Source organism: Pteropus medius, unplaced genomic scaffold (genome assembly GCF_902729225.1).
Source record: "Pteropus medius unplaced genomic scaffold, Ma_sr-lr_union100, whole genome shotgun sequence".
Lineage (NCBI taxonomy): Eukaryota > Metazoa > Chordata > Mammalia > Chiroptera > Pteropodidae > Pteropus > Pteropus medius.
Genome location: NW_024355008.1, coordinates 1664522 through 1725469, shown reverse-complemented (window position 1 = coordinate 1725469; position 60948 = coordinate 1664522). Strand labels below are relative to the sequence as shown.

The following is a 60948-nucleotide window of genomic DNA, read 5'->3' as shown; positions in this document are numbered from 1 at the left end:
TTCATTTGTTCTGCAAATAAAGGATGACCACCGCTACATGTCAGGCATTGATGTACGCACTGGAGATACAGTGATACTTCACACTCGTAAAAATTAGATTAGTCTAAATTTCTTTACTCTGCCTCTTCACAAATTAGTTGAAAGGATCAAATAAGGAATGTGAAAATTCTAAGAAATGTCAGATTTTGAAAACCTATTAATGAGCTTTTAAAATATTTTCATTTCCTATCTTTTTGATGTAGTTCTATGTTTTAATACATTATACATTTGTGTAACCCCCACTACAAGCAGGATACACAACAGTTCTAGCACCCTACAACTTCCTTTGCTCCTTCATAATCAAACTCTCCCCTCACCCCTGGCAACCACTCATCAGTTCTGTCCCTTTAATCTTGCCTTTTCCAGAATGTAATACAAATGAATTATAACAGTATTTTGAGTGACTGCTTTCATGTGGCATTATGCCTTTGAGAATCACACATGTTACATATATCAAGTTATTCTTTTTTATTGCTAAGCACTATTACACTGGATGGATATACTAATCTGTTTATCTGTTAACATACTGAAGGATATTTGGCTTGTTCCCAGCTTTGGGCAATTACTGAGCTGCTATACACATTGTTGTCCAGGTTTTTGTGCAAACATAAATTTTAATTTCTCTAGAGTAAATACCTAGGAGTGGAATTGCTGGATCATATGATAAATGTATTTTTAACTTTCTAGAAAACTGCCAAACTTTAGTCGCGTGGCTGTACTATTTTGTATTCCCACAAGCAATGTTATAAATATTCTAGTTGCTCCACATACTCACAGCACTTGTTATCATCAGCTTTTGTTTTCAATTTCAGCCACTCTAATTAGGTGTGCAGTAGTATTATTGTGGTTTTGACTTGCATTTCCCATGGCTATTTTTTTATGTGCTTATATGCCATCCATATATCTATTTTGAAATACTTGTTTAAATCTTTTGCCCATTTTGTTTTCCTGTTGTTGAGTTTTCAAAGTCTTTATATGTTCTCAACACAAATCCTTCGTTAGGTTAAGTTTTGCAAGTTTTTTCCCCCAGTATACTGCTTATCTTTCCATTCTATTGACAGTGTCTTTTGCAGAGCAAAATGTTTTAACCCTTTTTATTAAAAAAAAAAAAAGTGCAGCTCACTGCCAGCATTAACATCACATGCAGGAATGCTGTTTTCTAGGATTTGATATTTTCAGCGATCAAGAATTGCTATATTTTGTAAATGGAAATACCACTACTAGAAACAGAATGCTATAAATAGAATGATGTCATTTGTTTCCAAGGACTATTGACATACTAGAGCAAACGAGATATGTCGTGGCAAACTTTGGGGGTAAAATTAGGACTGTAATCTGCAAGCTACTTCGGGGTAAATGCTGCAGCCACAAACATTGCTGGCAAGTATTTTCAGGGCAAATGGGAAGTTGATTGAGTTTAGTCAAATTTTTAAAATTTAATGGATTATACTTTTCATATCGAAATCTTGGTATAACCCAATGTCATGAAAATTTTCACATTTTCATCTATTAGTTTAATAGGTTTGGATTTTACATTTAACTATATGTTCCACTTTGAGTTAATTTTTGTATAAGGTACGAGGTACAGGTTGAGATTTATTCCTTTATGGATATCCAGTTTTTTCAACCTCATATGTTGAAATGACTATCCTTCCTCAATTGATTTGCCTTTGAAGCTTTGCCAAAAAACAACTAACCATTATTTACGTGGGCCCATTTCTGAACTATGTGTTCTGTGCACTGATACATCTCTCTCCTTTCACCAACACCTGTCTTGATTACTGAAGCTTTATGGTAAATCATAAAATTGGGTAGTGTGAGTCCTCCAACTTTGTTCTAACTTTTCAAAATTGTTTTGGACATTTTAGTTCCTTTGCCTTTCCATGTGAATTTTAGATTCAGCTTGTCTATATTAACAAAAAATCTAGGATTTTGACTGCAATTAAATTACATCTATAGTTCAATTGGGAAGAAATGACATCTTATGCTATCTTCCAATCCATGAACACAGCATGTTCTCCATTTATTTAGGTCTTTGATTTCTTCCATAAGCATTCTGTAGTTTTCAGTATACAGGTCGATCCTACATGTTTTGTTAGTCTTACACATAGATATCTCTGAACTACATAGATATGCTTTGAACTATTGTAAATGGTATTTTTATGATGAAATGTTCTGGAATTAAATAGTGGTGATGGGAGCACAACTCTGTGTATACCATAAAAATCACTGAATTGTAGACTTAAAAAATTGAGTTTTATGGTATATGAATATTTCAATAAAGATGTTATTTTTAAAAATTTCATGGTAAATGAAATGTTAATGGTAAAGCTGAGATTTTACTTTCATCACACATTCAAGCTATGGAGTTGGGTTCCCCCCAAATCAAACTGTCAATTAAAAAGAAAAAACCAACAACCTGCCAATCTATGGCTGGTTAATTCAGTATGTTAGAAAATCATGCTAAGGAATTAAAGGTCCTGTGTGAAACATACTAGTGGCAAAAATGGTTGAGTAAATCAGTACAAATTTATCACTCCTACCAGAAAACATGTTTTATTAATGGTGGGCAGGTGGCATCAGATCTATATACAGAATTCATTTTACACTTAATAAGCAGTAATAATTCCCAGGGAATGGGAAGAGAAAAAGGGACACTTTCTCTTTTTAGTCACTCAATGTCTTTGAGCCTTGGTTTTCTCAATTGGAAAATACAGAAAATAATACCAACCTCAGAATATTGCAACCTCTGCAATCCTGAGTCCATGACAGGTGGATATCCCAGAGTGAATTCTAGTTCTGTGGTTAGTGAGCCAATGAAGGGAGGATGAGCTACATAAGTGCCTAATACAATCAAGGAAATGTATTTTCATTTAATATTCATGACTAATACCTGTGGTGTTATTACAGATAATAAATTGTATTCAAGAGAAGTTCAATGTACCACATGTGGAATTTAACATCATTAGTGTTAAACTACCTCTTTCCCCATCCTCATCTAGATGAACAGAAATAGGAATCTAACACTTTCAAACCTGAAATCTGAACATTTAAATTCTACTGAAAGGAGAGCCCTTGATTTTTTGGTATCTATAGACTTACAAATGGGGAAGAGGGGAGAGAGAGTGACTGTCATGAAGAACAAAGTTTTGAGCAAACAGTACTGGTTTATTTACAATTGTAATTTATAAACGATAACACAAACATCTTTACATTAATATTATGAAAAAAGTCCCATTGCTGAAATGGGTAAAAAATGAGACTTCAGGACATTTCTAAAGGGGGCACCAAGAAAAGGAAAAAAATACAGTTGGAGGAAGAGTTATAAATACCAATTATTGCACTAGGTGCAATTTCATGCAAATGTCTTCAACCATTCAAGTAAACTGTTTTTTATTAGATATCAGAATAAAATATCTTGAACTATGTTGCTTTTTATTCACTTGATTTCCATTAAGTAAATTAAAATAACTGGCTGCAAACAGGGTACATCTAAATATTTCTTTTATCAACCCCTTAGAGATAAACCATTACATTTTAAGACATGGCAAATTATAAGGATTTGCTACTTCCCAAATAGATTTTACCAGAAGTCATTCCATGGTCTCAAATATGTTTCTGGGTTTCTCTTACCTAATGTGTCTAATACGAACCTTGATAAATTAAATTGAGGAAGCTGTAAAATAAAGCAGATCACTTTACAGTTTTGTCATATTAAGAGAATGAAAATAGTTTCAAAGTACTGGAATTTTAGTAAGACAAGACAAAAACTAAAGAAATTTCAGAAAGTGATGATAAAAACAATTGTGGTTTATACGGCTCTCTGATTATTTAGCTTTTATTTAAGTGGGTATTAGTGTGGTCACAGACCATTATCTCACCAAGGATAATCAGTGTGGGTTCAACACCTGTTTTGAAATATCCCAAATCAAATATTCCATTTGTAATAAATACCAATGACATTTTTACAGATACAATCTGTCCCCAAAATGTTAACTATCATCTTAACAGGCCTACCTACTTATTATAAAGCTTTTAACTGTTCCTTAGAAACCATTAGGATGAAGTTTAGTATCTGAAGCACTTCATGTTCAAATTATTAGCTAATGATGCAAAGATGATTTGGAAACTGATGTTTCAACATTTCACTAGCTGTACTGAATTTCTGAGTTGGCTAGAATCTTCATTCATTTCATTAAAAAAGATTTCACTCTTTAACAACAAACAGCAGGCTATTAATCTATGTAATTAATACTTTTTAGTTTCTGATGTTGCTCAGTGGGTAAAACTAAATGTAGTAATTAAAGGGGTCTCTTCAACTAACTTTTATCTCTAATTTAAGTGAAGACACTGCAAACACATATGTGAATGGTTGTTTCTAAATCTGAAAATGATGCATGTTCCCTTAAAACAGCTCTTCAAAACAGAACTGTATTCTGCACCCTTTGTTCATAAGGGCACAGGGTCAATTACTTCAAAGTCATTTAATAACTGACCTTAATAATTAATTATTTTACAAAACCAAAAATGCAAAAGAAAATTTAAAAATTTTTTTAACTGTCCAGAGATTGATAATAATAATTTATACTTTTCAGACCGCTATTCAAACATCCCATGAGCAAATCAAAAGTCTCCAGTTAGTATTCAGTCAGGAAAATATGTCCATGTTTCTCTCAGTTGCCTTAATTTCTTTTGGAATAATTTTTCTTTATATTAACTTTCCAAAGCATCCAAAACTTTCATGATCTGTTGTTTTATGGCTTTGGTAGCATCTCCTGCATTTGGAATCAAATACCTGTGAAGAAAAAAATTATATATAAATATAGTGCTTTCTCTTTAGGACTCAGCTTAGATGTCACTTCCAGTAGGAAGCTTTCCTCAACCTACAAAGCCAGCAGAAATGCACTCCTGTGTACTCCCCTTAACTTTTATTAACATATACTCAAAAGCATATTCCAAAAGAAAAATCTAGATGTAAAAACAAGGTGACATTTCATATAGTTTAGAGCAAGGTGAAATAGACTGTTGATTAGGAATCAGCAGGGCTATATTTGGTTCTATCTCTAGCTGGGTGTAAAGATTTGGAAGTCATTCAACCCCTCTTAGTTTCACATTTTTATCTACAAGATTAAAGATGGTTTAGTTTCAAGATTAGTGTGGTATATGGCCCTTGTACCAGTCCATGAACTATTTGTCATGGTCCACAATGAGATAAGGAGCTTATGCCAAACTGTGAATTAACTATACCACTCAACACACTGCTTAGTTCATTGACAGTTTTTCAAAACAAAAATTATTTGATGAAAGAAAAAAATATTGCCTTACATTCTGAGACAAACTTCTTATTTGATTGCAAACTAGCATTTAGTGTAGTGCTGGTGTAGATTATTCCTAAAGACCCTGCTGTTAAAAACTTTAATTAGCTATGGCACTTACTGAAATCATGTGCTAATGGCTAAACCACACATAACTAAAGACATGGAAGAAAAAGCAAAGAATATTAATAAATGTGGTTCAAGTATCGTATTCCAATATCTATTTCCCAAAATAGAGAAATAAACCACATTTAATAATGAACTAATTCAATAAGTCAGGTATTATCCTAAGAAAAATCTTACCTTTCAATTGCCAGGATTTCTATTCCCGAAGCACTGCTGTTTCCATACTTGAAGGTAATTAGCTCAGGATGTTTCTTTTTGGACGTAATTTTAACTACAGAATTCAGCGCTTGTCGAGACTGTATGTAAGCCAATCCTTTCCGGGAAAGAATCTCCCTTAAACAGTACATATGTGTTGCAGTAACCAACAGATGACTTGAGATGAAAAAAAGCATAAAAAAAAAAAAGCAATGTTTTAAAAATGTCATTCAAAACAGTTGTTACTTAAACAGCCCAAATTATAAATATTCAACTCCAGATGAAATTACTTTTGAGTGAAAACATACATCTAATAGATAATAAGCTATCTAATAAAAGCTTTCAATTTTCCCTTAGCTGTATACAAAATTGTTTTATTACCAGATAAATCTTATAACTGTTTAAAAGCCAAGTTTTAATATTTTATAATAAAAAATAAAATACAATTAGATATCATTAAACTAATAAACAGATTTTTTAGAATCTATTCTATATGTTATATGGAATATGCTACTTTTCAGATTTTTAACAGTATGTCTATATTCATAAAATACTGTCTTTTCAACACACCATAGCATATGCCTAATATTGAAGACCTCCTAAGCAATAATTGGGCTGCCTTACATATTTCATAATATTCAATAGCTGGATCCTGAAGGCAAAATGGGCAGAGAATTATTTAAAACAAACAAACAAACAAACAAACAAACAAAAACCCTAGTGTTTCAGCTCACTTTTAATATAGTGGTAATATTCATGTACTTTTGGATAATACAGTAAGACAAATATCAGACAAGTCCAGAACGTGGGACATTCTGCAGAACAACTGGCTTAGACTCAAAGGATTCATTCATCATGAAGAAAAGGGGTAAGTGGTAGTTGACGGTAGTACTTTGTACACTGGGTGAGACCACATAGATACAACAGGCAAATGCAATGTGTAAACCATGACAGGATCTTAGATCAGGGAGAAAAAAAAAAAAAAGACTACAAAAGATTCTTTGGGGAGCATTCCGAAAAACTTGAGTATGGTCTATGTGCTGAATGTTAGTTTTTAAAGTTTTTAAAGATGTGATAATGATACTGGAGTTGTGTAAAAGAATGCTTATATTCTTAGATTTATACTATATTTAAGGGCAGAGTCATATCTGTAAGATTCTTGTATATAGTTGGACAAAAGGGAAGTATATGTGTACGTGTGTAAGTATATACACACATAAAAAAAGATGGGGTAATGTCAAAAGAAGTTAAAAGCTGATGAACCTAAGAGAGGCTCAGAAAGGTATTCAATTGTTTCTTCATCTTGTTTAAAATTTCAAAAAAATTACATAAAAGTATTTTTAAAAATCAGGACATATAATACATGTTGACAACCACACAGAAGGGAATTATTTTTTATGGTACTTGGATAAATAAAATTTCTCCTATCATTTAGTTTTATATTATTAACTTCCTTAAATTCAATTTTACTTCCAAAGAAGACATTTTTAAAAGTACCTAGGAAACATGTGTCCATTTTCTTTTACTTCTTTACAAGGAAAATGATGCTTGATATCTGGCTTGTTTATCCAAGTCTGAATGTTTACAACCTCTTTTCTATCATCATCTGACATTGAAGAACTGTCAATTTCATCTATAAAGAATTTAAAGAGTTAAAAGTGGGTATTACCAACTTTAAAAATGATACATTTCTCAACAGCTTGAAAAAATTTTCAGTAGTATTTTAAACACATAGATTGGAAAAAAAACAATCAATTCTAGTCTTACTACTGTATTTCCTTATGCTACTGGTACTAATACAGAAATGTTGTTATGAAAAATCACTCTATATGGTAAGAGAGTTAGGTACAAATGTTGAGAATACACTTTTAAAAGATTAAACTATCTGAGAATTTTAATTTTTGATTTAGATAACATAAGTATGATGTATGACTAGTTTGTAGAAAGATGGTTGAATTACCCAATAATAAGCACCTATCTTGAGATACTTTTTTTCATGAAATAGAAAACATTCTAATTATTTTGTTTTTCTCATTTAAGAGTGGGCAATGAGTCCCTAGGGTTAATAATTATAAATGTCCTTCTCTTTGCTTTTTAAGAAATACCTTAAAATATAGAGAGATAAAATTTAAAAAGGAAATCTCATATTCCAGCTTAAAAAAAAAATGAAGCTTTAATATATCTCCTCCTGATTATATTCCCCCTTTTTCCCCCCACTAACAAATAGTGATGATCTAAATTTGGTGTTATCGGTTCCATACTTGTCTTTAACCATATGTGAATATCCCTAAATAATATAGTGTTTTTATTTTAAGTAAAATTTATATAAATAGTAGACTTTTCAATTGCATTCTTCTCTAACTGCTACCCTACTCCCAACACTAAAATTTACCCATGCTCTAGTTCTCATTTTCATTACTGTGCAATTTTCCAAAGCGTAAACATGTATGTATAAATATATGATACATGTGAATATACCATAATTTATTCATCCATTTGCCTTTCTCCTTTGTTAATTAACGAAGTCGAGATATTCAGAGAAACAGATAACAGGAAGATGGCAACAGAGAGGGTGGGGGGAAAGGGTAAGAAACAATTAGAAATAGCATGTAGAAAATTGTATTTACCTCAATGAAAGTTTTCTGGAAAGTGATTTTGTAATATGTATTAAAATGTCGAATGCGATTATCTATAATCTAGCAACCTTACTAAGAATTTACCCTCTAGATGTACTTGCAAAAATTCATCTACATATATGTATAAAAATATCTGCTGCCATTTGAAACAGAAAAAAAACTCCACCAGTGTCAACTGAGGGAAGGCTGATTAGATTATGGTATGATCATATGGTAGAAACAGAACTGAATTACACAGGCTGGGATGGAAAATATGCGACATGTAGCACTAAGTAGAAAAAATAAGGTGAGATTTAGGAGTATTTTTTTCTCCTAAAAAATTTTCTACATTTATATACTATCATTTTTTTCAATACATGTATTAATATTATGATTACTTAACCAGAGTAATCTGGGCAGTGGGATTATGGACCAAAGTAATGTTATTTAAAAAAATATAAAGTGTGGAGAGCGGATTGTAAACTGACAAGGTTCTTGCAGTCTTCCAGGGCAACCAAAGGGTTCCTCTCCTCTACAAACTCTTTCTGAGAACAAGATAGTACAAATGTAGCCACAGGCAGATAAATAAGATGAAATCCATGAGAAAATGAGGCCTCAGAGAAGTAGAAGAAACAATGTTACTATGCTTTAGAGAAACTGCTTATGCCAGCAGCAATTGTATGTTCTTGTATAAAAGCAGCTTGCAAAAATAAAACTGCACCATTGCTCCACCATCAGTGGAGAGTGGACCTTTTGACCCCAGCTTTCTGTCTTCTTTTTCTCAATCTCCCACCGTTCCCACTCAGGTTTACTTTCCAGGGCTGCGCTGGACGTGACAGGATTTACCACTTGCCGGACGCAGCAATAAAGACAACCAACCACACAGAGGATGACAAATTTCCTTGACACAATATCCCCATCTTGTGGCCCTTTAGGATACTGCCTCCAGTTTCAAAAGGCTCTTCTCAGATGTCTGTTTTGGAATTCTCTGAACTTCAGTACCACAACTCAGTCTCCTAGGTAGGTAATCAGGGGATTTAAATCCATGGATTTAAATACTATCTCTACACTGATGATTCCCAGATTATTAACAGCTTAGACTTTTCAACTAAAGTCTTCTATAATCAACTGCCTACTCAACATTTCTGCTTGGATTTCTAATAGGCATAACTTAAGAAGTCAAAAATCGAACTCATAGTAGAAAAACCACACTCTTCAATCTCCTCTACAGAATCTCACTGTCCTTTTTTTTTCTTAAAGTAGTTTGCTAGTCCCAGAATAAGCTCTATAATCACTCCTGGTGCTTGAGGAAAACAGCCTATAGATAAGTGTATTACTACACCTGTGTCGTATTCTTCTTCATCCCCAATGCTGAACACAGGCTTTACACCACGGTAAGGCTTGCCCACTCTGTCACTGCTGCTCACATGCCTATATTTAAAAAATTTTAGGGGGGGAAATCATCACTTAAGTCATCAAAAATTTTTCACCAAGTATAATTTGAATATTCAAACAAAATGTAAATGTTCTTTGTCTGCCCATGTACCACCCATGTTTAGGATAGCTATGTTAAGGAAATTGAAATGAGACAAGAAGATATGTTAGCAAAAGTGGCATAAGGACTTGGTAGGCTGAATGCTTTCAAATCTCTAAAAATTAAATTGGAAACAATTTTAATATTCATTTTAAAACCAATGCCTAGATCTGTGTGGCCTCAGAGAAACTGCTTAACCTCTCTCTCTGTGCTTCTGTTTCCTCATCTGTAAAATGGTGATAACAATATCTACCTTTCGTCATTATTTTAAGAATTAGATCAGTTAATATTCTATAAGCCTCTTAAAACAGTGCCTGGCATATAGCAAGTGCTACATACATGTTTGTTAGACAATACACATTATGAAGTCAAATGTTCAAATTCTAGGAGGAGTGCTTAAGGCTTCCCATATGGGTGAAAGTGTCTTAAGGTTTTTCCTCCCATTTTTTACTGCTGTTACTTCTTTCACATAAATGTCAATAACCCATGAAAATGAATCTTCAAGTGGAAGAAGCACTAACATGATTAGTTCTCCAGGAAGTACGAACCTCTCTTTAATATAAAAATTTAATCCCATTACTTTTCAGGTAATCTCAAATAAACAAGAAGTAAAATTAAAATATTTTGGCAAACTACTATGTTCCTGGGGGAGAAGCACTGTTATTATTAGTAGTATAAAGTTCAGTTAAAACTAGTATGAAGAAAACTCGTGGCTTTTTTGGGTCATGTATCAAAAGATAGTACAAAGTAGGGAAAAAAAATCAAGTTAAGTGTCTTAGTCTTAGAATTCAATTTTTCCAGAAGATGGATATCAAATATTTAAAAATTTTTCTTAATATCTTTTATCAATAAAAATCTTATCACAACTTAATTTTGTTGAAATAGGCTTAAATCTCTATCTATCCCAAAACATTATTCCTCAATAGAAAACCAGTAAGAGGAGTGTATAATCAAATACTCTGGGAATTATAAGTTAGGTTAATCAATACATAGCTTAAAGTTTGATTATGTTAAAATTGTAATCATTTGAGTTTATGTTAAAATATATGTAATGTAAAGTCCTGTGAATTATCAAACTATGCTCATCAGATAAAAGAAAGTTAAAATATTTATAAAACTCAGATTCAGCTTTCTTACAAAAGGCAAAGACAAATATAGCATTATCTAAAAATACTTTAGTGCCATCTAGGTTATAAAATTATATGAGATTAATTTACTGGTTCTCTCCTGATATAAAAGCATAATTTAACTGCCTGTTATAACATAAAAAGATAATGTTTATAACATAAAAAGACAATGTTTATAGTAAATGTCTGAACCAGAAACTGAGTATGAAAAAGGAGACAAATCAAAAAGAAACAAGCTATTCATTCTTAATCTAGATTTATACTACAATGTAGTTTTATAAACAAGATTGATAAAGATTATTGAGATAGTTCTTAAAAGACTGGTTAACATGTAATGAAATTCAATGGCTGGACTTTTTTTAAAAAAGCAGTACATCTATACTTTTTTAGACAAAGTAATAACAGAAACATCTACAAAATAGTTTGACCACATTTTAATTTACTAAGCTCAGAAAGAAACCCAATTCCTCCTAATATTCCACTAAATTCTATTCTCAAAATAGACAGATATATCTGTCTGCGGACCAGAGAAGATAATTTAAATTTTTAAAAAATTAAAAATTGGGGAGAAAAATTGGAAATTAAATTAGACTAATTCAATGGTCCTATTACAAGAGAAAGCAGAAAGATGATTCACAGAATATCATTTTAAAAGATGTAATTTCCTTTAAAATAGTCTTAGAAAAAATTATACTAGAATCCTATAATTGGCATTGTGCAGGAAGAGTCACAGCAAATAAAAACTCTGATCAGTAAGTTGAGAGTAAACAGCTGTTTTTTAAAATGCTGAAAATATTCAAATGACCTGAGAAAAAGACAAGTCCATTATTCCAAAGCTTAACTTACATTTAGAGTGTAACTAGATTTTCTTTTAAAATGGCCATAGGTATTGTGCTATAATTGATATTCTAATTTAAATTGCAGAAACTTTCAATGTAAAAACTGTAAAGCCATACAGAAGTATTAAGTAGGTAAAGTCCTTTTGTTCATCTTAATTGAAGATCCTTTCAAACTTATGGAATCTAATGATTAGGACCCACCCCATCACACTGGGGCAGAAAAGAGAGGGATTATACATTAATATGTCCACTATGACCTAATTTCTTTCAATGAAAGCCAAAAGTAGAACTTTAGAACTGCTGTTCTTTGGAACCAATTTATATATTAACTCACCAACTTAAATACACATATCTTATTAAGAAAAAATCTGAAGACATTATAAAATTACATACTGTACATGAATTAAAATTCTGATCCAAGAACTGTGCCTTTTTTCAGTTGCTATAATTTTCTCTACTGTTCTAGCAGGAGACAGAAGCAAATGATCGCCAAAGCTAATACCCTGCTAACTCTGAGACTATATATTTACTTTGTTTCACCTTCCTCTGTCGCAAAATAAAAGCTGCAGGTTTTATGAAATTCTTGGGTTTGAATGTACTTGATTTTCAACTGAGGAATAGGAGATATAAAGAAACATGCAAGAAAAAAATTTAATGATCAAAGCAAAACAAAAAACAAAAAAAAAACCACACAACAACAGAAAAAGATCAGCATCACATACTCCTAAAGCAGAATGAGAAAAGTTTAGCCTTTGTAACAGCTACATGAAATTTTAGCCAAGACAGCGTGAGGCTTACAGACACTATGAAGCATGCTAAAGGAAAAAGATGGTCCATCAAAGCTGCTCTACTCATTGGCTTACCGCTCTGTACATGTTCTGTCTGGCCAAGGAAGATTGAAAGACATTCTATAGCAAATTGAGGCAGAGGACAGAACAAAATGATTATAAAAAAACATAACAGCTCTAAAACAAAAACATAGTATAATCAGCTTTTTAAAATCCAGAGTGTGTATTACAAAGAAAATGTTTTGATCGCCCCAAGTACAAAGAAAAAATTTGTAAAAGCTAGTTTCAAGTAACTCTAACAGACAATAGTCTTTTCAATTTAGTTATCACTCGTTCATTTTAAAATAAAATTAATGTACTTAAAAATAAAAATTTAAATGTTCATGCTACAAGATGTAGCAATAATAGTACCCTAATTCAGAATGTACTAAAAGTAAAAAGGCTAGACTTTTGAGAGCAGACATATTTTAATGAGCAAAAATAAATCAGCCTTCATAAAATACTTTAATATTATTTATTAAATAATTGACCATTTTAAACAAGATACAATTTTTTAGATTAGTGAAAATAATCTATTCTCTTTACTATTCACTAAACAGGAAAAAAAATGTACTGTACTATATGTATATGTACTAAAAAAAAAGAAATAGTAAATTCCTGACATTCAGTTCTTAAAGTCAAACATTTCAACTTTTCTAGGAAACTGTAAGACATGAGAGTGAAATTAAATACTATAACACATTTCCAAGAGCAGGCTTGCTTAGACACAAATTCTGCACTGAATTATTAAGTTAGCTTTGAATTCTAGGAACAAGAAAGATCAATTAGACTGATGTATGAAAAAAATATATTGTGCACTGACAGTTCCAGTAAAAAACAATACAACAGATATTCTTAAACTTGCTTTTTATTTGTTAGCTGTGTCCTTCATTTGTAATTCATGGGAAAACAGCAGTCTGTGAACAAAATTCTATGAAGATCTGAAACCTTAAACTTAAGAAAATGGGTTTCTACTTTATTTCGTATGACCAAATTTTCTAAGTTTTAAATTCCTGTAGCAGAAGGAGTTCCTGCAATGAGATTACTGCATTTAGATGATTCTCACCCATCTGACATGTGGGAAATAGCTACCATATGAAGTGTAATACAAATAATGGCATTTAAATATTTTTATAATGAATGGCATGAAGTGACAGAATCATTATTTATATGTTATTCTGAGCAATAGCCAGAAAGAAAACAATGTATAGGCAATTTCACAGCAATAAAAGACATCTCTGCAATTATAATGAAAACTGGAACCATCTAATAAAAAATATACTCTATGATCCTTTTCTAGGACACATTCAATTCAACTGATACTTACTCTAAGATATTTTTCTTTAGTTTTAACTACTCATCATAAATTCATACCAAACAATTTAACATAAGCAACTCACCGGTCCACAGGAGTTGATGTATTCTCAATAAAACTGATAACTTTTTCCCTAACATTAACAGATTTTGTCTTCAGAGCAATAGTCATTTTATTTACTAGTGATTTCATTCCTCTATCATTTGAGCCATTAGAAGATTCACCCTGAAAAAAAAAAAAAAGAAACTTAATAAAGAAATGCTCTCCAAATGATCAGCAGACATACTACTGCTTAAAGGTTATCTAGATGTTATGGACTGAATTGTGTGCCTCCCTCTCCCCTAAATTTATATGTTCAAGTCCTAATTCCCAGTCCACCTCAGAAAGTGACTGTATGTCCTTTAAAGAGACAATTAAGTTTAAATGAGATCATATGGGTGGGCCCTAATCCAATCTGACTACTGTCCTTATAAGAGGGGGAGACATCACAGATGGCACCTGCACAGAAAAAAGGCCAGGTGCAGACGCGGCAAGAAGGCAGCACCTGCAAGCCAAAAGAGAGGCCTCAGGAGAAATCAAACTTGCCAACACTTTGATCCTGGACCTCTAGTCTCCTGAACTATAAAAAAATAAATTTCTGTTGTTTAAGCCACACAGTCAATCATATTTTGTTATGACATCCCTAGCAGACTGATATACTAGGTGAAACTATTTCAGGAATGGAAAGCAAAAATAAAAAATGAGGTTATATATGTTACACATATAAATGTGTGGAGTCTGAAATTATCTTCCTTACTCAATAAGCAATAAAGTTATTGTCCTTTTCTTAACTCAGATTAGTGTCTAAAAATAAGCAAAAATATACAACAAGCATACCTTGGAAGTATTTTAGGTTCAGTTCCAGACCACTGCAATAAAATGAATATTGCAGTAAAGCGAGTAACACACATTTGTTTGTTTCCCAGTACATATAAAAGTTATATTTATACTGTGCTGTAGTCTACTAAGTATGCAATAGCCATTATGTCTAAAAAAATGTACATACCTCAATTAAAAAACATTGCTAAAACATGCTAACTAACATATGACTCTTCATTGAGTCATAATCTTTTTGACTAGTGGAAAGTCTTGCCTATCTGATGTTGATGGCTGCTGACTGATCAGGATGGTAGTTGATGAAGGTCGGGGTGACTGGCAATTTCTTAAAACAATGAAGTTTGCCACATCGATTGAGTTTTCTTTTCACAAACAATTTCTCCATAGCATGCAATGCAATTTGAAAGCATTTTACCCACTGAATTTAATTCAAAATTGGAGTCAGTCTTCTCACACCCTATCCATCAGCTAAGTTTATTGTACTATTCTAAATCCTTTGTTGTCATTTCAACAATCTTCAGAGCATCTTCACCAGGAGTAGATTCCATCACTTTCTTTGCTCATTCATAAGAAGCAACTCCTCATTCATTAGTTTTATGAGATTGCAGCAATTCAATTCTATCTTCAAGCTTCATTTTTAATTCTAGTTCTCTTGCTATTACCACCACATCTGAAGTTACTTCCTCTATTGAAGTCTTGACTCTCTAGAAGTCATCCACGAAGGCTGGAATCAACTTCTTCCAAACTCCTGTTACTGTTGATATTTTGACCTTTTCCCATGAATCACAAAGTTCTTGATAGCACTAGAATAGTGACTCCTTTCCAGAAGGTTTTCAAATTACTTTCTCCAGATCCATTAGAGGAATCACTATCTATGGCAGCCACAGCCTTATGAAATGTATTTCTTAAATAAAAAGACTTGAAAGTCAAAATTAGTCCTTAATCCATGGGCTACAGGATGGATGTTGTGTTAGCTGACATGAAAACATGAAATCTCATTGTACATCCCACTAAAGCTCTTGTGTGACCAGGTGTATTGTCAAAGAGCAGTAATATTTTGAAAGGAATCTTTTCCTGAGCAGGTCTCAACAATGAACTTAAAATATTTAGTAAAGCCTGTTGTACACAGATGTGCTGTCATTCAGGCTTTGTTCTTCCATTTAGAGAGCACTGGCAGAATAGATTTAGCTAATTCTTTAATGCCCTAGGATTTTCGGAATAATAAACAAGCCCTGCCTTCAACTTAAAGTCAATAGCTGCATTAGCCCGCAACAAAAGAGTTAGCCTGTCCTTTGAAGCTTTGAAGCCACGCACTGACTTCTCTCCTCTCTAGCTATGACAGTAATGGATGGCCTCTTTTTCTAATATAAGACTATTTCATCTACATTGACAATCTGTTGTTTAGGGTAGCCACCTTCATTAATTATTTTAGCTTTATGTACTGGGTAACTTGCTGCAGCTTCTACATAAGCACTTGCTGCTTCACCTTGCACTTGTTATTGGAACAGCTTTTTTCCTTAAATCTCATGAACCAGCCTCTGCTAGCTTCAAACTTTTCTTCTGCGGTTTTCTCATCTCTATCAGACTTCAGAGAATTGAAGAGAGTTACGGCCTTGCTCTGGATTAGGCTTTGACTTAAAGGAATGTTATGGCTGATATGATTTTCTATTCAGATCCCTAAAACTTTGTCCATAAGGCTGTTTCACTTTCTTATCATTTGTGTGTTCACTGGAACAGTACTTTTTTCTTCAAGAACTTTTCCTTTGTATTCACAACTCGGCTAACTGGCCCAAGAGTTTCAGTCTATCTTGGCTTTTGACATATCTTCCTCGATAAGCTTAATCATTCCTAGCTTTTGATTCAAAGTGAGAGACTCTTCCTTTCACTTGAATACTTAAGGTTATTAATTGGCCTAACTTCAATATTGTTGTGTCTCAGGGAACAGAGAAGCCCAGGAGAGAGAGAGATAAGGGAACGAAAGTGCCCTAGGATTTAGAAAGTGCCCTAGGATTTAGGTACTATTTGATGGAAAATTATACAGATGTAAAAAAAAAAAAAGAAAATTTAAAAAAGCATTTTAAAATGCTAAAAAATGCTCATAATTTCAGTAAAAAGGCAGAAAATAAAATTATGTATACATTCTGATCACTACATTTAAAATAAAATACTAAAATACACATGCATTAAAAAAGATTTGAAGGCAATATTTCAAAATATAAATAGCTGTTATCTCTCCTAGGATTACAGGTAATTTTGTTTTTATACTTTTCATATTTACATATGATGCTACAACAAACACGTTGTTTTTATTTCTAAGAGAAATAAGGCATTAACTAAACACCACCAAAAAAAAAAAAAATGCTTCTATTTCCATATCCAAGTTCAAAACCAAATTATACTAACTAGAAATTCTTTGGCACTTTTGAATATAACCCATCTTTAAGACAATTTCTTTTCCAGCGTCAATCAATGTTTTTCAAATTTGAAGATAAAAACTTTTAACAGAATATCCAATGTTGTGGGTGGGAATATAAATCAGAATTATGTTTTTTTGGAGGGTAATTTGATAATGCAGAATTCTAAGGATATTGATAAGTAATCTTTTGATCAGTTATTCTACCTCTAGAACTAAATCATGACATATGCAAATACATTACTATAAAAGTTAATTGTAGTAGTGTTTATAACAGAAAGATTTGAAACAATGTAAAGATTGAACGATAGAGGACTAACAATAAATTATAACCATGTAATGGTATACTATTTAGTTATTAAAAATGAAAATGGCAAATGTTTATTAAATAAATGGTGATCACACGAGAAGAACTCTTATATACCTAGAGGATCAAGTTGAAAACTTAACTCTCAGAGAAGTCTTATCTCCTGATAATTTGACAATAATTTGCTCTGACTTACATGGCTGAAGATAAACCTTAATTAATATATCTAATGAATTCTAATTTTATTACTACTATTAAATACGTAAGTGATAGGTTTTACACTTCACATTCATTTGCACATTTAATTTTCATGTCATCCTTGTGAGGAACGTTCTGTTACTACCATCTGTATTGCATGGATGAAGAAACCAGGGCTGAAAGGATCTTACTGAAGATCATAAAGAAAATAAGTCATAAAGATAAAACCTGAACACCCCGGTATGTCAGACCCATAAGCTCAAGCTAGAAACCATGACTCTGTACTGTATTTCCCTTCTATTTCTGTTTTAAAAAATAATCATTAGGTAGATCAGAACTGTTACTTGTTAAGAAAATGATTTAATGACATCTAACTCAACTGACATGAAATACTGAAAAAGTACAAAAGACTTATTGCCCAAATATTTCCAAAGTAGAACAAAAAAATGGAATTATCTACGATAGCAAAATCCTGCAGTAATGCACATCTCGATAAGTAAAAATTAAATATAATGGGATTGGCAATCAGTTCCTGTCTTCTCCTGCCTGGCCCATTCTCATATATGGGTGGACTAAAGTTTTAATCATGTAAGTTTGTGGTGGGGAGGAATACTGTAGGCAAGAGATGGGACCATACACCTCAGTATTATCCTGGCCTAAACTAACTGGGAAATTCCTAGAACCAGCTTACTTCAATGAGCCAGCTAATCATACAACTCAGAATGATCTCCACTGATATTTAAGCTGGAGCAAAAAATCTGTCACTAGGTGATACCAAACTGCAGCTGGACAAGGAAACATCTGAATTCAGCAGGTGAACCTCCAGAACTCCTGACTAGTTTGGCTGTGTAGGCCTGCTTCACCATTTCATTAAATATGACTCCTCACTGTATTATGTTGGAAATATTTTGACTCTGTTTGATATGGTGGGGATTTAGTAATTAATCACCTTTTCTGGGCACCTATCTGAATCTGGTGATATATTTGACACAGACACTTACATCAACAGAAGAATTGATACTGCTCCTTGAGCCTGAGGTACTAGCAATCCAATGGCCATATCCATTTTCTGGTCCATCCACATTAATGTCTGCCAAGTGCTGCTGCAGCGCTTAAGAAAAATAAGAAAAAAAAAACCCCAAAATATGACATATCAACCCCTTTGGAAAGATTACCAGAGAAGTATAATAAATATGTCATAGCTGAATGAAAAAGGATCCATAGACATAATCAGAGGTATTTCTTTCTGCACCTTTGAAAAGGAGTAAAGGACTCCAAGCTACAGAAGGCCTTCTTCTCCCTCTACTCCTTCCTCCTAAAGTCCTGTGTACACATATGACTTTTCTTAATTGACCCTAAGGGTGACAACTAGTGTATATATAGGCTTGACATTTTCCTCTTTGGAAGGTAATCTTTCGAGTATTAATACATGGTCTCAGCAACATTTTTATGACATAAAAGATTAAAAGAAAACCTATGGTGGCTTTTGTTTAATCATAAGGAGACATCAACTAATCTTTGCCATAATAAAGAAGCAATCTTAGGCACTGACTGCTATGGAAAGAGAGGTTATTCTTGAAAAATAAAGAATAATTTACAGTTTAGAAAAAACATTTCTAAAACCTAGACTATATTATAAAAGAATGTTTTTCAGACACTTTAGAGAACAAGCTTAACAACCAAGTTTAGTTAATAACAGTGAGCCTATACTAGCTTAACACTACTTATTAAAATAATCCCTTTGGTAGATCACTGTGTGTGTGAGCCTCAAAGGTAGTTAATTACCAGGCCATGATATACAGGAGATAATCATAATCCTTGCTGATATCAACAAAGACCAAGAGGAAATAGGTCTTTATCTACCAAAACTTCTAAATTATAACTTAAGAAGATTAGGTCAGAACTAAATTCTTATAAGACTCCCACGATTCCAGATCGAGATTCTACTACTTTAAACAAATATTAATTTGGTTTTATTATTAATTTTCCCAATATTTCCAGGTCAGTATTTTTATATCCCTTTTCCTGAGACAAGACTTTTATATTTTAATTGAAATATATTTGACATATAACATTGTATAAATTTAAAGTATACATGTTGATTTGATACATTTATATATTGTAATACAAATTACCACTGTTAAGATAGTACTTATATCATCTCACATCACATAATTACCATTTCTTTTTCGTGGTGGGAATAATTAAGATCTGGTCTCTTTTGCAACTTTGATGATTATAATATAATATCACTGTCTATATTAACTATACTGTACATTAGTACTCCAGGACTTATCTACTTGTTGCAAATTTGTCTCCTTAAATAACATCTTTTGTAAGAAATAAAAACTGTTTTGTAAATCTTATTACCCTGACCTAATTGTTTATAAGTTCTCAAATATTTGCCTGCAGATATTTTGTCAATTACTTTACTATCCTGGTTTAGCAGATATTAGTCTGCAGATTTGAAAACATCAGCTTTATTTGTTTTATCCCACTGAGCCAACATATTTTTAGCAACTAATACCTTCGAGTAGTTAAAAAATAAAACAGAACAAAAACAGCAAAAGTAGGAAGGGTATACAGTGAAAAGTAGTCCTCTCATTTGTTTCCCAGTCCTATCTATTCCTCTTCTATAGAGACAAATCATATGGGCAGTTTTTCATGCATCTTTACAAAAATATTTTTTGCAAATACAATCTAATTAAATATCTATTTATGCAGTCTTCCATTAAGCAAATATGATCTAATTAAATATCTATTTAGGCAGTCTTCACTCATTTCAATTGCTTATTATGTTTGTCTATATGTCCTGCTGGCCTTGGCATTTCTGAAAATACTGAATGACTGAAGAGATAGTATACCCATTAACTAATTTGGTCACTACAAATCAGCTCTGATAATGTAATTTCCTCTGAAAAGTAGAGAGAAAGGGATTAATAAATTAAAATCTTACCCATAAAGCCTCCACTAGCAATGCTCACATATTCTTTATTTTTCTGTAATGGAAAATAAAACTTAAATTATTCTAAAGTGCAATTTAATTAAAACTTCTGATAATTCTATGAACACTGACAATGTAATAAAAGGTTACATGTTAAATTTCTGGACTTTTTCCTTTCTTTGACATTTTGGATTTTGGCACAGAGAGGTATATATCTTTACTTGCATATTGTAATGTCTGGTGCTTGGGTGGGAGAAGGGAACAACTTTGTGGCTGTTAACAAGACTAATTTTATTTACATTATAGTTCCAATAGTGCAATAAAGAGTCAAATCGAAATCAGTTAAATTGTATTTGGGGATGTAATTAGAGTGGTTCTTAAAAGTTTTCAAAATATTTTATATCCTTAATAAAAAGGAAATATAACAGAGAATATTATAGCTAACTATGAAGAAATGACAGAATGTTACCATTTTACAAACTAGTAAAAATTAATGGATCTAAGCAATGATAAACAAGAAAAAAAACAGACACAAAAATGAGATATCTGAGCCATATTTTCCTCCTGATGGACATACACACCACCCAAGACCTCCTATTTCTCCCAAAAATAATCTGATCAAGTCTCAACATCTAATTTAATTATCAGTTTATAGGAAACACCAGGGACAGACCCTGATAAATGAAACCATAAGAATGCAATCAGCAAAATCCAGAATGTGGGTAACTCCATAAGACAAAGTATTTTCCAACAAACACATGCAAGGAAAAAAAGTGAGGAAAGAGAACCTATAAATCTATAAATTAAAAAAGACTAAAAATATACCAACCAAGTACAATGTCTTGTTTGGATCCGAGGAAAACCTTTGAACACTAGATTTTTTTATAATAGAGTTTAATAATGATAAAGTGATTGTCTTTATAAAGTTTATAGGATTCAAGTCTCCCTATTTTTAAATTTGTTTGAAATTTTCCATGATAAAAATTGGGAAAATTTTTCTAAAAATCAAGAACTTGAATTACAAAAAGTTCATAGTAGTCTACATTCTTGCCATCTGAAAACCCTCACAATATAGTTTATACCAGAACATTTTTAGAATAGCTCAAGTAAATTTATAAGTAAAATAAATTTGAGTCCCTTTCTATTCTGTATGTTTTTAAAATCTTTAATAAGATATAAAATTATTTTACAATCCCTCGCTCATATATTTCATTCCTTCTCTCATTTTGTCTTTCAAGAATTCTGTCTTTTATACTAATTTTCTCAACCCAGTGTCCCAGTAAAATAAAACATGAATATAAATGGACCCAACTTGAATAATTTGTGCAACACCATGGCTACTGTCTTCCTGATTCCATAGTTCAGGGTCATATAAAATGAGAACTTTAATGTATAAACTACCAAAGAATACCTAATAAACAACTATTTTTATAAATTAAAAGCCATCAGTGAGTGAGGCTTTGTAGAGAAGGGAGAGGAACAGATTGCATAAAATTATGAATACAGATGAGTTGTACTGAAGACAACATGCACAAAAAAGGTGGGTATGTGTCATATATTTATTCAATTTCAAAGTGAAGATATTAAAATGAATTATACAGCTCTTGAAAAAGGTACTAGGGCATAAATAAGCATGAAATCAATGCAACAGAATAATCCAGAAATAGATGCTGGTGCATAGAGGAATTCAGTATATTAAAAAGGTGGTGTTTCAAATTGATAGCACAATTGGTCAGCTATCTGGAAAAAGTTTTTTGATTCCTGCCTCATGTCTTACAAAAACATTCCAAATGGTTCAAGACTTAATCATAAAAAACAAACAACAACAAAGAAAACAAGTAAGCATGCAATAAAAATCTGGGGGAGAAGACCTTTCTTGATAAGACACAAAATCAACAAAGAAAAAAATAAAGATAAATTTGACAATGTAGATTAAGAACACAAAAGTATCTATGAGAATTTCTTAAAAGTGACAGCAGTAACAAAGCAAAATTAAAATAATCTGTCAGCATACCTGTAAAAAGTGTGCCAGGACCATGTTCATATACATGTCTTCTTCTTCTCTGCCACTGCCCATGAAACAGAGGTGCTCCCCACCAGCAATGGAGCCAGACTCAATGGACTGCTTCTGTGCTTCCAGCAAGGATTTTACTGACTGTGCAAATTCGGATGGATTCTGAAGCATCTAGACAATTTTTTAAAAATTAAAAAAGTGCCAAGCCTGCGTTTCACGAACATTTGCAAAATCTGAAATATTTTTTCAGAAAAAAATTTTAATAGCCACTATGAAAACAAAAAAAGCTCTTATAAAAAAAACTGATAAGAAAAAAGATGTATAAATATACCTATAATACATTAAAACAAGAGTTGACACTGTAATTTAAAGCCAGAAAAAAAATCTGTGGTTATTATTTATTTCTTAAACAATAAGTGTGGTATCTTCAGGTATCAAGACAAGAAAAGTTTAACACTGAGTAAAAAGGTCCATAACTAAAAACAATGCAGCAAAAAACAAGCTTTATTTCTTATTTCAACATATATGGCAAACCATATATTCCTTAGACAGTAAGAAATAGCAGAAGCCTTTAATTTATCAGCACTACTCTAGATAAAAGGATGAGAAAATTTCTTACCCTCAAGGAAACAAGTAAGCCAGTAACTACAAAAATTTGTTAAAACTGCTATACTGGGGCTACCTAAAAAAAGCACAGTGAAAACCCAACAGGAAAATGGACAAACCACTGAAGCAAGTTGTAAAACAAACAAACAAACAAACAAACAAACAAACAAACAAACAAACAGCACACTTACAAAACGATGCTCAACATCACTAGTAATTATCCCCCATTCTTATAAAATAAAAAATTGGTGATTCCTAATAATGCTGATGGTATGAAACAACCATTCGCATTACAGCTGTAAAGTGTAAACTGGTTCAGCCTTTTTAAAGGGCAATATGACAGTCTCTAGTAACATTTTATATACCCACACCCCTCAAACCAACAATTCTATTTTTAGGAGGCTATTTTACAGAAATATTTGCATGGGTTCACAATGTATGTGTAAGGATGTTAACTATAGCATTGTTTATTATAAGAAAACTAAACAATCCAAATGTACATCAATCAACTTATAAATTATGGTATATCTATACCATAAACCACTGTACAGCCATTAAAGAGAATGTACTTAAGTGAAAAAACAAGTGAACTGGCAAGTGAAAAAAGTGAAGAAATATGTAAATATATATTAAAGGTCTGAAAGATTAAACAAGCTGTTAATAGCAGTTAACTCTGGAGAGTCTCTGATTTTTTAATTCAAGTATTCATGAATCACTTAAGTAAATTTTTAAAATAAGCATAAAAGGAGGACCATCTAAGTCTTCCTGGATGAATTTAGAAAAAGGCACAGAATTCACTTTCAGGATGCAAACAAGCTAGGGCTGCCTTCTCCAACTACAGTGACCCAAACTCTCTGGGTTGTTTTACCTCCATATTCCATGAGTCTCCTCTCAACACTACCTAGGCCCTTCTACGTGCCCTTTCACCCTCAGCGTCAACTTCTTCAGACAAGATGGGAAGAGGGCATGGTCAGCAAAAGAAGTTACTCTTCTTTCTGTCGCCCGAGGATAGCAATCTTAACAACTCAGCACCACAGGCCAGATACTACCCTTACTAAATATTAGTTTATTATATACATAAGTACTCATGATGAAAAAAAGGCTTAACGTAAAAAACTTCTGGATTACCCAATTATATAAGCGCTAATATTTATAGAGTACTTACTAGGTGCAAGGCACTATGCTAAATGCTACATCAGCTAGCTTGTACTAAGAAGTTTAGAATTTACTGACATAACAAAGGTAAGCAATAGTAAGCCATAATTGTTTTTCATCTACCCTTTATGATGCCAAAAGGGTGTCCTGGGTGAAACGATAACTTGAGAGCAACACTTTTGTCATAAGGGCAGAAACTGCCTCCTTAAGCAGAAAGACAGACATCCTTAATCAGGTACATGTATATTTATGGGCTAAAGAAAAAAAATGATTTCTTCTCTTATGTTTAAAAAAAATTTTAATCAGCACTTATACTAACCAGATCTGAATCTAAGTGAAAAGCAGTTGATAAATGCCCAGCATTATACTGTTCTGCAGGACGGCAATCCACCACAAAGAACCGGACTCCTTCCTAAGAGAGAAACATGTGACATACTGAAATTTGCCACAAGGGTCACATTTTACACAATAAAATATTAACAATTAACCAAAGGAGGGGGAACAAGTTTATTAAAAAATAGATCTCACAAAGAACCAAGAGGATCCAATCAGTATAGATGCAAGAACATAATCTCAAGATCTTAAATAATTTTATTGATTTTAAAAGTGAAAACATTTTATATATACTGTTCTTGACCAAAAAATCTTAAAATATGTAGGAGAATGTCAGTTTGAACTATAAAACTAATTACAGTATATCAGAATTTAATTTTTTAATGTGTATTATGTTAAATACATTTTAAAAACCCATATAGTTAAAAACATAGACATAGATACAATTCTTATTTCTGCACATCTACAACAATTCACGTAAGAATTAAATGTTTTGGGTCAGGTGAGTTTCTGCAATGCCAGTTGGAACTGAGGAAGTTCACGAGTCTTATTAAACTGGATTATACATTTTCGTGTTTTTAAATAGTTCTAATAAGAAAAATACATGAAATGCTTGTTTTAAAAAGATGTACTGTAAAAGGTATCTTTCCAGGCCCATTCCTTTTCCCTACTTCTTGGAAATACATCCCACCTTCCAAATACACACACATACACACAGTTAAATGACGCGATACTAGTAATAAAGAATATATATTTAAAAAACTGGCTCATTAATTTTCATGAAGACAGCAATGGACAGAATATTATGTTACATATCTTCAATTCTTTTTTGTTATATGCTTTATGGCATTAAACCATATAATTCAATTAGTTGTATAATTACCCAGAATGTAACTGTTAAATGCTAAATTCACCCTTTTAAGTACTTAATACAACATTTTGTTGCTTTGTTAAAACATGAAAACAGATTTAACAATTCACAAAAACGGGCATCAAAAATAATTGCTGGGAACCAAAATGACGTAGATGATAGAGGCTCTGTTCATTCCTCTAGCAACCAAATCAAAGTTGTGACGGAAACCAGGAGCAGCAGCAAGGAAAAATCGCCTGAGATCTTGATGAACAAGCCATACAACTAGGGAGAAATCCAAGAAAGCACTCTGCAACGGCAGAAGGTAGGACAGGGTGAGGACGTGGAGCTGCCTGGTCTTGAGCAGCTGAGTGAGATGGAGGCTGCAACAACGGCACACGCCTCTTAAAGGGGCCACGTCTGTGAGTGGATTTTCACGGTGACAGACCTGCTCGCTCTGAGCACCAGTGCCCGATGGGCTATGCACAGGGGCACCAGGGACTTACAGGGAGACATTGTCGGAGTGAGGGCCAAGGGGAGACTTGCTCCGTACAGAAGTGCCGGCGGTATCCATTGTTCCCTGTTGAGCCCTCCTCCCTCCCAGTGCGCAGACACAGCACTGCCGTTGCCGTGAGGTCATCAGATTGGATAATACAGGTTGCTCCACCCAGAGGATTCCCTGAAACCCCACCTCCCCCAACTCGTGGCCCCACCTAAGCTACATCCAGATATATCCTCAGTGAGTCAGGTGCTCCTTGCTGAGCAGCACCTAGAGGCAGCTGGCCTCGGTTTCTGGTGTGGCCTTTTGAGGCAACTATAACAACAACTGTGGATTGCTTGCTGAATCTTAACAGGTGGCTTGAGCTAAATTTGGCCTGCAGCTGACCCCTCTCAGGACTGTGCCTCTGGACACCTACTACACAAATCCACACTAGTAAGTCCGGGAGACTTAGGAGCTTTGCTTAGTACATATAAACAGACATGGAAAGGCAGCCAAAATGGGAAGACAAAGGAACAGAAACCATATGAGAGACTAGAACAGAAATCCAGATATAATGGAGTCAAGTAATCTAACATGCAGAGTTCAAAACACTGGTTATAAAGATGCTCAATGAACTTTTGGTTAAATTCAGTGAGAACTTCAACAAAGAGATTTAAAAAAAATATAAAAATGGAAATGGAAATTATAAAAGGGAACCAGTCTGAAATGAAGAATACATTATCTGGGATGAGAAGTATATTAAATGAAATAAACAAAGGAATAAACAGAGTGAATAAAGAAAAGGATCAAATGCCCTATCTAGAGGATGGGAAAGCCAAGAACATTCAATCAGAATGGCAAGAGATAAGATGCCAAGACTATAAAAATAATTTAAGGAGCATATGGGACACTATTAAGGGTCCAAATATCCATGTGATCGGCGTACGTGAAGAAAATCAAGATGCTAAACAGCTATTTGAAGAAATAATGATGGAAAACTTTCCTAACCAGATGAAGGAAATGGACATAAAACCTCAGGAAGCTCAGAGAATTCCCAAAATCAGGGATCCAAAGAGGCCACACCAAGACACATGATAATTAAAATGCCAAAGGTTAACTACAAAGAAAAAAAATTTAAAAGCAGCAAGAGAAAAAGTTACTTATAAGGGAAAACCCATAAGATTGGCAGCTGATTTCTCAAAAGAAACTATGCAGGACAGAAGGGCTTGGCAAAAACTATTTGACAGGATGAAGACTCAGGATCTACAACCAAGAATAATCTATCCAGCAAAGCTATCATTTAGAGTTGAAGGACAGATAAAGAGCTTTCCAGTCAAAAATAAATTAAAGGAATTTATCACCACCAAGCCCATATCATAGGAAATGTTGGAGGGACTTCTTTAAGAAGAAAAACCATGTATCAAAAACAGGAATAAAGAATGGTAACAACTACATTCCTATCAATAAGTACCTCAAATGGAAAAGAATTTAAGTGCTCCAACTAAAAGAGTGGATGAATGGAAAGGAATCCAAGGAATAAAAAGAACAAACTAATCAAAAACAGACTCACAAATATAATGGACAATTTGGTGACAGACAGAGGGGAGGGGAGTTTGGGAGGCTGGGAGAGTGGGGTGAAGGGTTAAAGAAGTACAAATTAGTAGTTGATGGATGGACACAGGGATGGGGAGTACGGTTTAGGGAATATAATTAGACTGAATACATTGGCTAGGTGGAGGATCAGGGGAGGGAGGGAGCAATTGGAGGGGGAGACCATTTTATGAACTATAGAGATATCTAACCAATGTACTATATACTTGAAACTAATTAAAAAATTAATTGTTGCCAACTAAAATAACACCCAAGTTGGCAGTTTAAAAATGACCATCTGGACAGAAGATTTAACACATTAATCATCAAAAAAAGTAAAACAGACACATTATTGTAGTAAATTAATTTTGTGGAAATCAACAAATGGAGAAAATGTTTGCTCCTTAAAGGAGACAGTCCTCTGACAAAACCATGGGTTTTCTTTACTTACCTCCTGCAGCTGATTTGCCTGAAGGATCTCTGACACAGAGATGGCCAGACAAAGAGCCTGACTCAGATCTGCATCGTCATCTTTAATTCCCAGTAAAGTACTACCAAATAGATGGTGATTATCCTGTTAGAAGATAAAAATTTAAAACACTATAAATAAAAAAAAAATCAAATTTTCCTCCTAAAGATATTCTTAATAAACCATGATAAAAGGTAAAATAATTATATAACATCCTTGAGTCATGTGATTTCCAAAACTTAATATGCTATCAGCTCAAACTCACAAAAAAAGGCTATAAAGTCCCTGTCAGAGTTCACACAAAATGAAATGAAGTAACACATTCTGCATGGCTATTTTCTATACTATCACCTACAGCAAATATTATTTTACATGGCTACTCACTTTTTATATTTTAATAAAAACAAAAATATGGCATAAATGAATTGTATAAATTATGTAAAACACTGATGAATAGCCTGCTCTAATTAGCCAATGCCAGTGCAGATTATTTACTATGTTTGAAGAATAAATATTGGTCCTCTCAGATGACTGAAAAGAATAAAACTTATTTATCATCCAGGATCCTAAACCACTATCCCACCATCTGACTTACTCAGCATTGTTGGGAACTAAGTTGTTCTACAGAATGCAATTATTAAGATGGCTAAATGAGTCCCTAGAAACAAATCTCCTTTTTAATTAATTAGTTTCAAGGGAAATGTTATGAAAAGGTTTCCTTCCAAAACACACTATACTGAGTATAATTTAACCTTGTTCAGTGACATGATGACTACCAAACTAGCAATTATTATGGTAGAATGACCTAAAAAAAAAAAAAGACAATAATGCTCTCTTGGGCACTTGAGGTCACAAAGCAGTATGCATTACTAGTTAAGATATTTCTGTGCCTCCTCCACTATGTTTTTGCTTCCTGGAGTCTTACTTTCTATGTTTCTAATATGGTGCCCTTTTTCTTAAATGCACTGGTCTGGTTTGAGAAAGGCTGTAGGGAGGGGCTAAGTGACTCATTTTTCCATACAAGATAGCCCTGCATCATTAAAAAGTTGTACAAAGCTGAACTCCATATAAAGGAGGCATAATTATTCATGCTCCGTAAAATTTTTGTAATATAATTTTTAAAGTTAAGAAAGCACTAATTTAGGAAATATCTCATAATCAATTTTCTAATGATCAGAAATAATCAGAATAGAGGTGAAATGATTCCTAGCATATTTGTATACTATCTTTTTTAATCTGTTTGTTCCTTCACCAGGGAGTAGTAAAGGTGAAAAATCACACAAAATTGAAAAACATAAAGACAGAAAAGAATGCCAACCTAGAGTATTTTAACTGAAGTAAATACAACATAAAAAAATAGAACTATGTACAAAATGTGAAATACTGAATAGCTGGTCATTTCTTGTCTTATACCTTTCTAAATGAAGCTGGTGTTTTACTGCAATAATACTGAGCCAGAGAGAAAAGGTCTTCTATATCTTCTAGATTCAAACTGGATGGAGTTTTTTCCAAGAATTCTGAAACAGGATTATAAATATGACAACACTTAAAAAATTGCTTGTGAGGACTACAATGAACATTATTTATGTATCAAAGCTGGAATGTCCTTAACATAATAAAAGCTATATAAATGGAATCTCAACAGTAATGCCTTTAAAACTGCTTGGGGAGAAGTGGATTTCCCCAAAGGAGCAAAAATTGTTAATGCAATTCTGCTGCTTGTGAATGGTGGCGTCAGGCAATCAAATCAAATTAGCCTTGACCAGAATACTGTGATTTATTTATTGAACAAACACCTATTAGGTGCCAGGGCCTCTGGAAATAAAAATAACCAAGAAATAATTCCTGAGTTAAGGAACTATGTCTTGTGTGAATATTAAAAGGTAAATTAAGGAAAAAAGAAGAGATGGGGAGACAGGGAGAGATTTTATTTAAACAATGAAAACCAAAGAAACAGATATGGAAAGGAATGAAAGAGTGGGGGAAAAAAAAAAAGGAATGAGGGTAGCAAAACTGGGGAAAACGGTCTAAGGTTTGTATCTAAAGAATGTGTAAGAGTTGAATATAACCTCAGAGATCTAATCTACTAAATTTATAGATGAGGAAACTGAGTTTAAGAAAATTAAGTGACATGAAATAGTTTCTCTACATTAAATGATACTTACGGATAACAACTTCTTTGCTGTCGGATTCTTGTGCTAAAATAACTTCTCTGTAAAAAAGAGTCAAATGAATTAAAGTGAAATATTAACAGAGCACCTTGAGAATAAAGAGAAAAAAAATCTAACTTGATACTTACTTTGCATTAACAAGGATTATTAACATTAAGAAATAAATAAAAAATGGATCTGCTTGTTGTAAATATCCATCCCATATTGCCTGAGTGACTTCAATGGAACAGTAACATGCAAAAAGACTTCCAAGCTGTAATCAGAAAATCAAATGACAAACGTAAACCATTAGAAATGACTTGTTCTTTTAAAAGTATTAAAGCAAATACATAAGTAACATTATATCAAATTATCTGAAATTTAATGTGTACTTTAATTTTAGTGTACCTAATCCAAAGGCAGAACATGTGGATTCAAAGCACAATGGAGGCACTTACCAGCTGTGTGACATAAGGCACAAAACTTAACCTCTAAAGCTTCCATTTCTATTTCTGTAAAAAGAAAAAAATCCTAGTAATAGTACTACCCATCTAACACTGTTGTGAGAGATAATTATCCTAGAATATCTAAAGTAACACCACATATCTGCCATAGCATAACTAACATAATTACCTACAGAGCTCCCTAAGGGTAACTAGTATAATTATTACAGTACTTAACTTACAAGGTAATTGTAAGGATCAAACATGCTAAATTAAGTTAACAGCACCTAAAAAAAATTTAATGACAATATAAATGTGAACCGCTCCCAAAGCTTAGTTATATGTTATTAGAAATAGATGAGAGAACATTCATATCCCTCAATAGGTTTCAGGTGCTCTATGGTTTTCTATTTAAAATTAAAAACTTGTTAATGTATAAGTTTCTCTAGAGCCCAATTATTTTTTAAATTGCATGAATTCAGTGATATTTTCAATTTTCATTAAATACAGAAACAATTCCATGTAGAGGTTTAAACTTAAAATGTTTTTAATAGCTAAAGGGAGCTAATGTGAACACATACATTAAGTGCGAGAAACCATATATTTTGTGCCAGGTGCTAAGTTACTGTCACAGTATTAAATATCTTTATTTACTTTTTATTTATTTACTTTTGTAGGCGAGGCAACCTCACAGATTGCAAGGACCTTGTCAGCTTACAATCCTTTATGTTTTTAATTTAAAAAAATTTCTTTACACCTATAGCACCTGGTCTTCCTAGGTGGTCTTCCATTCAAGTACTAACCAGACCCGACCCTGCTTAGCTTCCGAGATCAGACGGGATCGGGCTTGTTCAGGGTAGCATGGCCGTAGACGGTATTAAATATTTTTAAATTAGATATTCTTAAATATTCTCACAACAGATTGAACAAAGAAATAGATATGAGAATCTATCTGTCTATGATCTAAGCTATATATTGAGATTTGCAAAAATACAGAACAATGCCACTACTCTCACTAATTTTCTTCTGGAAAATATAGTTATTTCTCATTTAAAAAACAAATTATGTTAACATGTTATGGATTTATCATTACTGCTAAATAAATTAAAATTTAAAATTTCTTAGTTTTAATTTCTAATCAACATAATACATATAAAGAATGGATCGTCAATAAATGTTGTGTATAGAGGTCCTGAGACCAGGGGTCCCTAAACCCCGAGCCGTGGACAGGTACCAGTCCGTGGCCTGTTAGGAACCAGGCTACACAGCAGGAGATGAACAGCGGGCAAGCAAGAGAAACTTCATCTGTGTTTGCAGCCACTCTCCAAGTGCTAGCATCACCACCTCAGCTCCACCTCAGATCATTATGCATTTGATTCTCACCGGAGCACTGGGCCCTGTGCCAAAAGGCTGGGCACCGCTACCTGAGACCAAAAGACTTGAGAACCACTGACTTAGAATAATAAAACCTCACCCTGAAAATATAAATATAGCATGACAGAGCACTGAGATGTACTTTATATTCTTTTATATTAATCATTTGATAATCCTGTCATTTTTTTCATGACTTATCAATTCTTATATAGACCATCAACAATTTAATCTCAAACTTTTAAAGTGAACTGATATTTATGTTTACGTATACATGTAAATATGCCACATACATTTTATTGTAAAAAAACAAAAGGCTAAGTTTCATATTAAATAATCTGAACTAACATAAATGAAGAGCAAAAAAAGCTATTTTTGAAGTGCCAATAATTTTACTTCTTTGGTTCAAGTGGTAATGGTCTATAGCTTAGTACTTTTCTTCCTCTTTGGGGGAAAAAAAACCTAACTATAGTTTCATAGAAATCTATTTTTCAGTAAGTGTTCCTACTTTCACTTTATTACCCAGTTGAGTGCATAGGAGTCTGGAGTAATTTTCTTTGTATCAAGAAAAGAACAAAGCTCAGGCTCATGGTATTGGATGAGTAATCGGAAAAGATGAAATGGTCTCCCCTTCAGGGAACAATCCCTAAAAGACAAGAGAAGCAAGGATTCTTGCATTAGTAGGTCAGAAATGATCATGCCAGTAATCAATCCTCCTGCAATACCCATCTCCTCTCCCTACTCCCAGAACAGCTAAACACCAGCCTACCTCATACAAGGCAGAGCTCTCGTGCTAACACCTAACATACCTGACAGAAAGTTTGTAGAAACAGCAGGTCTACAGCCAACTCTAGGGAGATTCTCTCCAGGTGAACCCAAGCAGCACTCAAAGGAAAGGACTATAGTACAGAGAACACTGAAAACAGCAGGACCGCTTAGGGTAATTTTGGTAAGTACCGAATCCCAAAAGACCTGGAGAGTCCTGAAGAAATCTAGCCTCCTTCTTCCTTGCCAAATAAGAGGAAACTCCTAGAAGGCTTCTGGTTAGCTCCGCAGCTAATGTACTCAATTAGGAATGTCCTTCAGCAAAGGTGCAAGTCTGAAATGGCCACAGATAAACATTTCAGAACAGTGGACCCACTCAGAAGAGCCTCAGAAGCTGTTGAAGTGGCCTGGGTCCAGGTGCTCAGAGTGAATTCCAGGAGGTGACAAACACTCACCTTTCTAAATAACTATCCTACTTCTTGCCTTGTTCCCTGTGTCTAATGAATCAGTAAAAATATATAGCTAAAACTACAGGCCATCGTAATAAAAGTCCATTTTTACTGAGAAATACCATATGCCAGACACTGTAACAGGCACTTTACAAAGTTATCTCACTGTATCTTTACAAGCAAACCTATAAAATAGATACTATTATTTCCCCCATTGTACATATGAGGAAACTGAGGCTTAGTTGTGATCAAGTAGTTCACTCCCAAGTCACATGGCAAAGAAGTGATGGAACTAAGAATTGGTTTAAACTATTATGCCTTCCATATATATAATTCGATATTTTAACAAGTGGTATTTTGGTAGGGGTACGGTCTCTAAAAAATCAATCTGTAAAAAAAAATAAGGCAAACAGCTTCTTGTAAAAAAGTCAATGTCACCGTTTTAAAATAAAAGCATTAAGAATGTTTTATAATGCTATACAAGTGGGAATGAAAAATAATTTCTACAAATCCAAGATCTTAGGTCAATTCCAGGATTTGGTATGACCCCATCTGCCAATTTTTGATACTGCAGATGACAGAGAAATTTTATAGAAAAGGCCCTCAGATGGTAACTCAGATGCCCAGAGACAAAACCAGATTTATGTTGGGAAGGTAACCTCCTCCTTAGTCTGAATACTTTCTTCTCTTTATAAATGCATGGCTTACAGACTGAGGCATAAGTTGTAGAAACAAGCGCCTAGTTTGTGGTCTCATCTTCAGAAAAAGTGGAACATCTCAGGGAGTCAGCCGTTGCAACCTATTCATTTAATAGAGGTGTGCTGCTAAGTTCCTTTACAATGCAAGGCACTGTGCTTGACAGAATTCTACCTATGTTATAGCTGAATCTGTAATAAAAAGATATATTACAATGGAGTTCTTCTAGCAGCACTTTGTGAGGCTGTGTTCTATCCAAGGGCATTAACACTGACTCTGGCTGGATACTAAGTTACATGTAGAACTCATGGAAACAGTAACACACTGACAAGACAGTGTGTTAAACAGCTGAACATAAAACTCCTCCATTACCAGCTATCACTACCAACATACTCTCAAGAGAGCCAGAACACCATGATCCTTGCTATTACTTGCTGTTACACTAAGAGATGGTAAAATATAAACTAAAATATAATCATCTGAGAGACCTAGTACAATAGAATGATTCTCAAATTCCAGTTTTGGCTCTAGCTTGACCTCAGCCCTGTCTCTTGGCATCTCTGGGTCTGTTTTCCTTACGTGAAGCACTATGGCTTCAAGGTAGCACAGAGGTTCTCCACCCTGGTGTACATTAGAATCACCTGAGTTTTTAAAATATATCTATGTCCAGGCTCTACTTAGTCTACTTATATAGTATATTTTAAAAGTTCTTCAGCTGAATAGACATTTCTCAAAAGAAGATATACAAATCACTGAGCACTGAAAAGATGTTCAACATTATTACCTGTCAGGAAAATGCAAATCAAAACCATAACGAGATACCACTTCAAAGTTATTAGTATGGCTATAATAAAAAAAATGTTATTAGTATGGCTATAATAAAAAAAAAATGTTGATGGGGATGTGGACAAACTAGGATCTTCATTCACTGCTGATGGGAATGTAAAATGATGGTTATGGTACAGTCTGACAATTCCTTAAGAGGTTAAACCGAAATATATGATCCAGCAATTTCACTCCTAAGTACAGACCCAAGAGAAATGAAATAACATGTCCACACTAAAACTTGTACACAAGTGTTCATAGCAGCACTATTCATAATAGACAAAAAGTGAAGATCCAAATGTCCATCAACTGTTGAATAAGTAAATAAAATGTGTTATACACATACAATGAAATATTACACAGCAATAAAAAGAAATGAAATTACAATACTTTACAATATGGATGAATTTTTAGAACATGCTAAAGGAAAGAAGGCAGTCACAAAAAACCATATACTATATGACTCTATTTATATGAATGTCCAGAATAGGCAAATCCATAGAGACAGAAAGTAGATTAGTGATTACCTAGGGCTGAGAGTGTTGGGGGGAAATGGAGAGTTGACTACTAATGAGTTACAGGGTTTACTTTTGGGGTGATGGAAATGTTCTGAAAATGACTGTGATTATGGTTGCACAACTCTGTGACTATACTAAAAACCACTGAATTGCACATACTGAAAGAATGAATTTAATGATATAAATGATATGTTAATAAAGCTGTTATCAAAAAAAAAAAGGAAGAAATAAAAAGTTCTTTAGTTGATTCTAACAAGCAACCAGAGTGGAGAACCATTTTAGCGAAGCACAAATATCTATCCAAATAGGTTCAAATCCTGACTCAGTCATACACCAGAAGTGTAATCCTGGATGATTTATTTAATCTCTTTCTTTGCCTCAGTTTCTGTAGTTGTAAATCAGAGTTAACCTCACTTATAGTGGTCCCTGTTTAAATGAGAAAATACACAAAGCATCTATACCCAGTATAGTGTGTTATCAGATAGAAAGCAGTAAAAAACAGTAGTCATTTAACTATCAAGCTCCAGAATAGCAGTTCTCTCCTTTGGCTGCAAACTGTAATCAACTGGGAAGCTCTAAACAAACACTGATGCATGTATGCTCTACTCAGAAATCTGATTTAATCAGGTATGCAAAAAGGCATCAGGATTTTTAAGAGCTCCCCCAATGATTCCAATGTGTATCCAAGGTTCACTGTGCAGCCAAACCACTGGTCTAGATTATGTGAAAGTTCCTTTTGGCTCTAAAATCCTGACTACCCGATCCATAGCATCGGCTACTATAAGAACTCTTCCTGATCTTATGAGTACGGCGCCCAACACTCCTCACCCCTCTCCCCTAACCACCCACACAACTGTCTGGTTTGAACTTAAGTGTCACTTACCCAGGGAAGCCATCCCTGATCCAAGTTAGGCTGCCTCCATTATGCATTCCCATAGCACTCTATATTTCACCTTTCTCACACTTGGTACACTTCCGATTACTTGTTCAATGCCTGTATTTCTAGCACTATGTTTCAAGCTGTAACCTCAACACTTCACTTAAGGCAGCACTCCAAAAATCTTACTTTTCACTTAGACACTATGTTATTTTTATTTTATAGGTAAAGAAATTAAAATAGAGATAACACTAAAAAAGCATGGTTATGCTGCATATACATATAATCACAAAATATAAACAATTATGATTCAAAAAATCTTCAAAATCATTCGACCTTTTTACTTTACCACCAAAATAAATCAAACAACTTTAGTTCCAAGCAAACTAGAACTATTCATTTTTAAAATTATAATAACTAAATCTTATTTTACCTGGGGATGTACTTATTCATGATAGCATAAAAGCAGTTGTATAAGTCACTGCATGGCAGTTGAAGATGCACCAGTGGTTTAAGTAGATGTATCCAGCTAAGGGATGTGCTATATTTAATGTTACGTGATTTACAATAAAAGGTAATTACAGACTCAATATCCAAAAGTAATTCTGCTGCCTTCTCTTCTGGCACTGATAGCTGGTCTAGAAAAAAAGTGTCAAAATAAAGTTAGCCTATTAGAGGTTCAGTTACTGAACATAACACTTGTTTACAAACATAAACTATGTTAGTGCACTTCGAGCATGACATAAAAGCATATTTTTTCCCTTATACTCATTCTGTATTTATTAGTTATTCAATCTTTACTACCTTAATACTTGACCTTTATATATATTATATATGTAATGTATTTTATACACACACACACACACACACACACACACACACACACAATACACACACACAAAACACAAAATGGATGATCTAAACTAGAGAAGCAGGGAAGGTAGTCATAACCCATATTCCTGGAAAGCAAAAAACTGTTTTCTAAACAACAGATTATCATCTACCTCATGATGGGCAGCTGCCACTATAGCTTTGTCAAGAAGCGGAAAAGTGATTCATTCTTCACCCCCAAATTACCTTTCTTTTGCCTACACCACCAGTAATTTTTCTGTTGTGGTTAGTATACAAAAGCCTATTTAATCAATAATTTAACTAAAATATAACGCAAAGAGAAACAAAAAGACACCAATGGACTATAGATGAATTTTAAAAAGTAATATCAACTAAATTAATTTAATCTTGAACAAGACCTCATTGGGTGATCAGAAACCTACCTATTCAACCATAATTTATAATAGTTTTCCTATAGCAGATCATAACCTATGATTTATAGATAATTTGAGGACTGTATATAATCATACAGATATTAATTATACAAGAAACAATTTTAAAACTGCAAAATTATAAAGGTACTTGAAGAATTGAACATGTAATGCAGAAGAAACAAAAATTCGTCTCTCTTAAAATGTTAGACGTGATTCATAAAAATTTCAAAAGAAAAGTTCTAAAACCACTTATAAGCCTTTTACAAATTCAACATATCCCAAATTTTAAGTTAATTCTACTAAAGAGTGACTCCGCCACCCAAAATTTATTTCCAAAATTTTTACTGTTTGAAAACAATTATTAAACTTACCAATAAACTCTAGACAATCTTTGTGAATAGTGTTCTGTTCTGGCAGGTCTAAAATACCATCCCATGATGCCAAACTATCACCTTTTCCTGCAACATTTAGAGCAATCTGAAAGAGAGATAAAAAAAAAAAAAAAGCAGCTTGCTTCATGTTATTTCTCATCCTTGGAAATATGCTGTAATAACAAAAAGGGCTTCATGTAGGAATAATAATGCATACTTCAAAGATTGCAAAGTAATGCATCTACACTCCACCAAATGCTGAGCCTGAAGTCGTATCACAATGAACCAACACAATTATTTTAAATCCTCCTACATTAAATTGTATTACTTCATTTCAATCCAGTAAATAAAAGGAATTATACGATATTTACATAATTAAATATGTAAGTTTATTTCAAGCAAACATCAGTGCCATAAACTGAATGTGTGTGTTTCCGTCCCCCTCCCTTGCCCCCAAACATATGCTGAAACCTAATCCCCAATGTGATGGTATCTGGAAATGGGGGGGTCTTTGGGAGGTGATTAAGTCATGATGGTTGAGCCTTCACAAATGGAATTAGTGCCCTTATAAAAGAAACCCCAGAGAACTCCTTTGTCCCTTCAGCCACATGAGTATACATTAAGGAATTACTATTCTTTCAAGTATAGCAATATTATATTTTAGATTTAACTTTTTTAGACTTTCATACTAAAGTGTTTTAGTGTACTACCAAGGATTTACTTTAAAATAATCCAGTGGATGGTGTGGGGAAGAAAGGAAGGAGTACTAATCAAACAAGATAGGCCAAATGTTAACAGTTAAAGCTGAGTGATGGGTAAATGGAGGTTCACTATACAAGTCTCTCTACGTTTATATGTATTTTAAATTTCTCTAATAAAACATTCAGAATGCTAAGTACAGTTATAATTCTATTTGTTACATATATATATGCAAAGGGGAAAAAAGTAAAAAAATATACACCAAGTCATTATTATGTGTTAAATAACAGGTGATCTTTATCTTATCCTTTGCTTATATATGTTTCAACAAAGATAAGTAGTTCCATTGCAGTCATATCAAAACCTTAATTTAAAATTAAAAAATGATAATACACATGCACTGGAGAAGAGTCAAAGAGAAAAATAAAGCAAAAGAAAATCTCCTGTTATTCCAATACCCAGAGACCTATTATTTCCTTCGCCTCATTTTTCAATATAGCTGAGATCATTCCATATCTGCAATTATACACTCAATGGCTGCATTTTCTCATTTCATTAAATAATCTTCATAAACATCATTTCTAATGGCTACAAAAGAAAACATTGCCTTTCAAAACCTAAGTTATTAAATACACCAAAGAGCACAGAAATGGACCTTTTAGTAAGCTGCTCTGTTCGATAAATTTTCTAGATGTGGCATGCTCATAGAACAACAAAGTCTTCTGCAATAAGACAACTGAAAATAAAAATTCTCAAGTATTATTCTTAAGTGGTTACATTTAATTTTAGTTTCTAGTTACCTTCCAAACTTTGGCCCTCAGATCAGCTGGCAGTGGTCTCCCTTGAATTATATTTCTCAAAGTTTCAAGATCACAACCTCCTGCTTCCAGAGCTTCTTCAAGATCTTTTTCCCTAAAAAACAAGTTCTATTTAGTGAGATAAATTCTACTCATTTTTTCTAATTCAAGATTTACTTATAAGCATGGCCTGTTAAAGGTTGTATCAAAGATAAAAAGGTTCTCAGCAGTCATAATGTAATGCCAAAACAGCATTTTGTTTTCTTGGAAGGAAATCTCAGGTTTCATACACTCAATTTACCCTTAATTTGCATTTAGTTCTAACAAGCTTAGTTACCTGTGTTCTATGATAAATGAAGTTTAAAAAGAGAAGACAGAGTAAGCAGGCTGACAGCACTGAGAAGTCATAGTAATAGAAGTATTCATGGTAGTAGTAATAACCAATAATATAGCACTAACTTTGTGCCAGGCACTTTCCAAACATTTCACTTGTTTTTTTTATAATTCTCACAACAACCCTATGAAATAAAGTTACATCATGAGCCCCAGTTTACAGATGCAAAAATTGAGGCAAAGAGGGGTTATGTAGCTTGTGGTCACATACCTAGTAAATAGTAGAGCTAGAATTCAAATTTAACAGTCTGGTTCCAGAATTTACACTCTTAACATTATGCTAAACAGTGGCAAGAAGGAGAAACCATAAAATTCAGCCACAAATTCAAATCACTGCAGCATGAGAATATTCAGTACCTAATTATACAGAGATATGCCTAGAGCAGTGGGTGGCTTACAGTAAGTCAGTTAATATTAGAGGAATAAAAAAGGTTCTAATGGCATCACTGTATAATATATTAAAGCAATACAATTCCACATCAAGTAAATTACCAAGTAAACAGACAAGCAGTTGTCTTCAGTCTACTATGTTTAAGGAGATAAAGTACGAAATAAATTTATTTTTGCATATGGTTAAAATAATTTTTAAAACTTTAGCAAAAGTATGAATTCTTTTAGTCAGGAAACTAATAACTAATCCCTTCAAAATTCTCTAAAGCTGAAGTTTCAATCACTGCTTACAATTTTAGTATACAAAAGAAATCTGTTTAAATAAAAATTCCTAACTTGGGCAGACAATTTCTAAAATTCCTTGAAGCAGCTTGAAAGGCAGAGCACCCCACTAGAATCAGGAAACTAGGATTTTGTCATTTTTGTGGTTTTGAAAAAAATAAAATTACTCCCATTCCATTCTCTCAATAAGGTAACGCAAACCTCTCCTAGTGATATGATTCTAAGAATAATAATTTAAATGTATAAATTTCCTAAAGTGTTGCCCTCCTAAAGAAATTAAATGAAATGTAATCATTTAGGAATCATACACAACAATACACAACAAAAAAGTACTGATTAAATTTGAAAGCTTTCTTAACAAAGTAACTATAAATTCATATGAACAAAAAGATAAATAGTAATCATTTAAGAATAGTTTTTGTTCTCTTGCTATACCAGTCTCCAAAGTGTTGGACAGGAAAGTGAGGGAGATTTTGAGTCTACTGCTGAGACTTGAGGTCTATAGTTGATAAAGACTGGGGTTTATCTGTTCTATTCTGGCCAAAAATTACATGACAGCCTTTAGAATTTGAAGGATTGTTTATAACAAGAAAAAAAAATTTTAATGGAATTTCTGATTAATAAATACATTTTTAATAATTAAATGTGTAAATAATGTGAAAACAATTTAACGAGATGAAATTCTTTTACCAAATAAACGAAGAACTAGAATTTTTCCATTTTTCAGTGCAAAATCCTTGGTTAGTTAGTATTCTGGGACAAAATGCCTAACCTCAATATATTTTTTAAATCATAATAATGTACAAGCGCACCTCTGTTGATACAGCCGCTGCTGGATTCTTTGCTGCTGCCCCAAGGGAAACACAAAGGTAGTCAGTCTCCAGAAGTACAACCATGAGCAAGAAACCAGAAAATGTTCCACCTTAAGTAGTAAAAGGCACTTCTCGCAAACTAAGTAATGTTATCTTCTGAACAAGGTATTCAAAGGTTGTTACCAGAACTTCAACATTGCAAATGTGCTTGTAAAAGTAGTAAAAAGAGTTGAAAATAAGTGAAGTTATATAATTCATAAAAAGATCAAGTTCTTATTAAGAGAGAGGAACTCTATGGCATTGAGTTCTCTAATAGAATTCCCCCGCCCCAAGCCAAGTTTCCACCTACTTCTAAACAAGCAAAACCTAACATTCAAAAGCAAAACAAACATCTGGTGAGGTATGATTGGATGGGTTGTGGTTAAGTCATCTTTGATTATGTCAGCTTCTTACTGACCTTACAAGGTTGGTAGAAATGTATGGCACATTCACAGACAGGTCTTAAAATACAAAAGTATGGGCCTTGTTCATTTACTCAATAAATATGAAAAGTAAGTAATTGTCTCTTTTGCTCAGAAGGTTCAGGACAGAACATAACCAAAGTTTTGGGGGTGGAAAGAAGCACAGTAAATTACTTTTCAGTTCTTCACATATGTGTATGAGTGTAAATGTGTATGTATGTGTGTGTACAGAGACATATATATAAAACAAAACTGGATTATAATGAATAATTTTATATTCTTCAGGATTCACTTATTTATACTTTCAAAAAAATTATGAACATTTCTCTGAGTCATTCAAAACTTAAAAAATCAGATTTTTAATGGCTAAGTAATTGATTTGGCTATTCCTCTACTGTTTGGTATTTTGGTACTTTCTAAATTTTCCTTGCATTAATCTTTTCCCACTTCTTAGCACAAATTTCCTCAAGAATTATTCAGTAATCAATAAATACATATTACTGTTAAAAGTTAAGTATTACAGGCATAAAATTGAGATAGGAAGGAGACATTCACTTCTCACATAGAATCAGTCATACAACTTGAGTAAATTTATAATATGTACCATATCTGTATGCACTGCTTGAATATTTAAATAATATTTATGGATTCTTTTTTAACATTTACATTTTTTGACCTAACAATAACTGAGATGAGTAAAAGGATTCAGCTACAAGCATGTCCAAAGCAGTGCTTATTATAACTATGATGACAAATATTTATAAAAAAGATATAACAAGTGTTGGCATTAATGTGAAGAAACTGAAACCCTTATACATGCTAGTAGGAAAGTAAAATGATGCAGCCATTTTGGAAATTAGTTTGACAGATCCTTGAAATGTGAAATATAAACTTAGAGTATGACCCAGCAATTCTACTCCTAGGTATATATCCAACAGAACTCAAAACACACACCCATACAAAACCTTGTACATGAACTACAAGATATTACACTTTATACCCATTACAATGACTAGCATCAGAAAAAACATGGCAAGGATGTGGAGAAACAGAATCCTTCTGCATTGCTGGTGGGAATGTAAAATGGTGCAGCCACTGTGGAAAAGCTTGTCAGTTCTTTTAAAAGTTAAACACAGAATTACCATATAATCTAGCAATTCCACTTCTGGATATACATCCAAAAGAACTGAAAGCAGGTACTCAAACAGATATTTATGTTCATAGCACCATTACTCATAATAACCCCAAAAGTTTAAAGAATGCACATATCCATTGATAGAAGAATGGATAAACAAAATGTGGTATATACATACAATGAAATATTAATCAGCTTTAAAGAGGAAGGAAATTCTGACACATGCTACAACATGGGTGAACTCTGAAGAAAAATGCTAAGGGAAATAAAGCGGTCACAAAAGAGCAAATATGGTATGATTCCACTTATATTAGATACCTGAAATAGGCAAACTCAGAGACAGAAAGTAGGATAGAGGTTACTTGTGGCTAGGAATACAGAAGAATGGGGAGTTATTATTAGGTACAGAGTTTCTGTTTGAGATGATGAAAATTTCTGGAAATGGATAGTGAAGATAGTTGTACAACACTGTGAATGTACTTACTGTCGCTGAATTGTACACACTAAAATGGTAAATTTCATGTTATATATACTTTACCACATTAAAAATGCAACAACAAAAAGCCCATACATGAATTTTTATAACAGTATAATTCATCATAGCCAAAAAGTAGAAACAATTCAAATGTCCAACACATGATGAATGGATAGATAAAATGTGATCTCTTCATACAATGGAATATCATTCAGCAATAAAAAAGGAGTAAAGTGTTGATGCATGCAACACATGAATGAACCTTCAAAACATTATGCTAAATGAAAGAAACCAGACACAAAGGCCACATATTGTAAGATTCCATTCACGTGAAATGCCTCAAACAGACAAATGCACAGAGACAGAAAGTAAACCAGTGGTTGCCAAGGATCTGAGGTGACAGGGGAATGAGAGTGACTGCTAATGGGTATGGGGCTTCTTTCTGAAGTAGTGAAAATATTCTAAACTAAGATAATAGTGCTGACTGCCTAACTCTGAATACTGAAAATATTAAAACCTCTAAACTGTACACTTTAAATGGGTCAATTTTATGATACACAAATTATATCTCACTAAAAATGTTACCAAAAAAAGTAACTCTTCATCAGAAAAAGTTTAAGGACTCTTTAAACATTGAGTATGTACTCTGTCTTTAAAGATTTATTCTTGATCAAAACTGTTCCAAGAAGTCATTAGTCATCTGTCTCAATCCTCATCCTATGTACATACTCTGTAAAGTTAGCCTCTCTCCTTCAAACGCTCCTCCAGTTTCCAGTAATTCTGATTACCTCTCTCTAACCCATGCTCTGAATTCTTTCCTTCCCTGACAGAAGTATTTATTGAAACCTTTGATAATTATGTATTGAGCACCTACTACATACTAGCCAATGAACAAAAAGTCCATGCCCTCATGTAGTTTACATTCTAGCTGGCTATTCTCAGGTTTTAGTCCATATCTAAATTTATCTAAAACCCACTGAATAGAGATGGGAGCAGCTCTTTCTCAAGTGTAGTACATTCATATTTGTTTGGAATGTCAACCCCTTAAAGCACAGATTAACCATTAAATGCCAGGTTGATCATGAAAATGCTATACTCAGGCACAAATCTCTGATCGATTATTTAAAACTCAAAAATGACCAGCTAACTAGTCGTAAGCACCAGCAGATTGTGTGAGCAACAGTGCTGAGTTGTGGTTTCATGAATTATTTTGTGCTACCATATTTCTGGTTATTTCTTAATGCCCCAGGGATGAGACATCAGCACCAAAGCAGTGTCCCAATTTATTCTGCTATTATTGTTAGTACATTGGTTACAAATTACTACCACCTGAAAACTCAAACCCTCTAACTGGTTCCTGAATATTCTGTGTGACATTTGGTATAAATGGAATAGGACAACTTTGTTATGCATTAACTTGTATAGTAGATATGGATGGAGTTCAATGACCATAACATGTACTGTGCAACATATTTAAATGCCCACCTCACATTGTCAAAACTTTCTAACAAATAGTATGATGGCACATACAGAAATGACCATGTGAGAGCACAATTTGATCATTGTGGAATCCTGAAAGTATCTGAATTTTTGTCAGAGTCAGACACACTTGTTACAGCATTTTAACAAGTTGTATATTTGAATGTCAAAGGGAAAAATACCCCATTCGCCAGCTTAAAAAAATTAGTGAACCTTTGTACCAGGATCAGATCAAAAGCAGTTTGGGGGGAGTCCCTTTTCAAATAATGCAATCCTCTCCAGAATTTGTGTTTAACCAGGATCTTGTGCCAAGTAGAGAAGGTGCTAAATCTAGTCCTCTTGGCTTGACAAGCAAAACAATATGATAACAGTATTTCGGCACTGTGAAATTGGCAAAAGAGACAGATATCACAGAATGTTGTTCTGTAAACTACTAAATTTAATTACAAATAGAACAGATGCTTTAAATCTTCAGACTTATTTTGATCCATAATCCGTAGATCAAATTATACCAATTATGCTCCTTCCTCTGCTAAGAAAAAACTCAGGAATTTTTGCCTAAGCTAAAAATAATAATAATAATAATAATGATAATGAAAAATTCTTATAACTTTACTATATGTGTACAGGTATAATGTTGCAATATATTTGCATAAGACTTTGCTTACAAAATAGAATATCTTCTCTACTGAGAACTTTAAAGAGGGCTCTAACTCCTTTCCTCTTTCACACTTCCTCAAAATGAAACCCCTAACACATTTTTCTTTTTTATACATATGAGGTGACTTTGCAGCACTTTAAATGCACAAAGAAAAAGCAAGGTTTTCCCCTACTCCACCTCACAAAAACAGTAGTTTACTTGGAAACTGAAAATAGATTGTATCCTTTGCCTAAGTGAAAGAATTAGATGAAAACAATGTAAGTCAACATAAAACAGCACACTAATTCTATTATAGATTTCCACTTTATCCAAAATGTAATGAGAAAAGCAGTACCACCATTTGTTTTCTTGAAACTATCATTTTGGAAAATATAGGAACAACAGCAAATAAGGTGACAACAACTTTGCAACATTTGAACATTTCTTTCCCAGGGTACTCTACCGATGGAGATCACGATTTGGCAAAGAAATACATGATAGATTGGTTTTTTACCTGGATTCCAACCAACAATTATGATTTATTATGTAAAAGTATCTCAATGATTTTCATATCAGTGGTTAAATTTAAATGGAATCCAAAAAATAAAGCTCAGGAATTTCTAGTACTCAATAATTTACCTATACGAAATAAATACATCCTTCTATGTGTCATTGTTATACTTTAAAACAAAGGCTAGAAACTCTTTAAAGGGGATATAACCACAAAGGAGTTATTGTAAAAGCAAGCTTCTTATTTCTCCAACATCACTGAATAAAAACAACGGAAAACTTACTGAGCCGACAGTTATTAACAATGTGTAACTGCTTATATGTTCTAATTAAATATTACTCTTGTGTTCTCAGTCTGGAAATTTATTGGGGTGACATTGGTTAATAAAATTATATAGATTTCAAGTGTACAATTCAATAATGTCATATGTACACTGTACTTACTCTGTGTTCACTACTAAAGTTAAATTTCCTTCCATCACCACATATTTGACCCTCTTTACCTTTATCTACTTCCCCACTCCCCCACTGGGCTCTCTCTAGGTGTCTGTTAAAGTATATGCGAAATATATACATGTCATTAATTTTAGAAAGAGCACAGGGCTTAAAGAGACATGAGTTTAAGTTTCAGATTTTCACTAACTGGGTTTGTTACCTAACCACCCTAAGCCTATCTTCTTATCGCTAAAAAGGCAACAACAATAATTCATAACTGCTCATTCTCACAGAATTTTTTAAGAGCCACAGGAAATGGTATACATAAGCATTATATAAAGGACAAAGTTCTATGCAGATATATAGTATTTTCTTATACCTTCTTGCTGAAATTATTAAATACCACCATAGCAATTAGTTTTATATAACAACTACTTGTAACAAAAGCATACACTAAAGCATTTAATCATCAAGGAAAAGAAGACTTAAAACAAATGATTTATTAGTCATCATTTTCTCAGCTCAGTTCAAAAGGTTAGAGCCTTACAAACAAACATACATTAAGTTTCAGGAAATATCTTTTCATTGGCTCTTAATTTACTGCTCTTCTATTTCCACAAGAAACAACTGGCTCATATGAGCCTAACACCAGGTACTGATTTGTTTTGCACCCATAATTTTTGATCTCTAAATAAATCACTTCAAGCACTGCTTCTTTTCAAGCAGTATAATCCTATTCTACTCGGCTAGAGTATGTAATTTCAAAAAACCAGTAAATATCGTCAGAAGGTATCTTCACACATTCTACTTAGAGCTACAACGATGGATAAATTGAGATGCCCAAGCAAAACAGAACAATGCACAATTCTGGTTTTAAGTCTGTTTCAAATTTTTTCTAAAACACTACTTAGCAGTTTGACTATAACTAGTATTTAGTTAATGTTTGCTGAATGAATTATGAATGCTTTACTAAACTTTATTTTGCTTTTTGATACATGTGCAGGTACACTGTCTTTGGTTTATACAAGTAGAATGAATGTCCATTTCAACATAAGCAGCAGCAAAGATTGGCCAGCATATTTTATCAATTCTGTTCAGAAGACACCTACTCGTAAATTAGCTGTGTACTGCACTATACTCAACTCAGTGCTCCAGAACTACCCAAACTGCCTCACTATACTTTGATAGGGAAAGCAAATGAACTCTCTGCAGTGAGCACAAATAAATGTTAATTCATTAATCAAATCCTGGAATTTAATTATTACTTAGGAATTACTTCTATAAACAGTAAAATCTGAATTACAATAAAAACATTGATGTAAACAGTATAAACAAAATAAGCCTTAATTTCTAATCTTTACCCTATGCTTATAGTTTATAAACAGTTGTCATTTAAAAATCCCTCATTTGGGACAATAAATTTTCATTTTCTCTTCATTTTTTTATAAGGTAATATCTAGTCTTCCCAGGACAAGCTGTCAATATTCTTCTTAAACAACAGGTTCCATTCTCTTTCATATTAAATGTATTTCTTTCTTGATTATATCATGTCTGAAATTGCAATCACTTACTCCTTAAGTGACTGACATTTTAAATTTCTCCTCACATTTCAATACTTATGAAATGGGAAGCAATGAGAGTATTATTCACAAAGTGCACAAAAGTTTGAAAAGGACCCTGTTATTCTCAAAATGATGCATAGTCATATCTTAAGTTTAAAATAGGAGCTTCTTTAAGGAACTAGTATTTTATCATTTTAAGAAAAGTTTAGAATTAATATGAGTTTAGTAATAAATTAAAACAATGACTTTAAAGTGAATATTGTACAAAAGTTTTAAACTAAGCAAAGTGAATACCAACGGTTGTACAATTAATGCCTATACCAAATTTTTTTTTTTAAATCATGACTTTAGATCTTCAGGAATTATTTCAGGAGGAGAGCCTCAGAAAATGAGAACTTATGTTCAAATCCAAGGCTGGTTTCTTCAATACCAAGAGGAATAATTACTAATCTTTGAACTGTAATAATTTAACATTTGTTTGATTTTAAAAATCTATAGTTTATATTAATTTTTAAAATTAAATTTAAATCATTTCAAACTATCTATGAATAGTTTTACAAGAATTTTCCACACCCTCTGAGCTTACATGGCTGCAGTTTCAGAAAGTTTGAGAGCTGAGGCAGTTTCTGATAACCTTGGCTTTCCATAAAAAGTGGGCATTATACTAGCAATTACATAGCTCACCAAAACACTAGAGTCTGAAAATTTATATGAAATGACAGTTTCATACAAAAGTCTGCATTTATTCATGCATACATTCAAACAATAAACATTTACTGAGCCACCTGCTATCAGCCACTGCCCTTGAGAAGTTTGCTATCTAAAGAGCAATAATAAATTATGCAATCAGCTAAACTGTAGTCGGTGATACAACATAATATGTAGTATACAGTATAGAGATAAATTCCTCTGACCAACTCATTCTGAACTATACATCATCTAGGGCCTTGCTAATTAGAATGTGGTCCATGAACCAGTGAAATTGCCATCACACATTTGCTAGTCAGTCAGAAATATACAGAGTCTCAGGTCCCAAGCAAATCTACTATGTCAGAATCTGCATTTTAATAAGACTCCCAGGTACACCCAATGCACATTTAAAATTTGAGAAGCACGGATCTAGAATATAACTGAAAACCAGAACATAAGTAATAGTGACATCTAATGGCTTTAAAGATTTTCAGGCCCCAATCCAAGCCTTTTTACAAACGTATACACAATTTTAACAAATTCAGCTTCCTAGTTTCACAGATTAGGAACAAACTGGGAGCTACCAAAAACAACAAAGAAAGAAAATGGGAAAAACTAATAAAAAGCAATCTCAAAAAGGGATGACTGTATGGTGCCATTTAACATAGCAACTATCTACCCTATCTGCCTAGATAGGCCCTAAAAGTCTCTCTCTCTCTCTCTTTATATCAGTTACTCTATATAACAGTAACTGATGTTCTTAAATGTGCTTCCACTAACTAGACCACAAATTTCTTGAGGGCCTAGTTTTATTCTTACACACTTGCCAGTTGTAAACTGGATGACCCTAAAGTCACTAAGATGAGTTTAGGTTAGACAGTGAGATGAATACCACATTTCAGAAAATTTTCCATCTGAAAAGTTACAATAAAATGTGACAACATTTCTTTTTTAAAAAAGTAAAGCCTCCCCATTCCATAACAACTTATTCGCCAAGCACTCTAAAAGCAAAGGCTATATTGAACTAAATCCGAATGTTCCTTCTGACTCTATTCAGACTCATTTCTAGAGGCCAGTGAGTGGAGTGAGTAGAGAAAAAGGAGAAAGATTAGGAGAAAGGAGGGAGAGGAGAAATCACAGAACACAACAGGGTTCTTCCATTCATGAAAATAAAAAGAGCAAAAAGAGAAAGCCACACCAAAAATACAGCAACCCTAAAGAGAGCAAATGCTACCTCTAGCAACCATTCGCTCCATGTTCCTTGACCTTGTGAACCAGACACATGCTCACAATTCTCCTAACCAAGGAAATCCTCATAGACACTTTTAACTCTAGAAACGTTTCCCCTTCTGCCTTTCAATAGCTGATTACATTTTATGATGCAATTCATTCTTCCAAAACAGCAAACTTCATGAAATTCTAGTCATTATCTCCAAACATATCAGTTTTCTTGCCTATGTTCTTACTCATGATATTACTCAATTCAGAGTCTATTCCCATCTGTTAATCTGACTGCATGTTAGTCAATAGCCACATGTGACTATTGAACCTTTGAAATATGGCTAGATCAAATTGAGATGTAGATATAAAATGCGCATTGGATTTTAAAAACTTGGTACAAAACAAGATGTAAAATTAATTGGGTTTTTTTTGACAATAATTACATGTTGGAATAATAGTTGGATGTTTGATTAAATAAAATAATTAAATTAATTTCACTTGCTTATTTTCAGTTTTTAACATGGCTATTAGAACATTTTAAATTACATATATGGCTCGCATTATACTTCCATTGGCAACACTGATCTAAATCATACTCATTCTTTAAGGCCTAATTCAAACACCTCTATTTCCATAAATTTCTCAATTACTTTATTATCTATCCCTTGCAGCGATTCCCATTTCTTCCTCAGGGATTAAAGTCCATGTTTACAAATTCCTTTTATTATTTACATGCAAACAGACTACCAGTGAACTGTAAGCATCTGTTGAGCAAGGGAATGTAAAACTTCTAACACGTGGTCAATATATTTAGACCAACTGTAAAAATTCAACAAGCCTCTACAGGTTCTATTTTTTATGATGTCTCTAAAAATGTATTGTGAAGATCAACTACTTCAAAAGTAGGAGCCTTTCCCCAAAATTAACGACAGTAGGTGACCAAAGCCTATCAAAATAACTATTAAAGATCCACCCCACAACTCCGAGCACAAATCAGGTAAGCACGCAAATGCTTGGGAGAGGCAAGAGCAATGTCCTATAGCATTCAACGTTGTAAAGATCGAGCTGTGAGTAAAGTGGTAAGAAGAAAAATGACAACTTGTGTGAAAGAGACGAACGGTGGAAACTGTTGGAACTCAAAACGATAAATGAAAACTGAGCTTAAAAAAATAATCACGTCCGAGGGATCCTTCCTGGGTGTGTCTCTCAACCTCTGAAGCCGCAAGCAAAGGTTGCTGTCGCAATTTCAAGTAGTCTTTTCTTCAAATGGTATTCTAGTACCTCAGTTCTGCATCCGCGAAACTTCCCGACCAGTCTACTCTAACTCCCCCGGCCAAACCCAACCCTGAAGCTACTCTCTCCAGCACATCTTGAAAACTGGTGGACAAAGCGAGAGGACCGAACTGAGGCCCAGCCCCTGGACGACACCCCTCTCCCTTCGAGTCCAGCCTTAGCACCTTGAGCAGCCGGCTGGCTGACGGGGCACGGCAAGCGGAGGGGGCGGGGCAGGGCGCTGGACTTGGTCGAGCCGGTCTTCCCGTTCCATGCCAGCGCCTGCTGGTGCCTCAGAGATGGGCAGGGGGCTAAAAAGGAAGAATGGAGGGGCAGTGAAAAATCAGCTCCGGTCTTTCACTCACCAGCGGTCACCGCTTGACGTCGGCAGTGGCAAGACCTCTTCTCCTTCCGCCATTGCTGTTGACGTCCACGTCACTTTGCCGAAAAGTGGACCGAGACCGACTCTGAGACCCAATGTCGTAAAAGGTCCTCCGAAGCCTGGGACTGAGCTTCTGGAGATGGAAAGAGGAAGGAGAAAAGGGACGGGAGGAACGCGACGTCACGACGTCTCAAGAGCCAAAGGCAGCAAAGCGGGAGGAGACTTGGTGAAGCTAAAAACTACATGTCCCAGGATGCCGCGGGGCCTCGGGCCAAGAGGAGTGGGCGGAGCGTGGTGAGGGAGCAAGTCTAGGGGGACGCCCTGTGAGCGTCGCTTCTTGGCGTCCAGTTGGCGTCTTCATTCCATCTTGGCGTCGTCCTTAACAAAGCCTCACTTGAGAGCCCTAACTAGTTGAGGGAGGAGGGGAGGCGGGAATTTCAGAGGAAGGTGGAGGTAGGAAGGTAGCCACCTTTCAGTCATTTCCCACTGTAACAAATGGGTTTAAGGAAAGAGTGGAATGTAAAGAAATGACAAGCCCACCCCTCCTTGTGGGGTACGGTCAAAAGTACCAATGGAGGGTACATGCTTTATGTGTGAATACGGAAAAGTTTAAAAAAAAAAAAACTAAACGGTAAAGGAAATATGTTCTAGCCTCCACTTTCATCAATATATCTATCTTCCTGACAACCTGAAAGGTCAAGTCCAAATTTAGGTTGCTAGAACTCTTAGAGGTCCAAGAGGGAGAGCTGTCACGTTCCTTCTCACCCTACTTCCCCTTCATTCCACATGGATGGCCACCTAGGCTTCCTCCACACTACCACCACCAAAATACCGGCCTTTTGTCTCCCCTTGACCTTTCCAGGCTCAGGAGGATGGACCTAGGGAAATACTTTTGCAAGCCCTGAAACCAACATTGATGAAGTAGAACTCCATGAAACGATATGAATAAATCTGAAAAATATGTTAAATGAACAAAATATTGTGGAAAGATAAGTAATATGTTGTTTATATTTGGCGTTAAAAATAGACAAGACAATTTATTGTTTATGATAGATGCATTTGTGCTTTTTAAAAATGGAAGGGAGTGATATATAGAAAAATCAGAATGACAGTTCTCAAAAATAAATACAGCCAGCCACTAGTTAGAGCAGTCTTAAAGACAGATTTTATTCAGAAACTACTAGGGGAAAGATCTGAGAGCATTCCCATTTGTGCAGAGTGGATTAGGGATTTTAAAGGGAGAATGAGGGAGGGGGGAGGGTGCGGTATCATTAGAGTCAGAGAAGTGAAAAATTACAAAGGGTTGGTCAGTGTAATTGTGATTAGGCCAGCTGTGTCTGCTAGCTAGCAATTTCCAAAGTTAGGATTTTATCCTCCCACAGAGACTGGGAGACAGAGGCCCTATCCTTCTTGATGATTACATTCAAAGGAATGGCTCTCAGGTCCTTGAGAAGGATAGTCCTCAGAGATACATATTCACAATTGTAAGCCCTTTCTAGCAAATACTCCAAGAAGAAAAGGTCAGGAGCCTATCATTAGGTGTTGGTTCGAGCAAACAATAAATTCTCCTGGCAGCATTGAGCTTTCTCCATCAGGCATTTTTATCGGGAGCTGTGGTTCAATGAGGGGCTGGGGTCATCCTAGGGACACAGCCTTATGTTGCTATAAACCATGCTAGAGTTTGGCTACATCTTTTAGTGCAGGGGTTTGGACAGAGTTGTTATATGCAGAAAGTTCTGTAGTTCTCACAGTTACATTTGGGGGAGGGGAGGAAATGGCTTCAATTATATTCAATATTTTGTTTCTTAAGAGCTAAGAAGTGGCTATATAGGTGTTCAGTGTTCTTTAGAAAGTCTATACTTTGGTCTCTAAGATATTTCATAATTTTAAAAACTATTTGATTAAAATAAGCATAAAGCATAGTACAGATTTTTCTTTACAATCAAAAACATGTTCACTCTCTTTGCAGAAGGGGAATGATGCAGAGCCACATGTTATTGCACCTACTTCCAAGCCCAGGATCTCTGCATGATGTTCAATTCAATGGGGAAAATTTCTTTTAACATGGAATGAAAGTTTAGATGACAGCTTATCAGAAAGAATAAAAGGCGTGAATACAAGTCAAATTACCATCCTAATATTCAAGACCTCCACTGGGTCCCTTCGGGTGTTAGTGGGCTTTTAGAAATTTTCCTAAAATGGTTTTAAAACATTGTCAGTGATATAACAAGCAGTTGTTCATTGGTTAGGGTGATTCTCATCTTCAGTTGCAATTCATTTCGAGTGTAATCACAAATCAGTGAATGCTTTATACACCATGTGGTAAAAATATTATTCCATTAAGAATACATCACTTGACATTTTCAAGCAGTTCTTCATTCTGTAGAATGAAGCCAGAGTCAGCTTCATGGGTATGCGGCCTGTGCAATAGCGCAATAGCCTATGCTTAGTATTTTGCTATTGCTCTTTTGAAATGATTAATTTTGGAAAAAGGGGCCCTTCATTTTCATTTTGCGCTAGGCTCCCCACAAATTATGTAGCCCATCCTAGATAGGATCAATATGAAATTGATATATAACCCATTAAGGGACAAGATTTCAATCGAAAGTGTTTAGTGATGATATGTTCTGAAATATTTATATCATCTGTTCTTTACTCATGAAACTGTTCTATGTTCTATTGAGTATTCACGCTGAGGTCATGATATTTACCAAGATGATATCCTCTTATTCCAGTGGTACTGCTAGGCATCTGGTTGTTAGGTCAAGTCCTTGAATGAGGTATGTCTTTGGTTTCTCTTTCTTTAACAGGTTCCACTGGTTCACTGTCTACCATGTTTGCTTGGCTTTGGCTTGGTGATATCCAGGCTGCTGAGTGACTGCAGAACCCCCCTGGTTGAAGAGTTTTCTGATCACAAGCCTTTCCTCTTTCCCTTGATCAGGTTTGTCCACATTTTCCCCAACATGTCTCACTTCTTGAGATAACAAGGACCACGCTATCCCAAAAAACATTTCTAGCTGGCTGCAAATTTTATAGATATAAGTTTCTGAATATTTTTATGCTTAAAAAACAAATCTCAAAGTCCTGCCATTTACCTGGATTGTTATATGCATTAAAAATATACAAGCATGGAATTGCAAGTAGAATTTGTTAAATTCTTGTAGTAGATTTCTGCTTAAAATAAACCCTTTCAAAAGCTAGAAAAGATTTTGTTATGAAATCATCTGCCTGTATTTTCTTACATTACTCTTTTCTCCTGATTGTAAGAAGATTTCGTCAATAATATGAGGAGCTCTCTCTGCTTTTATACCTGTTTATCTCCCTCTAGAGGGAGTTTGAATCTCTTTTAATAGATCTTGTGCTATGGTAAGGTGATGCTAATAATGGTGACCACCTGGATCTGTGCGCAATGCAGCTATTCTAAGATATGTCTCCAGGAAAAGCACATCCAATCATCCATATAGGATGTGTTACCTGCCTGCATCTGTGCAGCTAATTGTATTCCCATACATAAATAGCAAGGTGTGGTATAATTTCATATTATCTTTGGATAAAATCAAATTGCATGTTTTATAAAGGGAAAATTGAAGAGGTTTTTTTTTTTTGGTTTTCAATTAAACTGTAAAAAACAAATATTTTTAATATATTATTTGGTGCTCTGTGCCATATCATTTTGTAATTTATATTGTATTATATGTACTTAATTTGTATTATGACACACAGTCTAATCTCAATAAATATTTGTTAAAGGAACTAAGAGTTGTTGTTTTTTTTCAAGTATTTTGGAATGGATGAAGTCATTTACCTATAGAGAAATGGCTGGTTGGGTCAGGGGCAGGTAGGGATTTTGAACTCATCTGTGTGATCAATTGTTATGTTAGTATAGTAGAGCTTATTTCATTTTTTATCATATTATTATCGTAGCATTTCTTTTAAAAAGAGAGAGAGCAATGATCACGGTTCTTTGTTTTTTATCTATATTCAATCTTTTCTTGACTCTTATGAATTCTTGGTAAGAAGGAAGACCAAATAAGATATATTAACCTATTGCTACATTAAAAATTACCCCAAAACTCAGTGTCTTAACACAATAAACATTTATTATATCACAATTTCTGTGAGCAAGATGTTCCAGCTTAGGGTTTCTTGAGGTTACAGTCAAGATACTGGCCAGGGTTGCAAAAGTGCAGTCATCTGAAGGCTTCACTGGGGCTGGAGGATCCACTTACTTGGTGGCTCACTCACATGCTTGACAAGTTGGTGTTGGCTGTTGGCAGGAGGTCCTCTCCAAATGAACCTTTCGATGGGCTGCTTGAATGTCCTCTTAACATGGAGGTGGCTTCTCCTAGAGTGAGAGTTCGAGAAAGGTCAAGATTGAAGCTACAATATTTTTTAAGACCTAGCCTCAAAATGTCACACTCCATCCTTTCTGCAATAGCCTATTGGTTACACAGGTCAGCTCTATTTAACATGGGAAGGAACTACAAAAAAGTTTGAATTCCCAAAGGCAAGAATCACTGAGGGGCCATCTAGAGGCCAGCTGCCGCTTGAGGTAATATTAAATCTTGCACATCTTTTGTTGTCCAGTCAAACTTGCCCCTGAGATCCCTGCCCATGTCATCTCAGCTCTCCTCAAGCTCTACCTCCTCTGACTTTGTGAAAGACAATTAGCAGGCCCTCACATCTGAGCCCAAAGTCGTACAGTGTCTTGCCTTCTTTAACTCTGAGAATGGCAACCATTTTTATATTCTTTTGTAGCCTCCACTATGCCAAATGCAGGGCTGAAAGTATAATTGATGCCCAAGAGTTATTGTTAAATAACAAAACATTGACTTTTGTTTCTTCAAATATCATGTGAGAGTTTCAGAATTCTTAACTTTCTCAGAAATTTTCCTTGTTATCTTACAAGGAAAAATGTTTCCACAATTATCAAAATTACTTCAGTAGTTTGTAACATTAAAATCCCATCTGCATTCCAAGACTCTTTAAACTACTGAAGCTTAACATTTAATTTAATGATGAACAAAACCAAATTAATTCCTATTCATTGATGACAAGTGAACAGTTGGCAGCAATTTCAACATCTGCTTTAATTCATTTAAAAGTATTGAGCAGTGATAAAAAGGAGGCTAAAAACTATAATGCTTCCTCGTTATCCTTCTAGTAGTTGCCTTTGCTAACTGAAGTTGACTCTTAATAGACTATGTATATGGACACAAAGTAAACATTTGGATAGGGATTGACCCATTCTTGGGTTTGGGATGGTTGTGCTTTAATGTGGGAGCCTGTTTCACCCTCTTCTTATTCCAAATTTGTTCCCTAATGTTCTAGACAAAAGAGTCTTATTAGAGTTGAGTCATTGCTGGTTGGAAACAAGGATAGTAAACAATATAGTAGGTAGAACTAGCCTTAGTTTTAAAAGCTTCTTGCTTTTTGTGAGCGCACACACACACACACACACACGTACACTCTATAAACAGTATCCTTAGACAGAGGCAATGCTATTCTTAATGTATAATCTGTCTCCATTAGCTTAATCCACTTGTACTTACCCTTCCTCTTAGGTGTCAATAAAATAGTTAGCAAGGACCATCTAAGGTAATTGGTTGAAATTACATGATATATACTTTTAACAATATGTTAAAATATTGGCATGTGTTATAATTTCTAAGAATATGTTATTTACAGGCTGGTATCTCTCATACCCATGCTCAATTGTACAGATTATCACTGTGATTTATACATTTTAAATTCACTTAAGAATACAAAATTAAAAAGAATTCTTAGAATATAATGAATATGAAAATTACCACAGATATAAAAGCTTTAAAAAAATTTAGATAAAGAATTTCTTCTCTATAATTTTTCTCACTTTTTTTTTCTGGATAATATCTACTACTTCTCTGTTGTTAGTTCCCACCTATAGTCTGATAACTCCTGTATCTGTATTTCCAACCCTGGTCTTTCTTTTGTACTTTGCCATCTGTAAATCTAACCATCTACTGGGAGCTTGCACTTGGATGACCTACAAACAGTCCAATCTAAACATTCTAAAACTAAACTTATTATGTCTACCTGCTCCCCAGTCTCTACCATTTTTAGAGAGGTGAATGGTTTTATCATATAACTGGTCATCGAGCCAGAAATGGGAATTATTCTAGCTTCTTTCTTTCTTCCTTCCCATAGGACATTAGGATCTATGGATTTTTACCTCCCTAAATATTTTTCAAGTCTAGTCCTTCTTCTCCACCCCTGCAGCTTTTCTTTTGCTTTTGCTTCTCATGAAGGGATTCCTAAATTAGTCTATACCTCTTTCCCCAAGCAGTAAACAGTCTTTACACCAGGGGTTCAAACTGGCAGCCTCAGGCTGGATTTATTTTCTTAGCAAATTTTATTTTGTTGTTGTTTTAATCACCTAAATGTCTTTATACACTTTTCAGTTTGTCGCTCCACAACTCCCCATCAGTTTAGACCAGTCTCCAATTGACATGTTTGCCACTTGCTTGGTCCTCAGAAGTATTTGAATTTGTGCCTTTCACTGTCCATTTCTAAAATGAAAATCTACCTAAATTCTTTCCACAGCTACCATCCCATATAAAGAATGTCCAAATTCCTTATCACAGATACAATATTCTCACAATCTCAACTATTTTCCCTTTTTCCCTAATCATATACAGTATACTTCAGCCATTCTTTATTTACAGGCCCCAGATACACTCTTATGCTCTATACTTTATGTCTTTGTTAAAGCTTTCTGTTCTGCTTTGTTAAATTCTATTAACTTCCCTCATCTGTTTACATCTAGCCATATGGCAACATTTTCTCTGTAACATGCTCTCTCAAGCAGAATTATTCATTTCCGCCTTTTGCAACTACTTCCCCTTAAATATAACTCAATTACTGCATTTGTCACACTTTAATTATGTGTTTATATATTTGTTTTTTCCACTAGACATGAGATCCTTGGGACCAGCTTAATATATATTTACATTTCCAGTGCCTGGCATAATACTCGATAGTTATAGTATTAGCTGTATGAATAAGTGAATATGTGGATAGTACATATACATATAATATTATTACTGCAAATACTTATAGAACATTTACTATGAGCCAGGTATTGTTCTAAGCACTTCTATTAACTCATTTAATTCTTTCAACAACTCTATGAATTAGCAATGAATGAATATGAGATCTGAATTCAAGTTAAATCAAATAAACAAGTAGTTCTCTATCGTGAATTAAGAAGCACTTCTTTAAAAGTAGAAATGATTGTCATATTTCTATTAAAAAGAAAAATAAGTTAATGAAAGTGCAGAAAATGAAAAGAAGGCCATTACTTTAGGGTCCTTTTATTACAAGTAGGTGTAATTACTCAATTGTAGTTTCTGCTTCCGGTTAATGAAATACTTCCTGGGAGAGGCAAAATCTTGTGTCATCGTTTTTAGCCTGAAGCAAAATAATTTCTTTCTGCCAGAAAAACATTAGTATTTTAAAAGTTATGGATTTGTACAAAGCATTTGCTGCTAAATTGTCAGCAGAGACAAATTTTGTATTCATATATAATGATAATGCTTAAATTTTGCCTAACCATAATCTTTACAATGTCCTATGAAGCTCTATGTAATCTGCAACCCCAATATTCCCTTCATCTGGAAATCTCTTTCCCCAGATATCTTTATGGCTCACTTGGATAAATAGTGTTCAGGTAGGCAGAGATATGAGAAAGAACTTCAGGAAGGGACTGACATGATCAAATACAGGAAAGTTCCATGCATGTTGGTGGTTGGGAGAGTAGGCCAGTGACAGGAGAGACAGCTCAGCCAAAACTTGGCAGAGACTGGAGAGCCATTGAAGGTTCTTGAATAGGAGAGGCCCATGTGATCTGAGGAGAGTTTTTTGAAGATGAATGTGGACTTAAGTTCAGGTTGAATTGAAAGTGGGTGAGATCATGGACAGGGAGGTCAGACAGGAGGCAGTAAGATCCTAAATTGAGATATTAGCCACAGAGCTGGAAGAAAAATAAGGAAAGTGAGAAAGACTGTGAGAAGAGAAAAATTATGAGAGACAGAGTTCCTGATTCGATATGAGAGACAAGAGAGGGAGGGGAATCTTCCAGATGATAGTGGCCACAGCAGGAACAGAGAAGGATCTGCTGGGGTTAGAGGTTTGATAGAAATGGGGCATATTAGGCAGGTGAAAACAGGACCATGACCCAGAAAATGGATTAGGTCTAAGGATCCAAATCCTGTAAAATTCTGATTCTGTTTCTTTCAGTAAGATGAGAGGTAGCTGATCGGGAGATAGAGAAAGGCAGTGGGCACTTGCATGCCACTGTGGGAGGGAAACTAGTGTAACATTTTTGGACAGCAGTTTGGAAATACTCGTCAACATTTAAAATATGCATCCCCTTTGAAACATTCTTTGCAGAACTTACCTTATAGAGATATTTGTGCAATTGAGCAAGAGTATATACGAGGATAGTCATTGTTCCCTAATGTTCCATGTATTGCTTGGCTTATACTGGTAAAAAAACAAAACAAAACTGAAGTCAACCTAATTGTCCATCATTGAATGCTACCTCTTTATGATGAAATACTGTGTCACTGCTAAAAGAGAGTGAGGCAAAGCTATGTATACTGACACAAAAAGATGTCTATGATATAAAAAGCAAGTTGCAGAATGTGTTAATTAAGTAGATGGGAGGAATGCTTTCTCAATGTATACGTATATCAAATTATCACCATGTATACTTTAAATATCTTCCAATTTTATTTGTCACTTATATCTTAATAAAGCTGAAAAAATAAAAATTAAAAACAAACAAACAAACAGAAACCTTTTTAAACATTCTGCTCCAGCCACTAACAGAGCAGTTCATTGGAATAAATTCTGGTTCTCCCTGGTCTAAAAACACTGGGTCCAATAGCAAGTCACTTCCCATCCCTGGGAATTGTGTTAAATGTTTTATTTATTTTTTTAAATAAAATAAGAGTTGGGAGAAAAAGCAGGTTGCAGAACAGTGTCTAGTATAATTCCACTTTTTCAAAAAAAGTGAGGTTTGTATTTTGACACGAACATAGAAAGGCCTACAAGAATATGTGGAATTGTTAATTGTGATAGTTTTTGGTGGGTAGGACTGGGGGAACATTTCCTTTATAACCTTATCAATTGTTAGAATTTTTTCACTGACACATATTATGTTTGTAATAAGAATAAAAGTCTGGGGTTTTAGAAAAACCACTTACAGATTTTCTTAAGGAGGTACAAAAGGTGAGATTGCAAAAGTAGGTCAATGTGAGGCAGTAAGTAAAACACGCAGTAGACTTAGTGTGTGAAAGAGGTATGTGGTGTTTGTTTATGTGAAAAAGAGTGGATAGGGACCTGCTTCGTTAGGCACCTCTTGAACTGTGTA

The 60948-nt window shown here is 34.1% G+C and overlaps 1 protein-coding gene and 1 pseudogene across 3 annotated transcripts; both read right to left on the bottom strand.

Annotated features, from left to right (window-relative positions):
• Window positions 1–3186: 3186 nt before the first annotated feature.
• TBC1D23 (TBC1 domain family member 23) lies at window positions 3187–51726 on the bottom strand. 3 transcript variants are annotated; one of them, XM_039857054.1, is made up of 19 exons: window positions 51517–51726; window positions 39398–39509; window positions 37899–38004; window positions 36696–36900; window positions 32655–32778; window positions 30468–30592; window positions 30334–30380; window positions 29582–29685; window positions 28151–28273; window positions 24765–24857; window positions 22685–22855; window positions 20683–20725; window positions 18728–18837; window positions 14018–14157; window positions 12654–12698; window positions 9633–9721; window positions 7173–7308; window positions 5658–5852; window positions 3187–4834 (listed from the first exon to the last, which is right to left on the bottom strand). In XM_039857054.1, the coding sequence occupies exons 1-19, from the start codon at window positions 51567–51569 to the stop codon at window positions 4753–4755; spliced, it is 2103 nt and encodes a 700-aa protein (XP_039712988.1). In that variant the 5' UTR covers window positions 51570–51726; the 3' UTR covers window positions 3187–4752. The 3 variants fall into 3 exon arrangements, with proteins under 3 accessions (XP_039712988.1, XP_039712989.1, XP_039712990.1); XM_039857055.1 differs by lacking the exon at window positions 12654–12698; XM_039857056.1 differs by lacking the exon at window positions 36696–36900 and having other exon boundaries at window positions 51517–51565.
• LOC120598220 (uncharacterized) lies at window positions 31516–31634 on the bottom strand (annotated as a pseudogene).
• Window positions 51727–60948: the final 9222 nt, after the last annotated feature.

Bases quoted from the DNA above. Each gene is read 5' to 3' on its own strand.
- TBC1D23 (XM_039857054.1), bottom strand. From the start codon at position 51,569: ATGGCGGAAGGAGAAGAGGTCTTGCCACTGCCGACGTCAAGCGGTGAC. The intron at 24,858-28,150 runs GTAAGTAAAGAA...TTTCTCTCTTAG, and splicing joins AGGCAAATCAGCTGCAGGAG to GAAGGAGTCCGGTTCTTTGT. The intron at 14,158-18,727 runs GTAAGTGTCTGT...TTTTTTTTTCAG, and splicing joins GTATCAATTCTTCTGTTGAT to GGTGAATCTTCTAATGGCTC.